Source organism: Spea bombifrons, chromosome 2 (assembly GCF_027358695.1).
Source record: "Spea bombifrons isolate aSpeBom1 chromosome 2, aSpeBom1.2.pri, whole genome shotgun sequence".
Taxonomy (NCBI): domain Eukaryota; kingdom Metazoa; phylum Chordata; class Amphibia; order Anura; family Pelobatidae; genus Spea; species Spea bombifrons.
In genome coordinates, this window is record NC_071088.1 from 67853240 (window position 1) to 67925328 (window position 72089).

A 72089-nucleotide genomic window follows, 5' to 3' on the forward strand; every position below is an offset into this window, starting at 1 on the left:
CTAATAATATTTACAGCTTTAATAATAATAATTAATACAGCTAATTATCCACCCGACTATGATTTTATAGAAAAATCATTTTGTGCTACATCGATAAGCCTTGATTATTTCACAATTTTCTTTTATTTGTGGGGTTCTGCCTGAAGATATAGGACTGTTCCTTTTATATAGAGTATGGAAGGATATAAGATTGTTTATTCCATTTAGGTCAGGTCCTTGCAAGGGGTTTACTGTATATTTGTGTGTACAGGAGTCATGTATCTGCTCAGGTGCACCAATTGATAAAATGAAATTATTATTAAATCTATTATTATTTATCGTTTTATAAAGCTCCCTCATATTCCGTAGTGCTGTACAATGCTATCTAGGATGGCATTAACTCCCTAGTGACTGTCAGCTGGGTTAATCTTCTTTAAAGTCTTCATTATCATTCTCAGTTTATGGGAGAAGAGGATCCTCAGGGGGAGAGATTGCATTAAGCTGATCTTGGTTGTCGCCCTAAGTATATATTTATCTTCTCCCTCTCCATTCCTGAATCAGAAGCTGAGAACACAGGGGGTTTATGGGATGCCATATAAAGACATGTCACCAGTGGGGAGGGGAGAGAGAGATTGCAAATATAGAGAGGGACACAAGCAACTAGAGTGACAGAGAAAAGGGGGACTGACTGAGTTCTATCAGTGAGAAATCTGGGTGAGAAGCTTTACATGTAGAGGCACAGGGGCTTGTGATGAGAGGCAGAGGGATACAGAGAGAAGAGGGAGAGTCATAGAGAAGGAGGGAGATTTACAGAGAGGGAGGAACAGTGTATAGTGGAAGCTTTTCTCCATCACACAGACACCAGCACTACCCAAGCCTTTGCAACTGGAAATATGCTGCCTGGCTCTGGGGAAACAGCTGAGGGAGGATCCCAGCAAGACAGCAAAATCCCAGCTCAAAACCTGCAAGAAAAGCAGGCACTGGAAGAGGCCAGAGCTTTCTATAACAACCTGACTCCTACCAAGAAACCCAAATTGGTATGTACTGCATATACCCCATAAGTGTCCACTCATATACATTGCCTATGGCAGTAGGATTCAAGTGCCCTGCATTGCATGCAGCATTTTTAGTTCATTTTTGCTGCTGTGTTTTTGAGTAACCTAGCTGCAGAGAGTCAGCAAAGGGGCAAGAGAGAGAGGCGAGTGCCCAGATCACCTTTACACTTGGGTATATGTGCTTAGAGACCCTGCTAAAATTACAGAATTTCTTATTTACTCCACTGCCTGCGTGTATCTGTAAAGGCATAGTAAATTTCTAGTGGAAGTGGGGCGTGTGTGTGTGAATAAATGCTGTGTGTGTGTGTGTCTGTATATATGCTGTGTGTGTCTGTATTAATAGATATATATATGCTGTTTATTTATATATGTGTGTGTCTGCATATATACTGCGTGTGTCTGTATATATATGCTGTGTATCTGTGTATATGCTGTGTGTGTCTGTTTGTATGCTGTGTATCTGTAAATATGCTGTGTGTGTGTGTGTGTGTGTATATATATATATATATATATATATATATATATATATGTGTGTGTGTGTATTGAAACTGAAAGTGATTATCAGGGGATGTAACCGGGGTGTGCATCTGGGGTCACTGATCTGTGACACTGCTTCTAACACACACACACACACACACATATATATATATATATATATATATATATATACAGTTGTGTAAAAAAAGAAAGTACACCCTCTTTGAATTCTATGTTTTTTTATACCATATTATATTACACCCGTGTCATGATTCATTTAACAAAAATAAAGCCAAAATGAAGAAGCCATGTTTGAAAAAATAAATACACCCTTACAGCTTCCATAAGAATTAAGATGCTCAGTTGCAGGCACGTCCTGCTAATCAAATGCTCTTGATTAATTGATCATCAGGAAGTTCAACCACCTATAAAAGCCGAAGTTTTAGCATTTTGCTGGTATGGAGCATTTAGGTGTGTGTTAACACAATGCCAAGAAGGAAAGACATCAATGATCCTAGAGAAGCAATTGTTGCTGAACATCAATCTGAGAAGGGTTATAAGGCCATTTCTAAACAACTTAAAGTCCATCATTCTACAGTGAGACAGATTATTCAAAAGTGGGAAAACAAAATAGTTCAAGCCAGTTGCCAATCTGCCGGGAGTGCACCTCTCAGCAAATTCAAGGTCAGAATTTGCTCAAATGCTCAAATAAATTGCAAAAAAAACCAAGAGTTTGACCACAATAGTAAAAAACAAGAAGTTAGCCTTTAGTAAATACAAAAAAAACCCGAAGTGAGGAAAATAGACGGATCTATAAGATTAGGCAGAAAGAAGCAAAGCAAGTTATAAGAGCTGCTGAATCACACGCAGAAGAGAGAATTGCCCTGTCAGTATATAAATGAGAAAAAGAAAGTAAAACAAGGAGTGGTAAGATTAAAAACAAAACAAGGAAGGCATATAGAAGAGAATAAAGGTCTAGATTACTGCTGGAATGAATATTTCTCTTCAGTTTGAAAATGAAGGAAAGGGATCTCAGTTGGGAAAAAGGCTACTGATACATGTGAGTTTATCGAGGCATAGGTCCTACTTCAGTTGTCTAAGGTAAAGACAAATAAGTTGATGGGGCCTGATGGGATAAACCCCAAGTTATTAAAAGAGCTTGGTGGTATACTAGCCAAACTATTGTCAACGGGAGTCGTTCCAGAGTATTGGAAATTAGCGAATGTTGTTCCTATTCACAAAAAAGGCTGTAGTGACTAGTTGGGCAACTACAGGCCAGTAAGTCTTACATCTGTAGTGGGGAAATTAATGGAAACTATGTTAAAGGATAGGATTGTTGAACATCTGAAGTCACATGGGTTTCAAGATCAAAAACAACATGGGTTTACCTCAGGAAGATCATGCCAAACGAATCTTATTGATTATTTTGATTGGGTGACTAAAGTAATTGATCAAGGGGGTGCAGTGGGACACCTCAGGGATCTGTACTTGCACCCATTCTGTTTAATATTTTTTTAGGGATATTGCAGATGGTCTTGATGGAAGGTATGTCTTTTTGCTGACGACACAAAAATTTTCAACAGGGTTGATGTTCCTTGAGGGATAAAATTTACCAGGACAGGTTAAAGGATCTTAACATATATAGCCTGGAAGAAAGACGTGACAGAAGAGATATGACAGAAACATTTAAATACTTCAAGATTCAGCAAGAAAAATAGTTTATTTAAAGGGAGAAATACTACCACAACAAGAAGGCATAGTCTTAAAATAGAGGATTAAAAAGTAACGTCAGGAAATGTTACTTTAATGAAAGGGTAGTGGATTATTATTATTATCTTTTATTTATATAGCGCCAACAATTTATGCAGCGCTTACTACACTACATATATTCAAGGGGTACAACACTCCATCTCACACCACTTACACATACATGTTCATACACAGACACTTACACATACACCTCTATGCTCACATACTTACACATAGATATCTATGCTGACACACAAACACTTACACATTAATTATCATACATACAAATAATATAAATCAATTACTGATTCTTGTTTGGATTATACCTCGCTACATATCAAATACATAAAGGCATTGTTCTAGCTAGACAAACCATTAACCCCTTAAGCAATAGGGATTTTCCTGTGTGAATGACCAATGCATATTTTGCATTATTGATATGTGGTTGTTTAAATCAAATTTTCTTCTCTGTCACTTAATGCACCCATACAATTTATATGTTGTTTTAAGGTGTGTTCACCTTACTATATATAACTGTATTTTAATATTAAAATATATATATATATATATATATATATATATATATATATATATATTCTTGATGCTTGAACCCCAACCCCAGTGAGCTTCTCCTGCAACTTGAATAGCTATCCTGATCATAATTAATAAGCAGAGGGTGCTTGAAAACCATATCTCGGTTTTATTAATTCATTCTATAGGGTTGTCTTGCTCTTCACATTGGTTAGTTTTATTACTAAATTCCAGCTGGGAATCGGACGAAGGTTAAGTCGATTAAAATATGGAAGGTACAGAGCCCCCATCCCCCTTCTTTGCTGATGGATAAAAGTGGTTGGGGGGAAAAAAAAGCATTTAAACAAAATAAAAAGGCCCTACCTACTCTCCGACCTCTAAGCCCTTAAGTGTTCAACCTTTCAAATATATTTTACCTTACTTGAAATGGCATACATCAATGATCATTAAAGCCTAAGGAAAGAATCAGTCTAAAAAAAAAATAATAAAGAAAGAGCCCTACAATAAGTAAAATTAAAACCTAATTTTTGAAAAATGTCCACTGTTTGCGCCGGAGTGTATTATTATTCGTCGGCGCACTAGTGGCCTAAATAGATTTGAAGCATGCAACTCATTTTAGTTTATTGATTTATCAATTAAGCTACTTATTAATAAATTCTAGATTTGCTTGACGTCAACAACTCGCATCCACTCCACATTGTTGCAGTCAAGTGAATGTGAATCGATGGGAGAATATTTCACCATTTAAAATGGTGTACTGCACTAATCGTTGTTGAACAATGTATTGTAAAATGGTTGCACCTCAATATTACCACACCTCAAGGATTATTATGAACCAGTGAGGACTCTTTACTAGCTCTTGCCAATGACCTGCAGACCAACCATTGCAGCAATGCCTTGTTTAAGACCCAAGCGGTTTCTCAGTACCGCCTGTCACGTACAGAGGGTTGATACTAACCCTTTTCTACAAAAATCAGTCGGTTGTATTTACTGTTGATTGACCTCAAGTGCCTTCTAACTGCAAGAGGTCCTACATATCTGGGTAGAAACACAAACGTGTTATTCTCCTCCATTTTGGTTCCTTTTTGGCATATTGCATAATATGTCCACCATACTTGCTTACTGTTTTTGTTGTTTTGTTCATAATCACATTTCCCATTGGACAGTACATAGACACGCAGTAAAGTATGGCGTTACAAACCCTCATGCATCTTGGTGATGGATCTGGTAGGTAGGAGAGGCTGGCAAAAGGGGCTGTTTCTTCTGGGCTGCTCTGATTTGGATATTTGGGGTCACTACGTAAGACCTTTTAACCTTTTGAAATGTTATATATAAATATCTACCTGCTGTCTAAGGAACCAAGGTAGCCTTTACAATGTGGACTGGATAATGAGTGTGTGGTGCAGATGAGATTCTTTATCACCGTGCCACTGTTCTGGACTTGCTCCCCAAAATGAAGGTTGCCAGCCCTCCCTTTTCCCCTAAAACTGCCTTACATTTGAATAGTGTAGCCCCATATCATTGTGTGAACCTGGCAGTGTTGTACAAAAACAAAACTATTCATCATTTTTTGTGTGTGTACAGCGTTATTTTGTCTTATACATTAGTTTGCAAATTGTAGCCATCTTCCTGATTCTTCTCTTTTTTTCAAAATGTAAAATTTCCCAAAATGTATGTTGTGATCATTATTGCCATAAGCATATTCACTGTAAGATGTTGCACAACTTCATGGTGCTAAAATAGTTATGCTTTGACAGATATTAAATAACACAAACATTAATTTAGAAAGTACGTAAGGGATTACCAGACCACCACTTCAAAGCTAGTAAATGCTAAATAATCCCCTTTATCGTCGTGATAAAAGTACTCGTGAAGTTTTCTGGTTTCACAAGGAGAATTATTTTTTAATGAGCCTTCATCATTGTTTTTTGGGGTTTTTTTTTTAGGGAAATTAGTTTAGGAGGTTTATTGAACACACACTTGACATCATACACATTTAAACAACATCCAAACATAAAGGACTGTGTAGATATGGGGTCAGGATATTTAATGGGAAGTTTTTTTTTGTGTGTGCAAAACTGGTTACCATGTAATATACTTTTATAGATACGAAGATAACGTTAAATAGACTCCTTGCAAACAACTAAATATATCACTGGGCTATAGTAATACCCTATAGTTATATGGGTGCATCCAAGATGCTCATTTAAAGGGACTGTTTAATGTACATGGCACCCTCTCTAAAGAAGATGGTATATTAAAAATATGTTTAATACTCAAAACTTAATAAAGTACCAATGTACAGTAAATATTGCGCATGGGGATATAATACAGTCCTAATAATACAGTCCTCTGATTACAGATGGATTTTTTCATCCAAAGTATTGCATCCAGGCATATTTCAAGAGGAAATAAATAATTAGCTCTAAGGGAACAGTCATTTTATTTACATCCGTCTCTTTCAAAGAACTGCCTGTACCCTTATCCTCCCAAGGCGCTCCTGCAGAACATCTTGGCCGTGTTCCTTTCTCCTAATGGCATGTTACTGGTTTTAGCAGGTCATTGTGTCATAGAGTAAGACAGGTGCTGGCAGGGGCTCTAGGGGAGAATGCCCTGGAAGCGTATAAATTAAATGTTAATGTATTTACATAATACTTGCCTTTCCTATTTTGCAGCCAAAACCTCACAATGCCATCACGATTGCAGTGTCATCCCGTGCACTATTCCTCATGGAAGAAGAGCAGCGAGTGTTCAGAGAACAAGGTCTGGAGGAATATGTCCGATATCAACTGGAACACGAAAATGAGCCATTGAAACCTGGTGCTGCATTCCGTTTTGTGAAGGTATGTCACGCCACCTACATTTATGTGAAGGCCCCTAGCACAAAATAATAGTCCTCAACCTCTGTGTTGTAATACAACCTCTCCCTTGTGATATATATGCTATTTTTGCATATAGATAATAATAGGATAGGTGTCACGGAAGTAACATCTCACAAGTACAGTAATAGTTTTTTTGTTTTTTTAATTATATATTTTTTTATTGAAGGGGGGCTGGTAATGGGGCGCGCTGCATGATAGACAGCTGACCTCACAAAACTTTAGCTGTCAACATGCTGGCACTCTTTTTCTTCAACATTGTCTCAATGTAGCGTTGCGACTCATTGTGATTTTCATGGAAGTCCCTAATTTAGGGAGTGTGACCTGTGTTCCACTTAGCTCTCACAGGGGCAGTTCATCACTTCACCACTTGCCGCTTATATATATCACACTCTACCACACATGCCACTCTCAGCCCCAAAGATCACCTTCACTCACACAGACACTACTCTCAGCCATAGACACCCTTCTCAGCTACACAGCACACACCACTGTCAGCCACAAAGATCTCACTGTACCACGCGCATATAGTATTATCAGTCACAGAGATCACACTCAGCCACACACACGACACACGTATTATGTTTAGTGCAGAGTGCAGAATGTTATTGCATAACAATATACAACTACACGCATCTATAAAAAAAATATTGTTCAAAATGTATGGAAGAATTTGGAGGTCCACACAAAGCAAGCGCATATTTACAAACATGTACATATATATCATTATCAGGCTAATTCTAACTAGGATATTACCCTTTTTTTTTATTTTACAACCTTATTGCCATGCTAGCAGGCAATCCTGTTAGAATATCTGGTCCAAGCATACATAAGCGTCTCCTAACATGCAGGTTTTTGATACTGTGACAGTAACATGCATCAAATAATACACTTATATATTTATATTTCTATTGGTTTCATTTTAAATGAATAGGCATATGAGCATTTGTAGATTACAACCTGATTACAAAGTGAATGCCATATTTATGTAAATATGGATTTTCTCCCATGTGTGCCTACATTGTTAAAATGTGCTCTTGCACATGGGTTAAGTACACAGATATATATACAGCAGAAATGTTTGAACCACATATGCCACAAAAAAGTCTATAACAAGTACAGCCCTAAAGCATACATAATTATACCTTGGCAGAAATATATATTTTAGTATATAATGAGGCATAAAACATGTTCATATATGCAGGATTTTTGTCTGCAATAATGATTAATAATAATAATAATAAGCAAATAATGATGTTGATTAAAATTTATCCCAGATCACTTAAGAGGCCTTTGCTTACTTAAAAATCAGCGTAGTATGGTATCCTCCCATTGCATGATCATGGAATGGGAACATTAGGTGACCTTGGATACAAATGTGTCTTTAGTTAACGGCCGAGTCATAATTAAGAAGAGTTAAAGACCACAGATACAGTGACTAAGGTCTTGTGCACACAGGCTTGGTGACAAATGATACACTGAACCTTGAAGAATGCAACTCAGCAGCATGTATAACAGGGAAAATAAAGCTACAGGCTCCTAATGGATGTCAGGGATTATAGTTGGGGGATGGGTGGCATCCTTGAATATAGACAGAACGCCTGTATTGATTTGAGTCCTGTCTTCAAAGTCAAAACAGGAGAACTAAATATACAGGAGACATGTTTTTAGGAAGCAGATTATTCTCATCTACCGTTGCATTTTATGTTATAGTAGCATTGTCATTAACTTTTATTTACAAAGTGTCACCCAATTCTGTAGGTCTATCCAATACATTTGAAGCAGATTGTTAAATGATGGTAGCAATATTTGGCAAAAAGCAAAGACCTTTAGGGGTTGGGACTAGGCATGACACCGATAAATTGAGTATGGACAGTTATTATATTTAGCTGCTTCCAGAAATAACCACAACCACAGAAATAATTAAACACCAACTAAATTACATAGTGGCATTATTTTGCAGCCCATATTTGGGGAGTGCTAGCCCCATATATTATTTATGCTCATCTCCCCTTATATAATAATTCCCTACCAACTTCATCAGCGGAACTAACACACACAAGATTGCCAATCAAATGATATTCATGTCATACACCTCAGCCTCATAGATATATAAATATTGTTTCATGAAATATTAAGTAAATTAGCACCACATTTTATAAAAAAAAAAGGGAGCAGTTCATTTCTATCCAATGCGCATATCACTCTAGCTTTTAGGGGCTCCTGACTAGACAGGACATAGTAATGACGGGTGTAATTTAATAAGGAATCTGAAAGTATGGTAGCAGTATGGTGTCTTCTACGTTTTTTAAAAAAGTTTGGCTGCAAGGTCTAACCAGAGATAGTTCTTAAAAGAAGAACAGGGACACTTTTTGACCCATTAAGGTTAGTGGTTAGTGGGCCTAAAGGTTAAATTGATTGACCGGACACGACCGACTAAGGTTACATGCTCTTACATGCTAACACTCACAAAATAACTTATGTCATAGAAGCATAGATGTAAATGTAATATCCCAACTATTATATAAAAATAAATAATTATAACTTTGGCCCGGAGCTGTCTTCTGCCAGCTTTGAAAAAATGTTGGTGCGCTAAGCTAGTCTCAGGCTCAAATAATACAAATGTATAATATGAGGCCTACCAAACAGTGTGAGTATGCTGCAAATACAGTGTGTTGGCTGTACAATGTATACAAGAAGCAAGATACTGTCTGCGCTTCTCACCCTAATAAAGTTGGCAACAAATATATAAACATAATATAAATGAGAGGTTTTGGTTATATGAATTGGCCAAGGCATAATTAAGCTCACCCGCCACGTCAAGGCACACTCTTTGGACAGATGTTATCTACCTAACTATTCTTTTTTCACACATTTCTTGGTTTATACTCTTCATGGCCTTAAGTTTGGATGGACAGTGTATACCTGCTTCTCTGTGTTTCTCCCAAATTTTGCATTAGCTGTTAGTAATCATTTAGATACTGATAAAAATGCATATTTTTATGTCTCTAAATGTGAGTACAATTCTGTTAACTGAACCCTTTTTCATCAAATTTCACATCCTGTCCTAGCGATGTTAGGGCTTGTGGGGGTGAACTGAATATCTCCAGCTGTTCTGGTACATTATATTGGCCTGTTCTAGATCTCTCAAGATGCTGTTACAAAATTAGGGTATGAGTACATTTCCAAAAAATAAATGACACAGACTGGTGCTTGGAATTTCAGGTTTATTTATGATGCTCACAGTTTCAAAGAGATATTAACAATCTTAGTCAGTAGATGTAACACCTCAGCATCTACAAAGTGTAACACTGGATATTGTTGTGCCTGCTGCTCTCCCACTTCACGGCTTCTCCTAATACAACCTCTTTTAGTGGTCACAGGACCACCCAACCCTCGCAGTCCAAGCATTCCATACACAATAGTATAAGAGACATCTTCTCACTTTACAATATAAAGTACAGTTCTGGTTTCTCAGTGCCCCCTCCAGTAAAGTGTAAACGGACAGTCCAACCATAATATGCATTATAATTTTCATGTGCTCCCTTTGCAAATGCATGGATGTATTCTGCATAATTAACCCATATGCATTTGCCTCCTTCTCTACCCCAAGGTATTTGCTATGCAGAAAAATGTTCATACCTACGAACTCTCTGGGTTTCTTTAACCAAAGGGGCAACTAGATGAGGTATTTTTGGGGTTTTTACAGAGTTAGCTAGTATTTTTAAAGTTTGAAACATGTGAATAGTAAAGCCATCTTAAATTTACTTAACCCGGTGAACTAAGGGGCCTATACTTTAAAAAGAGAGAGAAAAAATAGAGAAATGTTTTCCTTTCTTGACTTAAAGCTCAAACAACAACAGAGATCTTACAAGAATGTCTCCAGCAGAGGCAAACGATTGGAACAAACAATCAAACATAAACCACAAGTGAGGTGCTGGTTGAAGATACCGTATTTATTACACCGTTATAACCTTGGACTGATGTTAATAAAATATGCATAAAATCATTTAATGATTCCAAAGATATTATGCATTATTTCTTCTTTTTTCAAGAACTCTTGATGCGAATCACCCCTTTATACTGATTGGTTGTTTGATTAACAATAATTGTAATAACCTGGAAAACAATAAAAAATATTCTCAATTCTCCGTTTATTAAAAGGTATAAAAGCAAAATACAGACATGTCAGCAGTAGTATACAGACATACAATGGCAATGGTCTATGCACAGTCAATGGCATCAGGCCGATATCAAAAGAAAGGCAAGTACAAGTACAGCCAAGTATAAGTGTCACATTACAGCGTATAACACGTGCCCCAGTACACATAAGAAGCGCGACCAGGTATCGTATCGGAAAAAATACAATACAACCGACGAGAAAGTCACCAGCGCCTACAAAGGTACATAGGCGGTGTGCAAACATGACATTTGAGTAGCAGATAGGAGAATGAGCACGTAACTCAAATACAAACCAAACAATAAAAAATATTCAAACCTTAACGGTCAAAGAGGAACACTTTTTTTCTTAGTGGATTTAGTTCAAGCAGGCTAGACTGGCCACCTGGCACACTGGGCAAATGCCTGATGGGCCGCTGGCCGACACCCACTCCAGTGGCAGATTTGGGGTTTAGCAGAACCCTGTGTGACCGTCTGTACTGAATATTTTGTCCTGTGCTTTGCGCCTAAGGCATTATCCTTCTTTCTGTTTCAGGCCCTGGAAGCTGTCAACGCCCAACTTCGTGAACTCTACCCAGACAGTGAAGACTTATTTGACATAGTTCTTATGACCAATAATCATGCGCAAGTGGGAGTGAGGCTTATTAACACCATAAACCATTACAGTAAGCAAATATATACAATGTGTATTAGGGTTGGCAATGGCATAACGTTTTGGTTATAAAATGGCCCCTTGTGTTTTTACTCCATAATATAGCTGTGCATAGGTGAGGCACAATCTTTAGATCTACAACAGGGTAGAGAAATAGGCACAGCTTACAGGTAGAGGTGGGTGAAAACTCTAGCTACATAACATAAACCTGATGATTCTTCTAGTATCTCATACACACCGATCAAACTGGACTAGTCTTAGGCAGGGAACTTAACGCTAAACATCAGGTGAGGCGGACTAACCAGCCTGTTCTCTTGATAGAGTTTGATAAAGTGGACTGGGGTGTTTGGCTTCTGTCCTGAAGAGTGTGGGGCTCTGGGAGTTCATACAAAGATGGATCCTTTTGCTGTACATGTCTCCCTCCGCAGGTGTAAGAATGAATGTATTAGCATGTTCTGTGATATTTCAATTGTTTGCTCTTTTATCTCAGACCTTTTCATTGAACGTTTCTGCATGACCGGAGGCAAAAGCCCTATTGGCTACCTGAAGGCATATGACACCAATCTATACCTCTCCTCAGATGGAGAGAAAGTGCAAGAAGCCATAGAGGAGGGTGAGTGAACTATATTTTTGAAAAGGGGTTCAAAGCTTCACAGTCCAGATGGGTCAGTCTATCAGAGTTTATATTTTACACCAGAGCTAAAATGAGGAAAAAAAAGAGAGTCTGCACAATTGGGCAGGACTTGGAAACTTTGATAAATTCTACTGTGATGGACAGATATTAAAACTCCACCAACAGTTTATTCTCTCTTTCTATATGTCTTAAGTATATTAACCACTATAATACAAGTGATTTTACATGCCTAGGCTTTGTTGCTCCATCATACCAATAATAATGCTGCATACTGTATAACAGCCATTGTAGTAAACAAAGAATATATTGATACTGGAATACTTCAGAACGTTCTGAATTGTTTTGGAATATGTACGGACCAGAGTCTTTACAACATCATTCTCGGAGGAAGAATGAGAATATTGGCTTCTGTCATTCTCATTGAAGGTATACATAGCATTCCATAAAGTTCCATGATAGTTGAAAGTTCTTCTCTTATAATTACAGTTAGCACCTCAGATTTTCAAAGTATAAAATAGGAACAAAATGCAGACATTATAATTTCAAATATCAACTAGACCATCTGGCCCAGTTAAAGTAGTGTAAATAAGTTTCCACATGTTTTAGTCAGTCACGTGTTCCCCAGGCATGGGGCTCCTTTTTGTGTTTATTTCTCTAGTGATGATTTCACTGGGTGAAACAAGGTTATGGGAAATAGAACACAAATCAGCGTGAACTTTTTATGTATTCTGTGTTCATAACACAGGGGATTCGTGAAGCACGAATGTCAAGGGGCCAGGAAAGTAATCTTGGTTAATCCAAAGCCCTTTCCAGACCATTGAGGGAATGAACTATACGCAAAAGAACTTCATCTAAGAAGTAGATTGAAAAGCTTTTAAGCACCAACTGGAAAAAAAATATTTTTTAAATTTTCCTGTTCTCAGAAAAGGTGGAAAAAATGTATAAAAAAATAATAAATGTATTCCAGTATCAGTGGAAGCCCAAAAAAACAAAATGAGATATAATATATCGTACTCTCCTAATGTATAGCTGCTGCCCAAAAAAATAATCTAATTAATACACAATGGGGCACTTGTACAAAAAGAAAAATCCAAAACAATATAGTGCAGATTATCCAAATAATTAAAAATTCAGGGGAGGGGGTGATATTGCGCTCACAAAAATGTTGCTGAGCTCAGGCTCATCTTAAAATTAGTTCTTTACTTCTATAGTCCTTAAAAACAAGAGGAGACACACCAATGGCACAATGTCACTGACACACTGAACAGCTGTATGTAACCTTATGATACTAGGTTCAGATATACATGAACCCTTCAGTATGGCCTTCACCTCTCAAGGGTCTATAAATACTTACCATGGGGACCTGGGGATTTACTTGGGGGTGGTGATCCTGGTGTCAGATGTAGTCTTTCCTGTGTCAAGATCAGTACCATGTATTAGTGCCAGGACATGCAGATTGAAAGGCAATAACTGCTAAGACTGATGTTCTGTGCAATGCATCCGTTCTTGTCAATCATGGTCTATATTTTTTGGCATTCAAAAGAGAGAGGACTATATATGGACATAGGTAGCTTACATGTTTATAAAATATACTAACCCATATGCTATGTACTTGAATCCCAAACTAAAAAATGAACACTTAATAGATAGAACACCATTTTAGTGAGTTAGCTTTGTAATAGGGTAAGGTAGGCTAGATGGGGAAGGGACCAGGGAGACAAAGTGTACGAAGACAAAGACCAACACGAATATTCTTCGTGTTGTGTGTCTTTGTATACGTTTTGCCGCCACCATGTTCGGCACGAGTCTAGTATCAATTATTATGTTTTAATCCCACAGTAAAGCACTGTGATTTTGCTGACAGTATATACATTAAAAAAACAATAGAGCATGTTCAGTTCTTATGCTAACGCCCATACTTGGATAAATTGCAGTGGGTATCGTAGGAGAGCGTTGCATGGTAAATTACTCATAATAGATCTTTTCACGTATCACAAATACTGCATCTATAGAAATTAACAATCTCCATTTTTTATTTTAACATTACATTTTGTTAAATAATGGTGATATGTATGTGTACATATCATTTGTATCGTAGAATGTACGATTGTCAAGTTGCTGAATTGTTTACTGTATATTTGTTACTCTGTTGAGGCCAATTAAGGGTCAGGCAGGTCATTTCATCAAGCCCATTAAATCTGGTTAACCTTTAGAGCAGTAACTGAGTCAGGCCCACGGCTTCCTCACATTGCCGTATGACTGCTTAAATGTTTCCCAGAGAAACACTGGACCAACCATAAATATGTTACCACATTAGAGCCCACCAGTGGATCAGGTACCTATTAGTATATTAATCGAGAGCAAAAACAGTATACATAAAGAGTGATTCCGGTGCACAGTATAAAGTCTTCTTATCAGCAGGAATACTCCATGCTGCGCTATGGCAATAAGACCGCGTCATACTTTTGCACCAGAATCACTTTACTACATAATCCTCACTGGATTAATATCATTCGGCACTTCATACACTTTAATTGACAGCTGAGTGGCCCCGTTAATGTTTTTTTTTTTTTACCCCAGTGCAAATACATGGAGGGATTCAGCAGACTGTCTGGACCCAAGATCCAATTTTGTAGTAGATCTCCTGCTTACCAGTGCACATTTGCAGTGTATTCACTGCCAGCACTGGCTGAGCAAGAATTCCCGGTGGCTTAAGTAGACATCTCCTGGCCTTGTACAGAAAGCACCCTTAATTTCAATGGATTCAGCCAAAACTGGTGTAAATTACAGAAAGAAGGTAAGTGTGTGTTTCCAGCTAAAATAATTAATATTAAAGAGCTTTATTATATCATTTACTCTGTCTCCCTATTTACTGGAACTAGACTTGTCCACCAGTCTTGCCTGGGGTGAATTTTAAAATGCCGCCCCCCCCTTCCCTTATCGTCCATGCCACACCCCCCCCGCCCTCTTGTACTTACCTTTCAGCAGTCCTGCGGCGAGTCTCCCTGTTCGGTCTCGGTGCCGGCATGTAATGCTGAGCGCCGGAAATCTTCCGGCACTCAGCATTACAAGCCGGCACCGAGAACAAACAGGGAGACTCGCCGCAGAGGAGAGAGAGAGGGGCGCCGAGCGGGTACTGACAGCTTGGTAAGCGAGAACCACTCGGAGCCCCTCTCTTTCGCTTTAAAAAAAGCACAAGTGCCGAAGTGCCGCCCCTTCAAAAGTGCCGCCTGGAGCGGTTGCCCCACTTGGCTCCATTGTCGGGCCGGCCCTGGTCTTACTATACAGCTGATAACTCCAGGGGGCAATACATGTATGTAAGAAAATTGAATTTTATGCCATTAGTCAGATCATTAGCTCAATTTTGAGCACTCATAATCATTTGAGAGCGTTCCCTTAGGGTGTCTATTATTGGAGATCTGTGTATTCACCATAATGAGTATGGTTTTAATTAGAGGTGATATTGATCTGTGGGTGATGGTGCCATGTGTGTATTTTTCTGTGTATCCCTCTTTTTTGCATGCGTCCTAGTTTTTCATTTTGATATTTCTATAATATAAATATAATATATATTATATATGCCTGTGCAAAACAAATCCACATGTTAGTGGTATATCAGATATGTTGATTAACATTAGATATAAATTCACATACCAATCCTGTTTGATTTTAGTGACTTTTACTCCACGGTGGCACAAACATCTTATAAAATGTATCATTTTATGCACTATTGTGTATACATTGTAAATTGTTACTTTCTATGTGTTGGATTGATATCTGAGAGCTGCAACAGATGCCCTGCAATTTATAAGAAAAACCTCTATATGTGGGCACATGCTCCTCTGGGCTACAATTGATCTAAAGATACTGTTTCTCTTACTCTGCTGAATGTAATGTATTTTTACATAAATGCAGCTTTGGGAAAATAATTCATAGTGATGTACCCTGGCCCAGGCAGCAGTCCCCCAGGTACAAAACCAGTGGCAGGTCACCCTCTCAGACGATTAATCCCCTCAGTTGTCCAGGCGCACAATCTGCTGGTTACAAGGGATATCTTTGATCTCCCCAAATGGCCTATTTATGCTACACTAATGAATGTAACAGTGCTGCGGAATCGGCCAGCGCTTTATAAATAAATATAATGTAATGTAATAGACTCCATAGACTTCATTTAATGGCAAAAGGTGCCTTAAAGACACAGCAGACCTCGAAATACATGCTTGTATGTATGTATGTAGGCATAAATGCGTATGTATAAGTGTATGTGAGCATAAATGTCTTAAATATAAGTGTATGTGAGCATGAATGTGTATGTATATGTGAATGTATGCATGAACGTCTATGTATTAGTGTATGTGTGCATGAATGTCTATATATAGGTGTGTGTTAACAATCATCTGTATGTGAAAGTGTTTGTATGTATGAGCATGAATATGTAAGTGTTTGTGTGTTAGCATATATGTGTATGTGTGTAAGCTCAGATGTGCATGTGTGTGTTAGCATAGATGTGTGTGTAATTGTGTGTGAGCATAAATGTGCATATGAAACCCCTGCTTCATCTTGAATCACATGTTTATTAATAATCCGGTCTATCTGCCAATCGGTAAAACCTGTTTGCAACTCACAAATTGGTCACTACACAATATGATCCTATACCAATTAAGTTTAGAAGGTCTGCAGACCAATAGATGTTTATAGAATTAAAGCAAGATGGCACAAATCACGAAAGTCTTTTACATGGTGTTTTACCTATTTTTCATATTAACAGAATCGGCAGCTTCAAATAAAGTTATTGCAATTTTAATATATACGAGAAATAACACTGTTATCTTGGCATAATCCACAAAGAAATATTAGCATTTACAGTAAATTCAAGTTCAAGAATGTGAACCAGAGAGGAAACAGGATATGTCTTCTCCCTGTGGCTCACAATAGCAAGAACGATCAAAGGGAACTTAAAAAAACAAAGAGCAAAAAAAGCACAAGCATTAGATAAAACTAAAACCTGTGGAAATATATGATGGTATAAAGGACAAAGCTTTTTAATACATTTGAAAAATGTTATAAATGAAAATTTGCAGCTAATACAGTTGAAACCAGGGGTATCTAACATTGTTTTTTACTTAAATGAGAGGGTGGTAGATAAGGGAAAAAGCTTCCTAGAAAAAGTAAAAGAGATTAATACCATCAGGGAATATAAACATGCATAGGGTAGGCATATAGCTGTCCTGAATCTATGACAAAGACAAATTACTGATTAAGGCTTGCATATTAGATGGGCCAAATGGTTCTCATCCGCCATCAAATGAGGACTACATATCAAACATGTTTATATATAGTGCTGTTTTTTAACCACTGGTTCCACATCTTTTTGCATTTTTTGTTAAAATACATGCTTCTGATCTCAAAAGTCCATTTTAAGCCCCATTATCTCTATTAGTTATTTTCATACATGGGAAGGTCCCAGGTGTCTTTCACTGGGAAGCTCTCCAACTTAAAAGTGATAGCCAGAAGTGGAAAGAGCTGGACATGACAGGTGGAGCTAGACCTGGGGCAGTATCTGGGAAGTTGGAGTCAGGGAGTCATGGTGGGAAAAAGCTGTAAGAAGCTGGAATCAGGTGGTGAATGGGTGGAGATGGAAGCCATTCCTCACCATCTGGAGATCAAAGGACGTTCGCAGAGGTCAGAGATTTCTGTGTCATTCCTGCTCCCAAAGTAGACCAGCATTAAATCAAAATATTAGCAAAATTTTTGCATTTCTAAAGCAGACAACATTTGAAAATGTAGGTTTTTAAAAGAATTGTTTATTTCAGGCTATAATTGTTGACAAATTTTAGTGTCTATTTAGCAATATTATATAGAAAACTGTGCGTTTATTTGCCAAACAGCATTACATTTCATATGTTGGTTTCTCGTATTCTGGATTTTACTTTCCATTTTTTAATAAATGTATGTAATAGTGTGTACAGATAAAAACAAGCTATATATGGGAATACGGAACTCTGTTTATCATTTCCACCTCATGTATCCATCCCATATTAGTGAATTAGTGAATGCTATCATTTTTGTGATAGCTTTGGTGCATCTAGTCACCTTGGGCCACTGTTTCGCCAGATAGGGATAGATAATGTAAAGTCTTTTTTATCAATCAGATATAGATTTCAGCCTCTAATTACCTTCTCTTTCTGGCTCAGGTATAGCAGCTGCAACCATCTTTAACCCTAGTCAAAATGTGTCCATACAAGAAGAACAGCTGCGTGTGGCTTTTGACGGAGATGCTGTTCTCTTCTCAGATGAGTCGGAGCAGATAGTGAAAGAGCATGGGCTGGACAAATTCTTTGAGCATGAGAAGGCATATGAGAACAAGCCTCTGGCACAGGTACTGCTATCGAAAATCTGACGCATTCATCAGTATTCACGCATACTAAGATACAGAAATCTCCATGCCCAACGCAGATTTATAATTGTCTACTATATGTTGCAGTAACTGCTTCTTCTTAAGATTTAGATGTCACAGTCAGGGACGTTTCAAGGGGGACAGGGCTCACCAACACAATGCTTGACCCAACAACAATGTGCTGAGACTTACAGTACCTGCAGTCTCCTAAATCAGCTGCCTAAGGCTCATTAAACCTGCTGTGATAGGCTGATGTAGCTCATTGTGATGCAAAAAAATGGACAGGAGCCTATGATTAAGAGTAAGGCGAGAGCGTAGGGCAGTTCACATTCTTATTAAAAGGGAAATTTAATTAAAATGCAAACCGGAGTCCATTTTGAAATGGTGAGGAATGAGACCATTCCCCCTCCTCCCCCTGCCTGCTGCTACTGAATGCTTAAGTACGCTTCTGCATATGCACTAGTGCCCTCATTGATATTAATGGTTCAGCTCACTTTAAAATTAATGGTGTTCCACAGGCATATTGCGAGTTGAGCACCCCAAATAAAGTAGAATGCAAGCACAATGGATGATGTGAAGTGTACATCATCCACGTCGTTAGTAACCATCCACGTCGCTAGTAACCAAGGAGGGATTTGGAAGTCATAGACTAACCCCCTCTGCGTCACAACCAATCAGGGAGCTAATGGTTTAAATATCCAGCATTCTTTTGCCGGGAACTTTTGAATTCCCCAGGACGAAGCTAAGCTATGCTATGCTATGCTATGCTATGTGAAATGCATCAGGCTTTTTGTTTTTTTGTATGTTTATTTTCCTTTCTTTTTTTGCTTTTGTTTTTTGTTCTTTAGGGAACTTTAACCCCTTAACGATCAGTGAAGTGCTGTGGCATTAAACAAGCTTAGAAAGCGGTCTACGATCGCTTTCTTTGCTTAAACTGTGTTGCTGTAGCAACACCGAGATCGACATCAGGGGCCCCGTGTGGCTCCTCCCTGGGGCGTCAACGCCCGACATACACTGGCGGTGGGAGCCCATTTTAAAATAGTTTAGGAGGCGATCAATGATGGCCTCCTAAGCTTCAACTGTGACGCTAAAATGCTTCGAAAACGAGGCATTCAGCAACACTGAACATCCACCCCAGGACGCACTGTGACTGCTCCAGAGAAATTTTGCCTCTTGCAAGATGGCAGCATCCTTTAAAAAAAATTCCACGTTTCCAAGAGGGTCTCTCTAGACCTACAGGTTGATTACCGGTACTACATTCAACCATGCAAGTCAATGAAGCCCAGCTTTCTAATCACAAAGTAGCAGTATCCACTGTAATTCAGTAGCATTTACAAATAAAGGCATACATTAAAAAAAATATCCATGTACCTCTCAAATGAAATTTGTTGATGTAAAATAGTTTCAAACCAAATATCTGTAAAACAATTACTAATCGACTAAAAAACAAAATACACTATGGACGTTTTAACACATACATTTGATTATGTAAATAAGCATATTATATTTTGCCAGTTTCATGCCCCCCAACTGTCCCGATTTAGGCAGGACAGTCACAATTTCGGGTCTCTGTCCCGCTGTCCCACCTATCCCTTTCTCTGTCCCGCTCACCTCACGTGCAGCTGCGGCTGACGCAAAGCCGCCCGATCAGCAGCTGCAGACTAGCTGGAAGAGCTCCCTCTAGTCGGCTCAACATTAGGGAGCGCGAGGTCTGTCACTTCAGACCTCGCTTTACTGCTCCCTAATCACTACGTGCCGGAATATGATGTTATGCCGGCGTGTAGTGATGTGGGAGCAGTAAAGCAAGGTCTGAAGTGACAGGCCTTGCGCTCTCACCACAGGATGCAGGATGGAGGCAGAAGGATGAAGGATGGTGGAAGAGGTAAGATATGGGGAGAAAGGGGTGTAAGGGCAGTGTATGTGCATGTATGTGTTTGTAAGCTTGTGTGTGTATGGGCCGGTGCGTGTAAGAATAGTATAGGTATTGGTTAGCTGGTGTGTAAGGGCAGTATATATATATATATATATATATATATATATAGGTGTGTGTAAGGGCAGTGTATATCTGTGTGTAAGGGCAGTGTACATGTATATGTGGGTGTAAGTAGCAGTAGCCTTTTTTAATTTAAAAAAATCTCTGCTGCTGTGGTCTACTCTTCCAATGATGCTCATCCAGCATTATGGTGGACATCTGGCTGGCTGAGAATTATGGAAATTTTAGTTCACAGCTAGCATCTGCAGCTTTTCTGTTGCTGCACTTCCCATGACGCTCAGCCAGCATCATGGAAGCAGTATGTCTGGCTGAGCCTGATGGGAATTCAATTCAATGTGTTGGTTATTTATATTATGCATGACTTTGCTGACAGAAACAAAGCGTGTTTTAAGTGGCGATGCAAGCGGGACATTGTAAAGTGCAATTTCTTGTATTGGTGAGTTCTGCGAGATTTTTTTTTAAAAAAAAAGGTCCCTCTTTCACATTTTGAAATGTTGGAAGGTATGCAGTTTCCGCTTAACAAACAGTCTTACAGTGGTCAGTAAGGACAGAGAAATTTCCATAGGTTTGATATATTCTGCTGTTTCATTGTAATGTTTGTCCTTACATATTGCTTTGTATTTGGTTTTCTAGGGTCCTTTGAAGGGTTTCTTAGAAGCATTAGGGAAGTTACAGAAGAAATTCTACCTCAAAGGGATGAGAATGAACTGCCCCATTCGCACATATTTAGTTACTGCACGTAGTGCCGCAAGCTCTGGGGCGCGTGCCCTGAAAACGTTACGTAGTTGGGGACTTGAGACAGATGAGGCCCTCTTCTTGGCGGGAGCCCCAAAGGGTCCCCTATTAGATAAGATCCGGCCTCACATATTCTTTGACGACCAAATGTTCCATGTTGAGGGAGCTCAGGAATTGGGAACAATTGCAGCTCATGTACCATATGGAGTGGCACAGAGACATAAGCAGAAGGCCTCACAAAACACCAAGTGAGGCTGATAATCCATTAAGTCCATCTTTGCGCACTGTAAGGAATATCCCAGGTCTGTATGTGTGTTAGTTTGTAAACTCAATGTACAACTTCTTTGTTTTTGAGGAAAATGAGCTTTGTGCTTCCTTTATACAGGTTTGAGGGGTGCTGTGATTATATGGAACAAGCGTGAAAACCACCAAAGTTATACTAGTACATGTTTACTGCTTCCATGAGTGCCCAAACCAGCTTTTAGTGGCTGAGGCTGATGTCCGGTAGCATTGTTTTTGGTTTTTTTTTTAACACTGTAATAAACTGAAATGTGGTTTCTAAACCTACAGATTTATATGATATAAGGTTACTGTCCCTTGAGGCTAGGATCAAACTGCACATACTAAAGGAGATTTTAAGTTTATTATCTCCCTCAACCAGTTGTCTTTAAAATGAGTAAATGTGAAGATACATTTTAATGTTTCATGTGTGTTGGTTTTACTAGTATAATGTCTTGAATCATGTAACAATCCAATGTGACTGAATGATGCTATGCATTGTTTTAAAGGAAAACTCCTTTGCACACCTTTCACATTGTTGAAAAACTATATTTAACATTTAATGACCATTTGGATGTTATTGCTTGGCATTAGAACATCATCAAGAGAATGACATCAAGAGCAAGATTAGCATCTACAGAATGAATAAGGCATAATAACTTTTGTTTTTATTTATTATTTATGTAGTGTACTGTCCAGTATTTATTGCATTAGTATAAAAAAAGATGACCCACATCTGCTCCAAATGTTTAGGAATTCTGAATTTAGTTATAAAAGATTTTAACAGAATAGCCATTTTTTGTGCATGCAAATCTACTCCTTTGATGTAAAGAAAGGAAAGCTTTCAGTCATCCCACCCCTTCTTTTGGCCAAGGCTGCAGATGGCTGAATAAATGCATATTCAAGATTTTTACATATCAACAATATTTTTATATCACAATGCTATCTACTAAACAATAAATAAATGGTATATGTTCAAAATCTGTCTAAATTTCATTCACAGGGTGTAGGTTTGGAAACAACTATCACTGTCATCTTGTTGTTTGCTAAGTCAGACTTATCGTTCCACAAGAAACGTGTGTCATGTATTGTCCCTTGAAAAGTGTCTTTCTGTGTTTTGTGCCTTCATATAAAAGAGATTGTGCAATGGAATTTTGTTGAAATCCTTGGGTCTTCTACTTTGTGAATGTAACAGATGGAATGTATTAAAACTTTTAGTATTTTGTCTATAATAAAATATATATATATATATGCATATAAATTGTCTGTGATTATTTGTATTTTAATACAAAAAGTACATTCACTAAACCAGTGTTTAGGAATAGCTAACTGTTACAAATGTCTCTAACAAGAAGGCCAAGATGGTCAAAACACTAATTTGGTAATCTAAACTATTTGGTTTAGCCAAAATTTGGGAGGCATCACCCGGTGCCCAGATTCACTCTCTCACACTCTCATTCTTGTTCGCTTTCTCTTCCATGCTCCCTAAATGTTTGCCTACCTTCTCTTCCAACCACTTCTTTTTCTGCCGACCACTTCCACATCTTCTTCTTGATCTTTTATCTTCTGTATAGTATCTTCTAGCTTTGTCCGCAAACCCGGCGGGAACTTCCACCAAATGGCGGCGCTTGCAATGGCGTCCCCTCTCTGATCCTTCAATCGGGAGGGAGGATGTCACGAAAGAGTTGTCATTTTGCCCTAATTTGAACTCTGGACAATATGGTCTCACTTTCAGTGATGTCCTTTTCTTCTGACTGGACAAAATCAGACACAAATTATGCAAATTGTATGAATCCGAATTTTTTATATGAACGATTTAGCCCTCATGGCCCAATGGGCTACGTACAGGAAGCATAAAAACTAAAGTAAAGTGAGGAAGAATTTTTCAGAGCTGGTCTGTGATAAATACGATCCGGAACACAATGTGAGAAGGTAATGCTGCTACTTAATCCTCACTAGTTAGAAAATCCTATGCTTTCTGTAGGTCACCGCCTACTTTATCAGGGAAAAGAAATGGCCCTGAAGCTACTTATATACTTATATTTCTTGTTAAAGAGAAATGTAAACAATGTAACATATACAACACACTAACATAATAATGAAAAAAAGAAAGAAATATACATTTACAGAGCAGGCTAAACCTACCCTGCTCTTAAATAAACTATATTGATTGTAAGTATAATTGCAATGAATACAATCAATACATTAAAGATACATTCTAAATAACTTTAACCTCGCTATATCTATATATATATATATTTTTGCATAATTGGCTGCTGGGGTGGATGTGGCCAAAAAACACTCTTGCCCAATAATTCAACATACCCAGAAAGAGTCGGCCCTTTCATGAATTCCAGTGGATCCATGCGATCCAGGAGGCATTCTGACAAGAGCTGTTCTTTCTGGCACCTGCATGCATTCATCAGCATTATTATTAAAGAATGGGCTCATATCACGATGTGTGATCTAGCCAGCTGTGTTAAGGGCAGGCTAAGGCTTCACAGTGGTAAGTGAGTTGTATGTGTCTGGGTATGTTAGTTTATTTGTTAGTGTGTGTGTTTAGCTATGCTAGTATGTGTCTGTGTATGTTAGTGTGCATGTTTTTTCAGTGTGTGTATCTGTGTTTGGGTATGTTTTTTTTTTGCATATGTGTGTGGGTATTTTCTTGTCTGTCACGCTGCATGTGCGTCTGGGTATGTTAGTGTGGATGTCTGTGTGTGTAAGTGTGCGTGTGGGTGTCTGTGAGTGCCTCTGTGTATGTGTCCAGTTGTGTTAGTGTGTATGTTAATGTGTCTGGCTGTGTTAGTGTGTGTGTAAGGTTTTCATCTACCCTGCCTGGACTCTTTCTATGTTACCATACCTGTCTGAAGCCACCAGTGGCTACCCTTCCATCTCAGGAGCATTCGTTTAATTATTCAGGACAACTGAGCCACCTTATCTGGAAGTTAGCCTTGCCTTTAAGCACCAGCTCAGCACCTCACATTCCACGTGTGAGTAGCCAGAAAAAAGGTGAGGTAAGGGGGTGAGCAAGGGAAGGAGTGGGTGTGTGTGAAAGGGAAGGAGTAAGTGAGAAAGTATGTATGTTAGAGTGAGTGCGTGGGTAAGTGTGTTTGTAGATATAAATGGCAGTGAGTGTTTATTACTGAGGATTTACCTGTCGTCGGGCTAGAAGATAACAGCCCTCCATTGGTAGCAATGATCCTTTTGTGTGCATAATATCAAGACTTCTGTTAATGAGCTTAATAACATCAAACACTTTTGTACAGTATGTTAATACAATAAGAGTAACAAGTTCAAAAGGGGCATATACACATAAAAGCAGCTAATAGCTAAAATTGGAATAAGACACAATATATAATTGCACCTATTAAAGCCACTTGGCCAACCAGTTAACAAATGTTAGATCCAAAGAGCTGTCCCATTAATTCCATATTCTAATAACATTTACTCTGCTGACAATTATTTTTGGCAAGTGATGTAAAACACATGGCTTCCATAATGGCCGATAATTATGGTTAGCTTGTGCAGCGTTTTTATATTAAGCAGATGTCCCCTCACTCCTTGCAGGGTCAATTTACATATGTGGTACATAGTTATCAACGTGGTCCTGGACAACCTACTGCATCTCATACATAGTGGCACTCTATGAAATGGCATTTGGCACAATGCTTCATTTTCTGTATCTTTCTATAACTGTTTTCCAAGGCATCACTCACTTAGCCTTATTATCTTTCTGCAAATACATATTTATATTGTATAAGCACACAAATTCTGAGTGGTAGAACAATAATGTCCTCATCTAATAATCTACACAGTGGCTACTGCATTTCCATCTGAAAGATTCTAGAAAGCTTAGTCTGTGTTTTTCAGGGGTTATTTTAAGGACTGCTACTTATGATTAGTTGCTTTTAGAACTTCCACTGAAAAAAGTGTGGAACACCCGCATTGCGGAAGCGGGCGGGATTAAAAAAGCCTATTTGAGTCAGAAACAAAATTTGAGGGGGGATGTTTCCAAAGGGGGAAGTTTTACCTTCCATATTCTGAACCCACCTTTCACTTATAGCAGTAGCATGTAAAGGTTTAGGAAGAGAGCCAGACTCGATTTTGCATTGCTGAACCACCATCACCAACAGCAGATACACCCATCCAGTAGCATGCTATGTTTCTCCCAAAACATGACCTTTTTGATAATATGAAAGCAGCAATAGTAGTAGGGCACTGGCAACCACAGGCTGTTTCAGGACAATAAATTTCCACGAAAATGTAAAAAGAATTACCGTATTTGCTCGATTATAAGATGACCCTGATTATAAGACGACCCCCCAAAATCAAAATATTAATTTAGGAAAAAAACAAAAAGCCTGAATATAAGACTACCCTATAGGAAAAAAGTTTTGTAAACTATTTTTTCTTATTTAATAAAAGCTATGATTGAGAAAAATATATATATTTTATTTCCTTTTATTTGCCAACCTGCCCCCCCCAGTTATGCACATCTGCCCCCCTATTTGCCACTCTGCCCCATGATGTGCCTTTTAACCCTCTATATGCCACTCTGCCTCCAGAAATGTCTTATACTCTCCTATATGCCACTGTGCCCCATTATATGCCTTTTAACCCCCTATATGCCCCTCTGCCCCATGATATGCCTTATACCCCTATATGCCACTCTGCGAGCAACTTCTCTGGCCCCACCCCCAGAGGAAGGAGGGGGGAAGTAGAGTTATGTGAGGACTGTGCTAGCTTCCTGTTATCCTGCTGCTAATAGCAGAGACACTGCTGGCGACCAAAGCCCGGTAAGCAGCACGGCCCCAGCAGAATGAGGTCTGATTAGAAGACGACCTCGATTATAAGACGAGGGGTATTTTTCAGAGCATTTGCTCTGGAAAAAACCTTGTCTTATAATCGAGCAAATACGGTAATCCCTCAGAGTAAGGTAGGTAGACTGAGCTGCAGAGGCAGGGCAGACACTGTCAGACAGACACATCCAACCACTTGGTACAGTACTGAATTTTCCCAATACATGAAACATTAAATAAAGAATTGTATCCTAGAGCAGTGGCAGTAGAACCTTACTCACATTTAATATTGAGTGCCGAGTAACCTAACTTGGGAACATTGAGTTTCAAGAAAGCCATCTGCTCCACTAGGTGTGGGGAGAGCTGTGTTCTCTAGGGGTTGAGTATGTTGCCTCACAAAGAAAACCATCTTGCTTTGGACACTGGTGGGTGGGCATGAAAGCAACAGCTGTGCCAGTAAGGAGAGGCCTGGCGAGATACCATCTTTCTGGTCCCAATAACTTAGAGGGTCTGTAGTAGGAGGTGGAGGCAGTTCCTCAAAGTAGGCTTTGACCTTTTCAGAGGCGTTAGTCTGACTTTGGAGGGCTTGGGTGGTATCCACTAAAGCATCAGTGCCGCTGCCCAAATGGTTGGTGCCCCGTTGAATCTAGTGTTGCTGCTCCGTTGAATCTAGTGTTGCTGCTCTGTTGAATCTAGTGTTGCTGCTCTGCATGAGTGCAAGGCCGCTACTTCCACTGCTGCTGGGATCTCCATTTTCAGCTCATGCCTCTCTCCTCCACCTCTCGAAGGGTATTGACATTTTGGAGAGAGCTCAGAGAACTCAGAAATTATACTGTAAGGAATGACTAAGGGATGTCATTATGTAGAAACAATTAAATACATAAATCGATTTAACAAAGTACATGAAGTTTATTTCAGAGGAGAAATGTTAGAACAAGAGGTAAAAATCTAAGACTGGGGAGGTCAGGGGTTTAGATGTGATGTAAGGAAGTTTTACTTTACTAAGAGGGTGGTAGATAAATGGAACAGCCTCCCATCAGAAGTGGTAGAGGTTAATACAGGGCATTTAAACATTCGTAGACTAGGCATAAACCCACCCTGAATCTAAGAAAAGACCAAGGATTGATGAAGGTCGGAGTCACTATATCAGGACTAATGGCCATAACTAGATGGGCTGTCTATATTTCTATAAGGTATCACGGAGCAACAAAAACGCATGTTACATGTACATAAATAGCACTAAATGTGTTTACAAGCCATTTTGACTAAGCAAAAGACATGGTTCTAGTTCCTAAGTCATGATTCTCAACAAAAGCTACGTTAAGACCTAATTACTGCGATGCTACCTATAAAGAAATGTCCCTCAAGTCATGAGAAATGAGAAGACTTTTGTATCTCTTATCACCCCAGTAAAGAAGCATCTTGGTGCGTAGTTTACTAGCGTAGTTTGCACAGAGTCCTCCATAACGACTTTCTTTTCTTTACTTTAGTCATCCCTAATCAACTGTAATGTGTCTCTCACTTCACAGGTAGGTCAGTGCAGCAGTGTACCGGTAGTACTGGTGGGCCGTCGCCAGAGGTCGCTGTACTGTCTGCTCGGGCCCAGCGGCTCTCTGACCCAGATATAAAAGTCACGCTCCCACGTTCTTACGGTCTCTCTTATCCTCGCTGCCGAGCGGGGAGCCGGCCTGAGCTGCAGAAGCTGACGGTGACCGGGCCTCAGTAGCCGGACGCTCCTCGAACACCATAAACAAAAGTAATAGGGTGATAATTTCCATTAAACAAATGCTTTTGGGGGCATACCTGTCATACATTAAGCAAGCGTCAGGCACGACCTCCCCGTGTTATATCCGGTCACACGTTATCAACCCAATATATATATCCGGCTCTCCTCCTGTCACCGGGTCGCCCGTTTTACCGAAATCATAAAGATAAATCCTTTCCTGTAAGCTTTCGGTCTCCTGCACCTTACTGTTTCCTGAGACCTCAGCATAGTGCAATTTGCCTTTCCCTTCCACGAATTACGGGATAAGCGGTCCCTGTTAGTTCGCGTTAAGCTGCTCTGCCGTATTGTTGTTACAGGGCACCGTTGTAGTTAGAAATCTTTCCTCTCGTGTCTCCTGTGGAGACCCCCCTCCCTAGAAGCGGGCCCTTTACCCCCAGTAGGGTAATGCACGCAGCCGCCAGCAGTTATCCCATGGCTTCCCTGTATGTGGGTGACCTGCACCCCGATGTAACGGAGGCCATGCTGTATGAGAAGTTCAGTCCTGCCGGGCCTGTCCTGTCTATCCGGGTGTGTAGGGACATGATCACCCGCCGCTCCCTGGGATACGCCTATGTCAACTTCCAGCAGCCTGCAGATGGTGAGTCCGGATTTGAGTTTGTCTGTGTGATCTCCAGTCTGTGTAATCTATGGGAACATTAAATATGGACGCTTTACATTGCTGCCAGAGTTGGCTCAAGTTGTCCAGAGGCAGGTTAATGCTTTAAACCCATTTCCTCTATGGTATCACAGGGGCAGGAGTGGTTCTTAGGTTTGTGGCAGTAAAGAAGGGCACCCAATCGTTAAGAAACCTTCGTACACAAAAAAACCAAGGGGATTTTGTATTTATGATCAAGTTTATTTTTTTGGGAACATATATATTTTGTGATATAACATCCTGTAGATGTCTCCCTTCCATCTCTATAAAATAGCCTCATAAAGCAACAGTGACACCAATCAGCTACTCAAATCCCAGCACCTCCTCTGGTCATGGGCATGGGTTAAGGGTTATTTATGGTTTTGTTCAATATATCTTGGTAGATGATGCACAACATACACAGGACTATAACTGCCTTTCAATGTTTATGGGTCATAGGTACTGAGGGTTGGAGTGGGGTCATTGGCTTGCATGTCACTTTTCCTTTGCATTCTGTGTAATTGCTGCATAGAACATGTTTAGCTATAAATAAACTCATCTAAATGTCAGCTGCCACTCCATGCTTGGTCTGTGCTGCGCTCTACTTGGGTGTCCCATCCATGAAAACCTGCTCCAAAAGCCTGGCCCATCAGCCCATCAGAGTATTATTATTGTTTTGTATAGCGCCATCCTAGTCCGTAGTGCTGATCATAATAACCCTTTTAGGTTATTAAATAACCTTTTTAGGTTATTAAATCTTTACAGGAAACAAATACAATGGCATCTGCAAATGTTTGTGCGTAGCATAATAGAAAGGGCTGTCAATGTTTATAGGAGGAATGGCACTTTTAATAGCTTGGTGTTTTTTAACCTCGTCTCTCTCCTTGTCAGCTAAGTATCTGTCACCTGCTCACCCAGGTATTTGTCATTTTACGTTAACAAATCAGACTATAACTAGATAACGTTACTACTTGTAAACATGAAACAAAATACTCATCTCCACAAGGTCTGTTTTCAAGAATGCAAATGAGAGCAAATGTTAAATAGTCATTACTGCCTATACGTATGTAATTACTCATCACCTCCAGCTGCCTTGAAGGTACAAGAGCATTCAAAAAATCGTGGGTGTTTAGTAAGGTAACGGCTATACAATCAGTCTGCGCTTTTCTCCTTAGCTGAACTTCAGCAAACTATTGCTGCATAGATCAGTAGGTGACTCTTATAGATTCCATGTTGTGTCCCGCTGTTCCTAACAGCCTCCGGATCTCTACCACCTGATCGCCAAACAGTCCTTACCTCCATTGGTAAGCAGTGTGACCGCTCCTGTTACTTTTAATTTTTTAATAAAAAAAATTGTATAGCAGAAGAATGTAAACAAGAGGAAAAAGTAACTTATTACAATGGATACATTTATTAACTTAACTGTTGTGTATCCGCTTACAATGTTCTGTAGTATGCCTCGGCTGTAGTGAAAGCCAATGAAAAACGAGATCTAGTCATCTAGATTTAATGGTTCTGTTGCTATATTCGGTTTGTTTCCTTTATATATTCTAACGTGCAAATGTTTTATTAGTAAAAAAAAAAATAAAAAGCTGAATGGGAGCAGCCAATGCTACTCCTCAGTGGAGCTCATAAGAGGATTGTTTTCAGCAGTGATCCTGTGTGCAATTAAGTGGTAGAGATCTGGAGGCTCTCTGTACTTTTTCCCATGACACTAATATATGTAACACACACACACACCGAGAGACACCTTTTTCCTCACCTCTGCCTTTGGGGCCCAGGACAGCTCTTCTGCACCCTTGTGGCCCTCACACGTTGGCTGCGTCTGAGCACTGGGAAATTACATCGTATCGCTGGTGCTCACTCATTAAGCATGCAAGCAGAGAGCGCAGCCAAAGGGTTTAGACGTACTGTTATAAGGGGAGGCTCTTGAAGTCATACGATTTGACAGCAGTCCCCTAGGCACCGGGCAATGATTTCTGGTCGCCAAAATCCTTATCATAGACATGGGTAGGTATCAGAGGTTTTGGGTTGTATTTGCTAAAATGTGACAGTGAGGACTGATGGAATATGTATGCTGTTAGAGGAAAATTATTGGCATCACTCCCTTTTTAAAAGAGAGCACATTCTATGTACTATACATTCTATGTACTATACTACACATAATTTTTGCCTTTAAATACTAGTTTTTTCCCTTCTTTGTAGCCGAACGGGCCCTGGATACTATGAACTTCGATGTAATCAAAGGGAAACCTATTCGCATCATGTGGTCCCAGCGTGACCCGTCACTAAGAAAATCTGGTGTGGGCAATGTGTTCATCAAGAACCTGGACAAATCAATAGACAACAAAGCACTTTATGATACTTTCTCAGCATTTGGGAATATTCTCTCATGTAAGGTTAGTCTGACCACTTCTATTTTAGTATTTCTGTTGATGGTCTCTTTAGCATGTGTAGTATACTGCAGTATTTTAGGTTTAACGCTGACTCCAGGCATTTGTTCTCTTGCAGGTGGTGTGCGATGAGAATGGCTCCAAGGGGTATGCTTTTGTGCACTTTGAGACACAGGATGCTGCGGACAGAGCCATAGAGAAGATGAATGGCATGCTGCTCAACGATCGCAAAGTGTAAGGGACCCCGTGTGCTGGGCTGGGTGTAAAAGGGGGCAGGATCTGACGATAATTTATTTAAAAGGCTTGTGAATAAGGATCTGCAAATTAACGTGATGCTTTGTATATGTATAGATATATAATTGGGGTTTCCTATAGAAAAATGGTATGACTCCGTGTGGGTTAGTAGGTAGCACTGGCAACTCATCCTCTCTCTGCTGTATGGTGCGGAGGGAGGTTTAATCAGTGCGAGATACATGCAGCGGAAATCCAGACGGTGCATATTTTATCTAGCACTCCGTCACTACACCTCTGCTACACCTATTGTTTTTGTTCTGGAATCACTTGACAAAAAAATTGTGAGAGCGCAATGTATATATATTGTAGCTGGTAAATAAGTTGGTGAGGTAGGAGACAGTGTTGGGAACAGCCGAACCCTATGCAAGAAGGAAGCAATAAATAACACATTTTTTCCCCTTAAGGTTTGTTGGGCGGTTCAAATGCCGCAGGGAAAGAGAGGCGGAACTTGGAGCCAAAGCCAAGGAATTCACAAATGTTTACATCAAGAATTTCGGGGAAGACATGGATGATGAAAGACTGAAAGAGACATTCAGCAAATACGGTAACTGTGTGAAGTCATTTGCTCTGCCTTCACGCTAGGTCATGCTCCCACGTGGCCACTTGCTTTTGGCTTCGTGTGTGCAGTGGATACATTTGTGAGCTCGGTGGCTCTGCCCATGCATGTGGGCTTTTATTTTCAGTTGTTATGCCATGGGTAAGCTGACTCTGCTAGCGCATGCGGGCGCTTGGTATCATGCGTGTGCCGTGCCCCTGCATGCTGTGACCCTGTGACCTCTGCGGGTAACCGGTGTCTCTTGGCTGCAGGGAAGACCCTGAGCGTTAAGGTGATGACTGATCCCAGTGGCAAGTCCAAGGGGTTTGGCTTTGTCAGCTTTGAAAAGCACGAAGATGCCAATAAGGTAAGAGCTCCCCTGGAGGACCAGGCAGACACAAAATGTCTGCAAGATTGAGCCAGGTGCTGGGGAGCTCTGCAAAATTTTTGTGTGGTCAGGAAAGGATTGTAATTTTTCCCTCGAGCGACCTTTAATCAACTCACATGTTTTTGACAGGCGGTAGATGACATGAATGGAAAGGATGTGAATGGGAAGATCATGTTTGTAGGAAGAGCTCAAAAAAAGGTGGAACGTCAAGCAGAGCTGAAAAGGAGGTTCGAGCAATTAAAGCAAGAGAGGATCAGCCGCTATCAGGTGAAGTGTGATATTAAATATAACTTACATCATCTGTCGTCACTGAATTTGCACCCTTTTTTCTGTAATCTATTGATTTGATATCACAGTCTCTCTTATGAGAGAGGCCTATGAATGTTTTGGCGGCCAGGTCTGTGAGTTAACATATGCTGTCTTCTCAGGGAGTGAATTTATACATTAAAAACTTGGATGATACCATTGATGATGAGAAGTTACGGAAGGAATTTTCTCCATTTGGTTCAATCACTAGTGCCAAGGTGAGAAATCTATTTAGAAATGTGGCATTTTAATGCGTTTATGTAGCACTGGCAACTCATCCTGACTCTGCTGTGTGGTGCGGGGGAAGGCTTATCGGTGCTAGAGAAAAGACGGAGGAAATCCAGACAGCGCATACTTTCTCTAGTGTTCTGTCTCTACACCTCTGCTACACATGTATTTTTTGTGTTTGGAGATAATTTGCCATGTTTTTTCTTTGTTTTTGTTTATTGGCTCTTCTCTCTGTGAACCTCTTCTAGGTAATGTTAGAAGATGGCCGTAGCAAAGGTTTTGGGTTTGTCTGCTTTTCCTCACCAGAGGAAGCCACTAAAGCAGTGACTGAAATGAATGGGAGGATAGTTGGATCCAAGCCATTATATGTAGCACTGGCTCAAAGAAAGGAAGAACGCAAAGCTCATCTCACCAATCAGTACATGCAACGCATAGCTGGAATGAGGGCCTTACCTGCCAACACGCTTATGAACCAGTTTCAGCCTGCCCCGGGGGGATACTTTGTGCCAGCTGTAGCTCAAGCTCAGAGCAGACCTACATACTATGCACCCAATCACATGCCTCAGATGCGACCTGGTCCCCGCTGGCAGCAGGCAGGACGTCCGCAAGGTGTGCTGCTTGAGTATTGCATTCCTATTGGCCTTGTTTAAGTACAGTCAACAGTGCACAATTTACATTAATCTATTACCTCGTCCTACTTAGGTTTCCAGCCCATTCCAAACACACTACGGCAGAGTGGTCCTCGCCAGTCACTACGACACTTGACGCCTTCCAGTACTCAGGGCTCCCGTGCCATCCCAACTGTAACCCAGAGAGTTGGTAAGACTAAATATCATTACTGCATTGAAAGCTGGTTGATACCTGCTCTTCCTTTAACTGTGCTGTAGCAATAGCTTTAACACAAACATATTTAGGTTGTTTGAGGATGCATAGATACTTGCAAAGTACTTTACCCTGTAGCGTTTATTTGGCTAGCAACCCTGTGTGCACAGAGGAAAAAAGAGAAATAGCCAACTTTAAAATCTACTGAAGAGGAATAGCTATAATAATCTGTATAAAATATGTAGTCTTGTACCTGTTTTTAAACTTGCATTTTTTATACATGTACATAATTGCAAATGGATTGCAGTAAGCAAATTCCGTTTGCGTATATTACAGAATACTAGAAAATGTTAACCAGTTTTCCGGTGGTCCAAAAAGTCTTCACAGTTGTTCTTTGACTGCAGCGTAATGATTAACCCTATTATGTTAAGATCTTTCAAGCATGTCTGTTTTGTAGGGGTATCCTCAGCCACTCAGACCATAGGCCCTCGACCGCCTGTCTCTGCTCCCCCGCCTCGTGCTGTGCCTCCGTACAAATACACGCGCTGTCCACTTCCAGCAGTGCAACCAATGCAGGTACACTAACCGAAAGGAACGTAAACGATATCCCTGTTGTATTCCTTAAGGGATAGATCTGCTAGTTTACTTACATTAATACCAATAATCTTTAGTGTTTGTACTTTTTGCAGGATTGTGTGATTCTTTTATAACACAACCGATAAAGCATTTCATCTTTTCCATCGATGGAGACTGGTTAATTTTAAATGTGCAGCTCATCTATGTAGGCATGTGGTTCTTCTGTAACTCGTGTTTATAGTGAGTTCAGTAAACTGTGGAAATATCTTTGATTATTCAACCAACAAAGACTTCCAGACCCTTTATGCAAAATAAACCAATAACTCTTAGAGTATGTAGTCAACATAGATGAAAAACTATATGTTGGTGTCTGTTGTATTTTACTGCATGCAATGTTTAGCTTTTAGAGTCAGAAAATAAGACTTGTGTGTCATTTAACCCAGGGCTCGACAAATCCCAGGCGCCAGGTCGCCATGGCGACTCAGAATTTTGTCCTGGCGCCTAGGAGTTTGTCAGCCTCTTACATTCACAAAAAATGCCCCCGTGTCACTACGCGGGGGCGCTGCTGTTGCTGTCTGCCCAGGACAGCCACTCAGAGCCCGCCCCCGAGCCTGAGATCACTCCCACAGAGTGATCCTGTAGGCTGAAACCGCGATTGCAGAGAAACCTGCAATAGCGTTTTTCAGCTGCCACAGGCAGCTTCAGGAAAGGGGGTTCAGTGTTGATTGGGTCCCCACACAAGTGTGGGGACCTGACACAACATCCCCCTGCTGCCTGATCGCTCCATGAGAGCGACAGGGCAGCGTTAACCCCTTCAATGCCGCAATCGCGGCATTTAGGGGTTAATTCCCGTTTTTCAAGGGGCTCTGCTGCTGGTGGTCTGCCTGGAAGTCCAGGCAGACCAGCAACAGCAAAAACGAGCCCCCACAAGCCCTTTGATGACTCCTGTAGGCATGGAAGCCTACAGCAGTCATCAGAGACTCCCCCCTGCAATGGCTGGTCTATAGACCAGCAATTGCTTCCCAGCTGCCAGAGGCAGCTTCAGTGACAGGGGGAGAGGGTTATTTGGTCTCCACATGAGTGTGGAGACCAGCCCCAACACCCCCCTGCTGCCTGATCGCTCCATGAGAGCGACAGTGCAGCGTTAACCCCTTCAATTCCACAATTGTTTATAACACATTCGTGGCATTGCAGGGGTTAACATTTGTCCCCACAAGCTTGTGGGGGCTAAATATCAATCAATGCTGTGCTCCAATGGAACATCAGCATTGAAAGTGTTAAAAAAAATATATATATCAAAAAAATCTATTTAAAAAAAAAACCCAAAAAAACAGCACTGACCTGAAAGTCCAGGGTGCTTCCAGGTCAAATGCTGTGAGTTTAGTAAGTGGGCTGATGATGATCCTGGCTCCTAACTTTTTTAGCTGGCGCCTAGATTCACAACAAATTTGTCAAGCCCTGATTTAACCCCCTCTCTCTACCTCCACTGAAACTAGGTAGCATTAGAATGCTCCATAACACTGCTTAAGGGAGGTCATTAAAGCAGCACCCAATCACATGTGCGATAGCAGAACGTTAGTGTTCAGTTAGCATACGTGTGATTGGCTGCAGCTGTGCCAATTGATTTCTTGACTAGATCTCCAATTGGCATGTACAAGGAGCACGCTGGTGTATGCTCCATACTTTGAGGTAACTCGATGAGGAGTCAAATGAAGCAGAAGCCTCATTTTCCAACTACAATAACTAATGTATGCACTGATTTCCATGCAGTGAGCTGCACTGGAGTTCATAAAAAAGTAAAATCATATTTAAAAGCGAGGCTCCATGTGGAGAACAAGAAATGCTTCTAGGGACTCCTGATGCATAGTATTCAAAACGCTAAAACTTATTTTCCCAATGAGTGATAAGAATGTCCGTCATCCACATGGATTTCATCTTCATTGATTACTTCTAGAATGTCGTCATTCACCTATACCCACTATAGTGTCAAATATTTGTTAAAAACAAAAGGAAATCTAAGGCAGGGCAGGAGGAGCTCACTGTAGTTGGCTCATTATTGTGTATATAGTGCCAACAATTTACTATTTAATATAGTGATTAAGGATTTGAACCATTCAACCCTCCTGCTAACTCTAGGTTGAGCAAATATTATTTATTGTTTTATATAGCGCCATCAAATTCCGTAGCGCTGTACAATGGGTAGATAGGACATAACAAGTAGTATGTAACATAACAAATCGACTAACAGAGACAACAGGTGAGGAGGGCCCTGCTCAAACGAGCTTACAGTCTAGTCTTACAAATAAACATGTTTCGCTGCGCAAACCAACACTGCTCGGTTGCAGTAAGACATAATGGGTTTTTGCAATCATACAGCTGAAATATTCAAATGAGTGTATTCAGATTTAGTTCAATTCTGATTTAGGTGGATTAATGGTTTACTAAGCAACAAGAGTTTTTTTTTGTTTTTTTTTTTTGTTTGTTTTTTTTATTATTATGATAAACCAAACTCATCTGCTCTGTGTGTTTTGAGAACCCGCAGCATCCCTATTGGGAACGTCCCTACTGGGAACAAATAGTCTGCAGCTGTTATATTTCATTCATTGAGTATAATTGTAGTACATCTTGGCACAGAAAAGAACTTTATGGTTAGATCAAATTGTACTGTAATTGATATTTAAGTGCTACTTCTGTGATCTGCTGCCCTCCCATTCTGAAAAGCAACACAATTTGAAAAAAAATCAGTTTATTTACAGCTGTGAGAATGCATAAACTAAGAAGTAAAGGTTTGTTCTGTGTTTCCAGGGCAAATGTGACTTTTTTTTTTTTATTCACACAGACCCCACAACCAGCTGTCCATGTGCAAGGACAGGAGCCTCTTACGGCGTCCATGCTTGCTGCTGCCCCACCCCAGGAACAGAAACAGATGTTGGGTGAGTCCCATGTGGTTTTCTGTTAAAGGAAGTGGTGGGAGCCAGTAGAAACAGCTGAAGGCTAACCTCACTACTCTCCTCTGGTTTAGGAGAACGACTCTTCCCTCTGATTCAAGCCATGCACCCCTCACTTGCAGGAAAGATTACAGGCATGCTGCTAGAAATAGATAATTCTGAGCTCCTGCACATGCTAGAGTCCCCTGAGTCTCTGCGATCTAAGGTAAGGAACCATAAGCAGACTTGTACTTCTTTATTTCCAACACTATATGTTCAAAATCTTTGAGAACAATCATTTGAAATTTTAAAACATATTGACACATTCTGATACACGTCACTATATTCCTCCCCTTTGATGACGCCACTGTTGCTTGTTTCGTTGGCTAACACTACTAAGTCGGTTATTTCAGGTGCAACTGTTGGGTGTCTTATCAAACTGCATTTCTCAGCTGGTTGTTACTCGTATTTCACAAATACTGGTAGAGTTAAGTATGTTTATATAATTATTTTTAATATCCAATAAAGTACTTATACCTTTTGGAATCTGTTAGGTGGAGGAAGCGGTGGCTGTTCTACAAGCTCACCAGGCCAAAAAAGAAGCGGTGCAGAAAGTGGGGATTGTTGCTGCTACCTCCTGAACCAGGCTGACCTGTGAGTAGGCTCTTCATAAACTACTGTATTCCTGAGAGGTGCGTCATCCTCTTTGCTAATATAAAAGTTCTGAATCCTCACAGTCAATCATGTAACTATTGTTTCAGGTATTTAGTTGTACTTTGTACACATAATATGGGGCTTTATAACAATAGTTTTGTAATCTTAAATATTCCAAATTGCAGTCATATGACAACAAATTTTAGTAAACCGGCCTTCCTTTATATTCTCTGTTTTTTAATTGAATTAATTTGCAGTGAAATAACATGGCACCTTTTGTAATCTCTTCACAGGGAACACAGAAGCCAAATTCTCAAAACGTGTGAGGGTTTGGGGGAAGTGGCTGGTAAGTCTCGTCCCCTCCACATGCTGCTTATCTCGGCTGGAGATCCCGTCTTGTTTGTAAAACCTGAGGTCTATGCACTACATTGCTTTAAGCTCTTGGGATCCTTTCTATGGAAAACCTGACATTGTTCTTCAGATTGCATAGGGATTGGATTTTTGTTTGGTTTGATGAAAAATGTTTGAATGTGACATCATGGATCTGTTTTCCAATGGAATAATAAAATGATTTGAGAATCTGTTTTACTGTCTACTTACGTGATTGAAGTGTGATATTCACAGTGTCTAAAGCTGCACCCATTTTACACTCCAGGTAATGAGAAACAATACATTTAAAGAACATGGTGCCGTGTCCCAAAAGGTTACTACTTAGTTGCCAGGCAGATTTTAGTAAGGCCTGGTGGCTCCCAGCCTAAATACACCACCACAGTAAGATTACATGAACAGACATCCACACTAAGTATATATGTAGGTGTCGGTGCAATCACTTTCAATAAATCCTGTAGTGAATGTTCCTGAGTGAGTTCTGACAATATGTAAATTAATTTGTGTGTGGACATAAACCTAAAGGACCCGGTACACGTGCTCTCATGGTGGTCCTGCAGGTAGGTCTAGATTTCAGAGATGTGAAGTTTTTAAACTAAAAGCGGAGTCTAGGTTGCTCAACAGAGAAGTTCAAGAAGATGACATGGATTTCAGACAATGAGTATGTTAGGAGACTGCAGGGGCAAGCGTCCTTATGCATGGGAGTCAGGGTGTCCAACAGACCTGTAACCTATACAAAATATGTAAGCGCACAACCCAAAATCATAAGAGGCATATACATCTAGGTTGCTTATTTACACCTTTTAAGCTTTTCAGGTTGTCCGCTCCCCTATCTTGTATATTTTTGTGCTGTGCAATTTTGCAAGTTCTGACCAAACAGTGTTGAGCAGCGTGAAATTGCTTGAAAGTCTTTATTGGGTTTAAATGCAAAGCAGTTCTGCGGATTCAGCTCCTTGGTAAGCTATTTAGCCATGATAAATTAGAAAGGACTCACCAAGTTTGGGGTACTTTGACATAATAACGGGCTAAACAATAAATGTCAATATAGTGTGATGAAATCCCCAATATTTATGTCTTTTTTTTGAGTGGTATTTTCTGGGTCTGAATTATTGTTTTGTTTTGTAGACCGGACAGATCTTGCTTGGAGCAGTCTGCCAAAAAAAATACATACACACATAGGCGACCTCCACCCACACAACTAATCACCATAAATACAATCGCTGGTATAAAATTCTAGGTTTGGTGTCACTCATGATATAGCCCATCATGTCCCCCTGCAGGAGGGATAGCAGCAGAGTGTTTAATCAAGGAGCCAAATGAAGTTGACTCCACATTTGCATGAAATTGTGTGGTTCTTGACCGCATTATCTGCTTCAATGTTCCAAACCCTCTTAGTCGCAACTTATACTTATGAAACTGCACTTTTGCAAAAAAGTACATTTAATATTATACACATAGCACAGGGAAGTCACTTATAGGAAGGTGTTATATTCCACAATCATGCTAAAGATATAAACTCTAGATAAAAAATACATGTGCCTTGATCCAGTTTGGTCACAACTTGTAGCCAAACTGGCTTAATGCTACACATTTGGTGGTCATGGCTGATTCTAGCTTGATTCTGCAAATTGACCTCATTAATTAACAAAACAACAAATCTCAATTTACCTGCCACACCAGAACCTGCCCTTCTGCATGATCTTCCGGTCAATAGTCCTAGATTAAAAAGAAAAAAGGTCATATTGTCTTTCCCGCCAATACTTGCAAGATGGTGGGAATCTACGGACCTGCCCTCAATAGTGGAAATGAAAAGCCTCCACGTTCTTATTATGGAAAAGCTACATTGTACAGTAGCTCTACAGGAACATTGAAACGCTGCAAACACCATATGGGGAACGTGGAAACAAAATAGCTAAAGCTCGGACATTTAGCAAGAATCCATACCTTTCGCCCTACGTTGAAAGAACTACAATGGCCGCTCTCCTTTAGTAAACACAACCCCTCTCTATATTCCTCTCTTCTATCCCTACTTCTTCTTTTCTCCATTTTTTTCTTTATTGTATAACTCCAGACCTCCGACTTTCATGCATGCAAAGACAGATGAAATGTTGAAAACATTGCGATGTTAGCTTTGGAGAGAAGATGTATATTTTCAAGCAATTAATTGATAATCACTATTGTGAATTACTCAGGGGGAAGAATATGCGAGGAGTCTCTCAGATTGTAACTATCTATTGTTATTTTTGCAATGCATGTATTGGAGGAAAATAAATCTGCCTGAGAGTGTGCCAACCTCTTTACACATTTGGGCTGCCTGCTTTTAAGTACTGCAACTCCCATGACGTTCATCTAACGTAAAACCTCTTATTAAATGTAAACTCCTCAGGGTCAGCTTGTTTGGAAAGTACATTGGTATAACCACATACAACAAACAATAAGTGCCAAAACCTTTTGTTCCTTGTGTTCAATGTGGCCATTTGACATGCTGCGCCACAGCTTTGTAGCAATTCTATATAAACAGAGATTTAATATTCATTCCAGCATACAAGCTTTGGAAACCAACAAGATGGCCGCGTACTTCCGGCGACAGAAAAGAAAAGTACGTTATTTTCATAAAGAATCTTTCCAAATCCCTTTCCGTTGTAACGCTTCAGCCCACCTCACATTGTTTGATTAACTTGTTATTGTATTTGATCACGCCGAAACAAAAATCCAGCCGGCGCACAGCCCGGGGTCATTATCGTTATTTGTGCCGCACAAGCGACAATGGGATTGGCTGCTTCTTTGAGGTTAGAGGGTAAAGGTTATAGGGCAACGCAACATGGCGACTACCAAGCGGGTGTTGTACGTGGGTTAGTTTTGCCATATTTATTTATTAATTATAATGAGTCTCGTGGCTGGTCTCACGTGTTAGGTGTTCTGTTGTGTAGCTGAACATTGTGTTTTGACACTTTATTTTATTTAATCCCAAACGTCGCTGAGTATTAATGGATCTATATCTTCAAAACATCGGTTTTCAACAAATGTACTTTGCATCAACTTATTACGATCACTTTTGGCAGATGGTATACGAATAGTAATAGATCACTATGTTAAAAATGTATTTTCATATATTATATTATATTTGATTTAATATAAAAAAGTGTGTAATCCGCAGGTGGTCTGGCTGAAGAGGTGGATGAGAAGATTCTCCATGCAGCTTTTATTCCTTTTGGGGATCTTACTGACATCCAGATACCTCTTGATTATGAAACTGGTAAGGGATTTTAGCCTTTCCTCTTTGTCAGATCGCATTACTGGCAGCACAAGAATGGGCATGTAACTGGGATTTCTATCTGAAGAAGAGACCTCTGAGGTCCAGAATGTTGTTTTATTTATTTATTTATTTATTTATTTATTTATTGAGAGGGTTCTGATAAATCCGTCTGACATTTGGGGCAAACAATGTAGGGTATAAGGTGACCCATAACTGTGCATGAAAGTGTGTATGATGGCTGAAATGTAACGTAAAGAATATTAGTTAATATGGATCTCTATATGTTTACTCGGTACTGTTTTATGTTTGTAGAGAAACACAGAGGATTTGCTTTTGTGGAATTTGAAAGCCCGGAGGTAACGTCTAAATCCTTTTATTTTATTTTTTTTCCATTGGATTCCAAATGTCATTCTGTTGTATATTGAATTTATTTCCAATTACTTTACTGATCTACCTGCAAAACAAAATAAAAAAATATATATTCTGGAATGTCAGCATATATGTAGAATGTCTTTTGTGGTCATTCTGGGATACATTGGTGTGGCTGGGCCACCTACAATATTTGCACTTTTACCTATTGTGTCCATACCTTTTGAGCAAAGCCCTCCTAACATTTGCTTTCTGTAAGTCCAAATTGTTATTTAATACACTGTTATGTCCTGTTTACCAATTGTACAGCACTGCGGAATATAGTGATGCTATGTCGATAATTAATAAATGCTTGGCGGTCTAGGCCTGCTTTGCCAACCACACGTTTTTATGTGGTTACCGCGTTTTAACAGTTACACGTGAATTATCGTGATTCTGGCTGCACATTTTAACATGGTTATCTTGTCTTTCAGGATGCCGCTGCTGCTATTGATAATATGGTATGGATCACTTACCTTATTTCTTGCCGTTTACATTGCTTGTTTAACGGAGTGTCTGTTGTTCTCTTTTGCCTGTTGGGCTCAGGAAATGTTTTGGAAATGGAAACTAATGCCATTGCTTTCATTTCTTAGAATGAGTCAGAGCTGTTTGGAAGAACGATACGTGTCAATCTGGCTAAACCCATGAGGTTGAAAGAAGGGTCTTCTAAGGCTGGTAAGTCCTAGTAAAACATGCTAAGGATACAGAAAACATTAGAGGCTGACTGCAAAAAACCTTGGAAGCTATGATCTGTGAAACTTCACTTCAGTGTCCAATAAAGCCCCAACAATGAATAGTACACATTAAAATTTATGCAATAGTTAACCTGTAGGTAAAATGTAAGCGCGAGTAAGTCGTTAGGCAAGTGCGTACAGGAGAAATTTGTACAATTTGGTGCCTTTACAAAGAGGAGAAAATGCTAATTTAAGGGGACGCTCACATTCATGTTATGGTTGTAAATATGCTCATTGTAAATTATATTGCAAATTTTGCCATGGGTAATATCCTCCTTTTTTGTTAGTTTGGTCTGATGATGACTGGCTAAAGAAGTTCTCTGGAAAAACATTGGAAGAAAATCAAGAAAGTGAAACTACGGAAGCACCGAAACCTGAAGCACAAGAGGTACTAGCGTCTGCCAACAAACTTTGGAGTGTCCTTTTCACTAGTGACATTCTCTGATATACATTTTATTCTTTTTTTTTTGTGTGTGTGGAAAAATTATAGGTTTGTTTTTCTTCATTATGGGACCCATATGTATTCCTTGTATAGCACCTGTGCCCAAATGCCAAACAAATCCTCTCCCTGGGGATTACAGCATGACAGCATGCAATAGAACACTGTACCACTTAATGATGGCACAGGTCTCCTCTCAGCCATCACTGTTGGCTGATCAACTCTTTGCCGTCACAACATTCCCTTTCCCTTCCCCTTCCCTGCCATTGCTGTTCTGGAGTTAATTTCGTTTTTTGAGGCGTGCAACATTACCATTATGTCGACAAAAAAAAAACAGACTTTACTTTTGTGGAATAGTGAGACAAATAAACAGGTAGACTAGATGGTTTTTATCTGCATTAATTTCCATGTTCTGTACAATTTTTCAGATTTGTGTTGCTTGATTTGCACTCTTTCCAGATATTGTAGGTTTAGTGAATCACTCCAGCCGTGCGCCTTATGCATGCTTTATTTATCCGGGTAGAATGTATGCAGCTCATGCGAGGCGTATGTGCTTGCCCTCATCCCAACCAAGTTTGAAATGTATGCACTTTTTGAACAGGTACCGGATCCAGCTGGAAAGGGAGATTAAATCCTTCTTACAAAAGTTGGTTAGAAATTTACTTTTTCTTGTGGTCCTTAAAGGAAGGAGACCTCTTTGTATCTATATAATAAATAGGATTGCCTATTTTCCCCACATACAGCATTTTTTTTCAGGGAGCCAAGCCGATTATTCAGGTACTTACTGAAGTAGGAAATGGGATGTGACGACTTAAGTGACACTTTTGTCTCATGTATCGTTACTTTTATATTTATAGGGAGAACCACCCGCTAAAAAAGTACGGGCAAACCCCCAGGTGTACATGGATATCAAGATAGGAAACAAGCCTGCTGGACGAATCCGCTTCCTCCTTCGAGCTGACATTGTACCAATGACCGCAGGTAACGCAATCCTTTGGGCTCGTAGAAAACTTTGACCAATGAACTTTAATAACAGCAGATACCTGCCATATACAATTAAGAGTTAATTGGTAATACTGTTACTTGCGTATTTTAAATTAACCACCAGGTTAGCACAAACAAGCGCAACATCTCATTTTTTATTTTTATTTAAAAAAAAAAATTCAAAATGATCTCACTTCCCAAATCAACGTTATACAGTTCAGTACACTAAATATACATCTAACTACAAGAAGACTAAAGTAAGCAATAGCTATGCCTTTAAAACCCAAATGTATGCAATGTATATCATCTAATTCCCCTAGCTTAAGTTACATCTGCCCTATTAAGTTGCAGATTTCTATTGATTCAGACTGCCTTTTAAACCGCTGGGAGGCAGAAATGTCCAGACAGGAAATTGCCGTGAGTGAGACGAGGGGAACATCAAAAGTACCGCCAAAATATAAAACAATAATTAAAAAAAAAATAATGATATAAAAATAGAGAACTCTGTATGGGAGTATCTTTACCGAAATATAAAAAATAAAAACAAATCTGCTTATTTGAGGTATTACTGTACTTTGAAGATACTGCTGAACAGAAATGTGCATTGACCAAATTGTTCATTCATAACTCAAAGTCTATAGTGTATTTTAATGTAGAGCAGGTATTTGCTTTATTTTGTTTCCATGTGTAACCTGGTTTACAAATAAAGTACTAACCCTTATTATGACCCGCAGAGAACTTCCGCTGTCTATGCACACATGAAAATGGATTTGGCTTCAAGGGCAGTAGCTTCCACAGAATCATCCCGCAGTTCATGTGCCAGGGTGGAGACTTCACCAATCACAACGGCACGGGAGGAAAGTCCATCTATGGCAGGAAGTTTGATGATGAGAACTTCATCTTGAAACACACAGGGCCTGGTGTGTAATAAGAGTAAACTTTGTATTACTTTGTGAAATTATTTTTTCTTCTGGATCTTGGTTTTTAAATTGATAGTGCTAAACATTAGCTGCTCAGGTTTATTTACTCAATGAACTAAACAGAACAGGTGTATATATTCATTCCTCTTGAAGATTTTTACTTGATGTAAGTAGTTATTTTTGGGAAGGGTTTGGACAGTCATGAGTACTAGAGGTGACGTTTCTAATTCTGCATTGAATTTAAATGTAGGTGCTAAAGTTGAGTGTTAAAATCGGAGCAACACCAGAATGCAGAACATAAAACTGCAGGGGAATTCTCAAAATGTGTTTCTTTTTATGTAGATCTGGGATTTTCCGTGATTTTGTTTAGCTCGTGCATCATGTATTATGTTTGGTTATTTTTTTTCTCATTTATGTTAAGGATAGTGCTTAAAATATATTACTTTTTCCAAATGCACACCTGAGATGGGTTTCAACCCCCAAAGAGCAAATAGAGGAAGCAAACTCGTTTAGAAGAGACCGAGCCTCCTAAACCATTGTTATTCTTCCAGTCCTACCTATAAACTGTACACTGTAAAAGTGCTGCACAGGCCAATCCAGCATCACCATTCTTTCCCTTTTACCATTGTCAGACATGTAGTGTTTAATTCTTCTTGTTTTTATTGCAGGCTTGCTATCGATGGCAAATTCTGGGGCCAATACAAATGGTTCACAGTTCTTTATCACATGTGACAAGACGGACTGGCTTGATGGGAAGCATGTAGTGTTTGGAGAGGTGATGGAGGGAATCGACGTGGTTCGGTTAATGGAGGTAAGTTTTCCAGCTTTGTTTCTGACTGACCTATGCATTTGACAATTCCTATCCTATCCCACATGAGTATTAAGGGTGAATTTTTATTTTATTTCAGGCTCAAGGTAACAAAGATGGAAAACCGAAACAGAAAATAATAATTTCAGACTGTGGGGAGTATGTATGATGATTGAGACTCTCGTTTTACAATGTGCTCATAGTTAACCGCCCAACCATAACATCAGAGGCAGTTTTGGTTTGAGTGGTAGTAATGTTGCTTTTGCTGTTGAATGTATTTGTACATTTTTTCATTGTTAAATAAATACATTTTTGTATATTTTCCAGAATGATGTCTAATTTGAAGCTATATTAAACACCTTTCTTAAATATGCTGTGACCAAGATCATTAAAAATTAGGTGCTAATATTGCACAAGCAGTGTTTACGTGGACTATATGTTCTCTTCGTAATGTGTTTTTATATAGCTTAAACATAAATAAAATTTCTTAGAATGCCTTGTATGCATTGTGTATTTAAGATCTACCCAAACATTTTAAATAACAGACTGATAACATAGTCTGAGGACAATTCTGTCACCATGTGAGCTCCTTTTTACAAATGAATGGGGGGTCCCTGCCTCTAGCCTACCTTGTCTACGTAGCATCACAGTGGGGTAACTTGATCGGGAATCTGCACCAGGAGTTAAAGGTCCTTAAGAGTGACTATTGGTCGCCGGCAGGAAGCTCCTCCAGAAGAGGCCCCTGCCGGCGAACAATAGAGTTGCTCTTACGGACTTTTAAAATCCTGGCACCAAAGCTGCTGCATATTGTTACCGTGTTAACCCCATATTAACCCCTGCAAAAAACGGAGGGAAAAATCTAACGCGCCCGAAAAGAACATGAGAACGGCTGAATATTCGTGGAATACAAAGGTATAGTTATTGGGTCAAACCTCCTTTTGGCAGTAATAACCTCAAACAAGAATTCACACCGCACCTGAGATAGGCTCAGTCCCCCCAGAAGCAGACCTGCACAACATTCAGAAGGAATTTAAGACCATATTCCTTACAGAACTGCTTTAAGCTCAGCCACATTCTTATGATATCTGGTGTTAACTGCCCTCTTGAGGTTATTCCACAGCTTATGGGTTAAGGCCCGGGTTATGACTGGGCTACTCCAAAAGGTGGATTTTTTTTAAGCCATTTTGTAGTAGATTTGCTTTGATGTTCAGGGTCATTGTCCTGCTGCATCACCTAACTTCTACTGAGCTTCAGCTGGTGGCAGCCTGACATTATCCTGTATGATACCTTGATACATTTGTAAATTCATTGTACCCTGGATGATGGCCAGCTGTCCAGGCCCAGAAGCAGCAGCAAATTATGCTCCTTACACTATACTTTACCGTCTGGGTGATATTTTTATCTTGGAATGCAAAGACCCTTTTCCACCACAAGTAGTGCTGCATCTTCTTTCTAAACAATTCAACTTTATTTTAATTATACAAAAAACAAAAACTGTCTGCGCTTCTTACCCTAATAAAGTTGGCAACAAATATATAAACATAATATAAATGAGAGGTTTTGGTTATATGAATTGGCCAAAGCATAATTAAGCTCACCCGCCACGTCAAGGCACACTCTCAATAGGGTGAGAACCTACTCTCACCTCCTACATAGTGGGCACACAAAGCAGTTTATACTGCTACCAAAACCTTATTAATGTGTTGGGGGAGGTACAATTAAACCTCCTCCCCATTAACCCCTGGACAGCAAGCTGCAACCAGACTGATGAGGAGCCAACAACCTCAAATATGTGCAAACAGGGAAAAGAAAAATGTCGGTGCGCTAAGCTAGTCTCAGGCTCAAATAATACAAATGTGTAATATGAGGCCTACCAAACAGGTGTAAGCATGCTGCAAGAAACAGTGTATTGGCTGTACAATGTATACAAAAAACAAAAACTGTCTGCGCTTCTTACCCTAATAAAGTTGGCAACAAATATATAAACATAATATAAATGAGAGGTTTTGGTTATATGAATTGGCCAAAGCATAATTAAGCTCACCCGCCACGTCAAGGCACACTCTCAATAGGGTGAGAACCTACTCTCACCTCCTACATAGTGGGCACACAAAGCAGTTTATACTGCTACCAAAACCTTATTAATGTGTTGGGGGAGGTACAATTAAACCTCCTCCCCATTAACCCCTGGACAGCAAGCTGCAACCAGACTGATGAGGAGCCAACAACCTCAAATATGTGCAAACAGGGAAAAGAAAAATGTCGGTGCGCTAAGCTAGTCTCAGGCTCAAATAATACAAATGTGTAATATGAGGCCTACCAAACAGGTGTAAGCATGCTGCAAGAAACAGTGTATTGGCTGTACAATGTATACAAAAAACAAAAACTGTCTGCGCTTCTTACCCTAATAAAGTTGGCAACAAATATATAAACATAATATAAATGAGAGGTTTTGGTTATATGAATTGGCCAAAGCATAATTAAGCTCACCCGCCACGTCAAGGCACACTCTCAATAGGGTGAGAACCTACTCTCACCTCCTACATAGTGGGCACACAAAGCAGTTTATACTGCTACCAAAACCTTATTAATGTGTTGGGGGAGGTACAATTAAACCTCCTCCCCATTAACCCCTGGACAGCAAGCTGCAACCAGACTGATGAGGAGCCAACAACCTCAAATATGTGCAAACAGGGAAAAGAAAAATGTCGGTGCGCTAAGCTAGTCTCAGGCTCAAATAATACAAATGTGTAATATGAGGCCTACCAAACAGGTGTAAGCATGCTGCAAGAAACAGTGTATTGGCTGTACAATGTATACAAAAAACAAAAACTGTCTGCGCTTCTTACCCTAATAAAGTTGGCAACAAATATATAAACATAATATAAATGAGAGGTTTTGGTTATATGAATTGGCCAAAGCATAATTAAGCTCACCCGCCACGTCAAGGCACACTCTCAATAGGGTGAGAACCTACTCTCACCTCCTACATAGTGGGCACACAAAGCAGTTTATACTGCTACCAAAACCTTATTAATGTGTTGGGGGAGGTACAATTAAACCTCCTCCCCATTAACCCCTGGACAGCAAGCTGCAACCAGACTGATGAGGAGCCAACAACCTCAAATATGTGCAAACAGGGAAAAGAAAAATGTCGGTGCGCTAAGCTAGTCTCAGGCTCAAATAATACAAATGTGTAATATGAGGCCTACCAAACAGGTGTAAGCATGCTGCAAGAAACAGTGTATTGGCTGTACAATGTATACAAAAAACAAAAACTGTCTGCGCTTCTTACCCTAATAAAGTTGGCAACAAATATATAAACATAATATAAATGAGAGGTTTTGGTTATATGAATTGGCCAAAGCATAATTAAGCTCACCCGCCACGTCAAGGCACACTCTCAATAGGGTGAGAACCTACTCTCACCTCCTACATAGTGGGCACACAAAGCAGTTTATACTGCTACCAAAACCTTATTAATGTGTTGGGGGAGGTACAATTAAACCTCCTCCCCATTAACCCCTGGACAGCAAGCTGCAACCAGACTGATGAGGAGCCAACAACCTCAAATATGTGCAAACAGGGAAAAGAAAAATGTCGGTGCGCTAAGCTAGTCTCAGGCTCAAATAATACAAATGTGTAATATGAGGCCTACCAAACAGGTGTAAGCATGCTTAGCGCACCGACATTTTTCTTTTCCCTGTTTGCACATATTTGAGGTTGTTGGCTCCTCATCAGTCTGGTTGCAGCTTGCTGTCCAGGGGTTAATGGGGAGGAGGTTTAATTGTACCTCCCCCAACACATTAATAAGGTTTTGGTAGCAGTATAAACTGCTTTGTGTGCCCACTATGTAGGAGGTGAGAGTAGGTTCTCACCCTATTGAGAGTGTGCCTTGACGTGGCGGGTGAGCTTAATTATGCTTTGGCCAATTCATATAACCAAAACCTCTCATTTATATTATGTTTATATATTTGTTGCCAACTTTATTAGGGTAAGAAGCGCAGACAGTTTTTGTTTTTTGTATACATTGTACAGCCAATACACTGTTTCTTGCAGCATGCTTACACCTGTTTGGTAGGCCTCATATTACACATTTGTATTATTTGAGCCTGAGACTAGCTTAGCGCACCGACATTTTTCTTTTCCCACTTTATTTTAATTAGTCTACAAAATATTTTCCCAGTAACTTTGTGGAGTGTCAAGGTGCTCTTTGGCAAACTTCAGGTGTGTTTTTTTTTTTTTTTTTTTTTTTTTTTTTTATGGCGTGCAGCAGCTTTCTCCATTGTGTCCTGCCATAGTGTCCATGGCTGCTCAATGTTTTGTGTATGGTAAAACCAATGATAACCATTTCCAATGATTCCTTCAAGCCTTTAGCTGTTGTTCTAGGATTCTTTTTTGCCTCCTTGAGAATTCTGTATTTTGCCCTTGGAGTCATCTTTGAATGGGCGGTCACTTCTAGGAAAAGTAACCACAGTATTCAATTGTTTGCATTTATAGACAATTTGTCAAACTGTATGTAAACTATGTTACCATTTCCTACTTTATTCAAATCAACAATTCTTGATTGTAGACCTGAGATTTGGTTTTTTTGCGAGGCATGTTTCGTATCAGCAGGTGCTTCTTGTGAACAACAAGCTTAAAATGTTTGCTTTTTTTTGTTATAAGACAAAGTAGCTCTAAAACACATCTCCAATGCCATTTCATTGATTACACTACATTAGCATAGGGATTCATACAGGTTTTCTAACCTACACTGAGAATGTTTGCATGATGTATGTGTAAGTGTTGTCAGATTGAGTGTGTGTGTGTGTGTGTGTTCAATGGTGAAGGTGGCACATGTTGCTTGGAGACGTTAGGGGCCCCAGAAAGAGAGGGCAGGCATGAAGGAACATAAAACAATGGTCTTCCTCCATGCCTGCAATCTCTTTCCCCCTTAACGTTGCATATTCCACCATATAATGTAATTTGTGCGAATAAAAAAAACCTTTTATAACCCCCTATATACCACTGTGCCCTTGATATACCCCCCCACACACACACTTACCCCCCATGCTCCAGACCTTTGGTGTATAGTAGGGGCAGCCGGTAAGCATCTGCACAAAGTTTGCAGACAACCTCCTGCTTCTGGCCGGCACTTTCAATGGAGCTTCTATGTCTGAGCTCCGGAAGGTCATGTGACACTGGTGCTACATCATAGAAGCCCCAGTGGAAGTGCCGGCAGTAGCGCAGGATGTCTGCGCGCATCGCACGCTGCGAGAGAGAATGGTCCGGGTCCCCTGCAGCTCTGCGGCAGATCCTCCTCTCTGGGAGCCGGCGAACGTTGCGCAATGCGTGCAGACCACCTCCGCTGTGCTGGCCGATACCTCCGCCGGAGCTTCTATGGTGGAGCACCGGAAGGTCACGTCACGCTGGTGCTCCATCACAGAAGCCCCAGCGGAACTGGACACCCCTCACCGGCTGTCAGAGAGGAGCATCCGGGTCCCCTGCAGCGATGTAGGGGATCTGGATCTTAGTGTTACTATCCGACCTCTCTTTGAAGTCAGATTATAAAACAAGGGGTATTTTTCAGAGCATTTGCTCTGAAAAAACCCTCATCTTATAATCGATAAAATCGATTCAACTAATCGATAATGAAATTCTTTGGCAACGATTTTCATTATTGATTATTTTATCGATTAGTTGTTGGAGCCCTATAAACGACACTTTTCTTTCATTGTACTTCCTTTTTAAGGTTCTCTTAAATTCTAGAATTGTCATCGATTGACTTAGCGTAATGCCTACCTAGTTAATAACATCCAGAGCCCTTAACAAAAACAGGGAATTAGCTAGGAAGGTGCCCAAACTTCTGAACATGCTACGTTTTCTGTTTTTATTCTTTACTGATAATCATACCTGGAAACTCTCCGTGGGAGTGGGGGCTTGACATGCCCTCCTCCACGCCCATTTTCTCTTTAAATGGGCGGTGTTTCCTGCTGACATCAGCAGGAACGCCCCTGACATCAGTGGGATCTCCCACCGACGTCACAGGACCGTCCGCTGACGTCAGTGGGCAGTTCTGGCCATGTCCCGCAAGGGAAGGCTCCGGGTAGCCGGAGCCCAGAAGTTCCCTGGTATGTTGATAATTTTAAACAGTAACCATGCAGTGCAATTAGCAGAAATATATCAATTTTAATTTGTTTGTTTTAATGTATTTTCATTTATAAATACAAGAAACTCCATCAGTCATTTTTGAAAACTTATGCACACAACTATCAGTGTTTTTATTCTTTAGGGACTACAGATCTAGTTGCCCGTAGACATGTGCAAATGGGCCAAAAACGATTTGGATGTATTTTTAGTTCTTTATTCGTTTTCTTCTCTGCCCATTCAAGGGGCATTTTTAATTTGGGAAATTGGTTGCCCGACTCCCACATTCACTCTTCACATCTCACTCACTCTCTCACACTGTCATTCACTCTCATACTCTCATTCACATTCACTCTCTCATGCTCTCTAAATGTTTGCCTAACTTCTCTGCAGACCACTTACACTTCCACAAATTCAACAAAAATGGCACTGCAGTGACGTCACCGAAAGCGCCAACTGAAGGCAATATGGTAGTGCTTGGGGTGACATCCTCTCTCGATCCTGCTGGTTGAACCAGCTAAGAGTTATTCTATAGTAGTAGCTTATTTCACTGACTAGGGCAGCTAAATACATTATATATAGAAGTATTTTTAAATGCACCCAATTTAAAAGAATTGACACTTAGACTGTCATCTTGGTTTCAAAGTACTGAAATACTGAAACACTAAAGCAAAAGACCCAACTGCAATTTCATCACACTTAGTGCCAGTATATTTTATTCTAAGGATACATTCAATTTGTTTCATTGAACAAAGAGGAAAAAAAAACATCATGCAGTGTGAGCTTACATTAGGGTATACAGCACCGCTTTTTATCCTCAAAAAGATGAAGCGTAGTTTCTTCGGAAAATAATCTAAGGATTTGCAGAGAGAATTTCCTGAGATATGAATTGGCCTAATGTATCTCCCCATCCGTAGTGTATACGCTAGTTGCCAACTTGCGAGTAATGGTACCTCTTGAAAGCTGTTTCTATGTAGGGTCTACAAATCTTAAAATTATATTTGACCTAATTTCACACTTAAATTATATTCATTTATGATTATTGCAGAAGTTTGCTGTCCAGATAACCCAATAGTGTTACTCTGCTATACTTTCTGTTAAATATTTGTAAAACTTTACTGGTGTACAATTTGTAGTATGGTTAGTGCTGCACTTCAGGGGGTCTGTCAGCGAATAAACTTGAAGAATGTCCACATTGTGAGGCCTAAATAATAAATAATTGACCAAGGCCAAAAAATTGTAAGTGTATACAAATAGTCTCTGAGCCTTTTTTCTTGCACAAAACAGTAAACGACAGAGAGTCGTGTAAAATGTCATGACTCTAAACCTTAAGATGCCAGACAAATAGCCAACTCATTGAAAGGAAAATAATTATTGCTCTGCTTGCATTGCAAAAGTTAATAACTTCTGCTACTGTCCTTCAGCTGAAAGGGTTAACCTCTTGCCCCTGCTTGGGTTAATCTGAATCCAAGTATAGTATAGTATTTCACTGTGTGTTGTACAAACTCTCCAGGCGTGTTTGATTCTGAGCACAGTAAGTGTGTGTTTTGTGTCTTTTTGTTACTGTTTTCTTGGCTAACAAGCTGCGCTCTGTATCGGCTTCCTCCTCATACTTCAAATGCTGTTTACCCAGCCCTTGTATGAATGGGTGTTCTCAGTGCTTGAACAGGTTGACCTCCTGAACTAAATGCTTCTAAATGAAAGCATACAGAAACAGGTAAAAAATAAAAAAAATATATATATATAAAAAAAAAAAGAAACCCCAAAGACATTTACATTTCTGCTTGGCAGGGCATTAAGCAGATGCCTTGTGTTTTTGGCCCACTTAAATCGCAAAGCTTTAAGAACTGAGAGCGTGAGCCCACAGCGAGGCTGGCTTGCGTTTCTCAGGATATGAAAATGGGCTGATGGCAAAGAAGCAACGTCCCTGTGAGTATTGGAAAGTAAAACACCAGAGTTTAAACAAAAACAAATCTTTGGGACTTTATATACACATGCACAGATAAACAGAGCTAGTGTTTAAATCTTTCCTCTAAACAATAGTGCGGGGGAAACAGACCTGTTTATTTCCTCACAACATCACGGATTTTGTATATACAAGTGCCAAATGCCACAACCATCCCGCAAAGTCTCAGTTTGTGTGAAGAAGGCATGTGCCGATGCGCACATCCGAGTTGTGTTGTGTGACGTGTGATAACGATATGCTAGAGGTTGAAAAAACGTTCGCCACATTTACATTTGGGCTAGAAAGGGACTTTTACTTAAAAGGGACCATTTTATGTTTGCAGAGATGTTGAGATGCTATAAAGTATGGGCTTCTTTACTTCCTGGGAACAGTCAAGAGGCAGTGAATACTGATCAAGGTATGAAAGAGGCCACCGGCTTCTAAGTCTGGCCCTGTATTTATTTAGTTGAATATTGTCTTTCAGAATTTGACTTTTAAAACAAATAAAAGAGAGAGCTTACGTTATATGCCCATCATACATTAGCTTTTTTTCAGCAAACATGCCCATTCTCACGTTCACATACTCTTTATACAACTGTCTGTCTATACAACTGGCCTTTCATTAATTGCAGACAGTTTTCGGTATTTCTGACTGTAACAAGAAAAAAATAATAATTTTACTGGTATATGTTAAACAGAATCTTTTAACATACGATGAATGCTTGTGGAGAGCCACTCACCACTGGCTTAAATTCAAATCCCATACCTCCTGTAGGATCTGGCTGATGGCCTTATTTTAATCCTGCTGCAGAAATTGAATGACAATTCCCATGGTGACATGGCTTTTATAGCTAATACAAACATATTCGCCACTCATTAAAATCACATGCTAAAAAATATTTTCGCTTATTTTTTAGGGTGTCTTTCTCACCATACATATTTAACTGTGGGCGTGAGGTACTTTTCCATATGGCTACCTGTATGTGCGCCAAACCCATCTCTGGTGTTTATTGCCAAAAAAACCTGTTTTGGTTACATAGAACCCAATCCCATTTGAAGTTCCAGTAGTGTCTAGAAAACTAAAGACTGTTGAGTCAAGCTTTTGGATGAGCACAAGAGGCTTTTTTAAAAACCTTTCCAAACAAATTGTGGTGATGTAGATGACGTTGGATTGTAGTTTTGGATACTTTCTTGTATCAATGGTTTGGGCTGGTGGTGGTGTAATGGTGTGGGGGACATTTGCTTCGCACATTTTGAGCATCGTTTAAATGTGACAGCCTACCTGAGTATTGTTGCTGACCATGTCCATCCCTTTATGACCACGGTGTACCCATCTTCTGATGGCTACTTCCAGCATGATAATGGTCCATGTCACAAAGCTCACATCATCTCAAACTGGTTTCATGAACAGGACAAAGAGTTCACTGTACTCCAATGACCTCCGCAGTCACCAGATCTCAATCCAATAGAGCACCTTTGGGGGAAACTAAGTCGGCTATCATTGATCATACTCCAGAAATGGAGTCTGTCTGTCAAATACCAATGTGGTGGGAGAGCATCCCATGCACCAAGTGACTTCCAGAGCACAACTGTACAATGCAAATACATAAATTGCACTGCAGCAAATAAGTAGCAAGTGGCCCCTTTTGCCCCATTGTTAATCTGCCCCTGCAAACACAAGTTCATATCTGTAATAATGCAAAGGCATTCTGTTTGCAACAACATACCAAACACAGAAATAATACAAATGCCCATGTATTCATCATATATGTTTAATAAAAATATGTTTGTTTTTTCATTAAAATTACAAAGATTGCTTAACAGATACAAATATGCATTTGTTGGATGCAATGTCAAAATAAATATTTTATTACCATATACATATATATGTTACATGTAATGCAATATTTTGTGCAATAATTTTCAGATCATTTGTGAGGTCTGAGAAGGTCTGGCTCGCTACCTCCATTCATGTTCATCCCAAAGATGTTCGATTGGGTTCAGATTGGGACAGAGTTCAGGGCTCTGTGTGGGCCAGTCAAGTTCTTCCGAACCAAACTCATCCAACCATCATGTCTTTTTGGACCTTGCTTTGTGCACAGGGGCACAGTCATGCTGGAATAGAAAAAAGGCCGTCACCAAACTGTCCCCACAAAGTTGGAAGCATAGCATTGTCCAAAATGTCTTGGTGTGCTGAAGCATTAAGATTTTCCTTCAATGGAAGAAAGGGGCCCAGTGTGTCCCAATACTTTTGTCCATATAGTAGTGCACAAAGCAAGGTCCATAAAACCATGGTTGGATAAATTTGGTGTGGAAGAACTTGAGTTTCCTGGACAGAGCCCTGACCTTAACCTCATCGAACACCTTTAGGATGAACCGGAACGGAGATTGCAAGGCAGACCTTCTCGTCCTCCTCAATCTTGTGGAAAGCCTTCCCAGAAGAGTAGAAGCTGTTATATCTACAAAAGGGTGACCAACTTCATATTAATGTCTATATATTTAGCATGTGATGTCATCAAAGTCCCTGTTGGTGTAATGGTCAGGAGTCTCCATACTTTCCTCAATATACTGTGTATGTGTATATATAAACAAGCATTAAAAAGGCATATTGCTTCTCTTAGAAGAATCTTGTACCAGTATTGTCGGTATTGGACAATAGCACAGAAGTTGGCCGTCCTGAACAAATTAATAATAATATGTCAGTTTCCAAATTTTCTAAACAAGACAAACTTTTACATACCTATGTCTTTAACACATATGATAGCTGAGTGGTCCCTTTAAATTGATGTGTGGTGCCGGTTGCAAATAAATGCAAATTTGGCTTGCATGTGATATTGACATATGACAGTCAGCTCCTGCGCGGGTTGGGGAGGGTTCCGAAAGTGCTTACATTTATTTCAATGGGAACACTTTCCAACCACTGAATTGGGCTTCAAGCCTAGTGTAATGTTTGGATCCTTGATGCATTTACTTTCTTTGCTGCCTTTGGCCCGACCTAGGGTAGTGCCCCCAGCCACCCCCTCTTAGTCGGAGTTTGCACTGACCTAAAAGGCACACCTTCTAATGCAGACTATAGAGGCTGTGCTGAGTTGGCACAGCCACCATAGTGCAAATGAGAGAGTTGAGGAGATCTCCCCTATAACTGGCTCATTGAGCAGTGGGATACCGAGGGCCCTGATCGTCCCGAGAAGGTAATCTATCCCCTGGTTTGGCAGCAGAGGGACTGCCTCCTGCCTGGACCTGCCGCTCTAGATCTAATGGGCCTAGGCCAGAATGCTTCACTGATTTGGATGACAAATATAATAATTCACAGGTATTTTCCCAGCCTTAGCTTCATGGTTCTTTAGTCTATTTAGCTGGAATGCATACGACAGCCTTGTCAATGGCATCCACATGACTTTACCACCATATTCCGATGCTTTTTTAATATCACGTTATTATTGTTGTCATAATACAGGACAGAGGTTGCAGTTAACTTTGTCGGGGCACAGCAGGCCTTGGGTACACTTTCTGGCTTCATAAGATGAACCTGGAGGCAAAAATCACATTTTACTCTTCAATGCCCTGAGTTTACGCAGAGGTATAATCTTTCAGAAGAATTATTTCACTATTTTAACATATGCACATTGGCACAAATTACGTTGCAAAAATAAACCCCCAAAAAAGAGCAATTCTTACCTTTAATAAAGGCGTGATTCAGTACTCAGTGATTTTTCTCAGTTAATGTCAAGGTATTTATTTCAATGTTTGCTTTGGCAAAAAGGAGTTGTGGTTTACATTGGATACATTATTATCATGTATTTCGGGTGTGGACTTAGACTAATGCGCACAGAAAATGGATGACTAAAGTTAGATATATAAATTTCAGCATCCTGTCTGACTAGCTGTTACCTTATTATGAGAGTATAATAGCGTATTCATAGGTTGGTTGGTGAAAGAAAGATTTAAAAGGGAAATATGATCAAACGCTCCTTTGTTGAGTGTTTGGAATCACGTTATGGGGCTTAGTTTGTAAAAAAAATTATCATAAATGTATTACTTAATATATTCCTATTTTGAGTCGCTTTAGCTTACTCTTACCCCAATTATTATGGGATGTATCATACATTTTTAGAATTACTATAATTGCCATGTCATAGGGCTTGGATCCATAAATCAGTGATGTGATATTGTAGGATTTCCAGGTGGTGCCCATTTAGCCACACACTTTTGGAGTAAAGCATATGGCATATTCAGGCAGGCCATCTTTAATAATGATAATAATCGGCCCTTGAGTAATCCTCTCCTAGTGGGTCCACCTAGCCAAATTATATGGCCTGTTTACCTATTGTACAGTGCAGTGGAATATGATAGTGCTATATATATTAATATATAATAATAAGGCACAATAGACGTTTGTGCATCCTGGACAGATATATCTCCAAAAGCGTTACCTCCCAAAGCTTGGCATCAGAACCAGGAAGAGGACGCAAAGTAGATTTAATGGATAGAAGCCCTGTCCTACAAGGTTTCATTTCATCAGGTGTCAGCTAAAACAGCATTTGAGTAACAATACTTGATTGAAGTCGTTGTGATATGACATAAGTGTATTTTATTGGGCTTGCCCTATTCATTTTAAACATGTATGTCATTTTTGTAAACTAAAATAGATAAGGATCGGTCAGAAGGTCCCCAGTCCTAATTTCTCACCAGTGATTGTAGGATGGCGTGATTAGTGGCATTCATACATGAATCAAGAGGAAATGAACATTCTCCTTCACAGTAAAACGCAGAGTACCCTGGTGGAGCAATCACCCAGTCCTAAAAATACACAAAACAGTGTGTTACTCAGTATTACCATATATCAATGCTGTCTTTATTTCATGAGGAATTATTTCTGGAAAAGAAATTTACCAGCCATCCCAAGTCTCGGAAGCTGACGTATAATTCATGCCTTTTGCAGACTTGTCTGCTATCTGTGACGTGAATGTGATCTAAAATTATAAAGGTTCCGACAGTAGTTAATAATGCCTTGCCACAAAATAAGTAAGCATTCAATATGATAGAAGCATAGTCAAATGCAAACATCAACACGTGCAAAATAATTAAATAGACTCAAAAGTGGTTAATCTGAAACTGGAGTCATACATGCAAGTATGTTTTAATTATGTATTTAATCCCACCAAAAGAAAAAATGCCACCGCACCATGTGCACAATCAGGGACAGACCAACGATAGGTGGGCCCTGGGCAACACTGTTTAAAGAGGCCCCTTCCAGAATAATTATATACACACAGTGCATTAGCAAGCCATTGGCTTTCCTTTCTATAATTCTGGTTTATTCACCTATAGACATTCACAGCTCTATTCAGCCACAGGTTGAAAAATAAGGCTCCCCAGCTAGCACAGGAACCATAGTAAGGAGGCCAGGAAGGGGAGCACAGAAAGAGTTAAAGGCCTGTCATGTAAAGCAAGTTTTGGTTCCCTTAAAGCTGCATGTAAGTTATAACTGCTAACTGAAGGTCCCCACATAACCAATTGTCCATTTGATATGACAGTACAAGAACAAATTAGTACATTAGTCATAGAAGCTGCTCATACCTTGTAACTTTCTGGCTCCAGCTACCCAGGGCTTAAAGTATGCCGGTGGGGCCGTCCATTCATCATCATTGGGAGACATGCCATTTTAATGGGGAAGTGGGCTTTTAAGGTGCCCTAGTGCACAATGCCAGATCTGGCTGAATTTACAACATAGATTAGTGACGGGAGGGGTAGCCACCGTGTGGTGTTCAGTGCTGTCACATGACGCTACATTAGTGGGTCTGTGAATGGTCAGTGAGGTTACGAGTGGTCTTTGTGTTTGAGTTAGTCGGGCTGAGTGTAAGCGTTTTTGTGTTAGCATGAATGTGTAAGTGTGTGTTAGCATTGGTATGTATGTGCAAGTGTTTGTTAGCATAGATATGTGTTGTGGAGTAGAGTGTTTTAAGCATGAGTGTGTTAGTGAGTATGAGTATGTTAGTGTAAGTGTGTAAGTATATGTAACCAAATGTATGTGTGTTAGAATTACGGTACTATTTAAGATTGCGTAAGTGTATGTACATATCTGTGCCAGTCGGTACGTTGGTGGGAGCAAGGCACCAGTTAGCTTTACATCTGGGCCAGGAGGTGCCAAGGAGGTATATTAAAGTTAGATAAAGAGGAAGAGAGAAATAATGAGGAAGATCAAAGAGAAGGGGGTGATAAAAAGAGAGGAGATAGATAGATAGATAGATAGATAGATAGATAGATAGATAGATAGATAGAAAGAAAGAAAGTGATAAGGAGAAATGGGAGTGATAAGGAGAAAAGGAGCAATAAAAAGAAAGAAGAGGAGAGAAAGAGAAAAAAGGAGAGTTTGGATAAAGAGAAATGGGAAAGATAATAAGAAATGGGAGAGATAAAGGGGGTAAAGAGAGATGGAAAGAAAGGGCAGAGATAATTGGAAAGATGAGAGATATTGAGATAGGGGAGAATTATGAGAAAAATGGGAGAGAGATAGTATTTGTATGTTATGACAATTATGTCTAAGGGCAAGCAAGTAGCTGGATGCAATCTGGGTGCTGGGGCAAGTCCTGTGGGAGCAATCTGGGTCCTGGGCAAGTCCTATGCCTGCAATTTAGGGTGTCCATGCGCTATTTATTTGATCTATACATTGAGTGTTAAGTTTGCATGTGATTTTTAGTAGATCTATACCTGCAATCCTGGGTTTGTGTATTATTCACTTGCTCTATACCAGCAATACTGTTTTCATGTGTTATTTATTTACTCTATATCTGCAAATTCAGGGTTTGTATGTCATTCAGTTGATAATACCTGCACCTATACCTGCAATGCTGTGTTTCCATTGGTTGTTTAATAGATCTATACCTGAACTACATGGGGAAGGAAAAGAAAGGTGTGACACAATAAAGAGGGGACAATGGGACTCTGGGCCTGAATACCTAAGGCCCGCCCTGGTGCTGGTACACAGAACATACCTGTTTTTAAATTTTAGTGTATTGTCCGTTTTTTATGTTAAATGATTGAGCAGTTATTCATCCATCATTCCCATGATTCCAACCAAGGACTTGTAGAGACTCATTGAGCTTTAGAGTTACCTATTGGCCACCTCCAGTTAAGAATACACATTAACCATCAAGTCAATAATGTAATCTGCCAACGTTAGAAATTCATTTTGGATACATGTGTGCAAGATGCAAACTAGGGCAACACAGGGAAACCCACTGGACACATTACATACAGTATTTGGTCACAGATCAGAGCACTGTGAGCCACAGAGCATTTCTCACCGCACTTACCAAACCCACCAGGAAGCTTGTTTGGATGTGGCAAATCATTACTTTTCTTCTGTTGCCTTTTTTTAAGCTGCTTGACTGCCCTCGTAGATCGGGTAGGATTACGGCTGGCACGGAAAAACGTTACCATGAAAGGTTGTTTGGAGCGAGGCCCACGTCTCCCTAAGATGCCTGCTAAACTTGGATCAATGCTTTGCCCTGCCACATAAATGAAAATGTATACCATTAGAAATAAAAAGAGCTGGGAAAAAGCAAGAATGAGATGCACTCTGAAAACCTCACTATTTCATTCCTACCGCATTAAGTTCTGCCAGAAATGGCCTACACCAACTAAACATCGTGTCATTTGTTGTAGTATTACTATGATATTTTCCAGAGAAGTATCCACCTCACATAAAGTGCTACTTTACACAATTTATAAATATGGCCAAAAGTTTTTGCCCACCCCTAGAAATATACATCTCATTACTTTTTTCAGATTATATTTATGTTTACTGGTAGAAAAGTCAATAGCCTCCCAGCAGAAGTGGTAAAGAGTTAACACAATAAGGAAATTAAAAAAATGCATGGGGTAGGCATAAAGCTTTCCTAAATATAAGACGAGACCAAATACTAGTTAGGGTGGAATGCTTCTTCTATGCCATCAAAATCTATATTTCTATTACACCTTGTTAATTGTTGTAGTATTTAAAAGGGAAGTCTATCGATAGAACAACAGCAATTGTCTATTGCATATTTTTATTGAGATTACAAATAATAATACAAGTTCACTGGTCAACATTTTTGTAACACATAAGAAATGGCTTGTTCTTGAAACAAAAAAATACAATAAAAAAAAAGGGTAGTCTAGTGTGGCATAATGCCACAGCAATAAATAAAGCATATTAAAATAAGTACTACCATATAATATGAATTGTTTACAATTTTGTTTTCAAATGCAAATAAAGTGGGTATCCACATGACATTCATTAATACGAATCATAAATAAAGACCCCCTCATTCTCATTTTTTATGGCACCCGTATATTCTGAAGGTATGTGAAATTTGTGCTTTGTGAAACGTGCCATTGCTCCTCCATGATTTCAGCAAGGAAGGTGCTTTTTTTAGAAGGTGTGGTTAGTGGCATGGTTAACGGGCCACCCTTGTTTACATGTGAATGAAGGACAACCAAAAATAAACATAAACTGGCACTTCATGTTTCTTGACCATACCGTCATCAGTCTCCACGTACAGGCGAAGTCCTAAGTTATACTTGGAATTCCGCAACCAGTGATTACTGGCAGCTGTGACATCAAAGACCAGCCACCCTTCATCTCCTGCCAGTATAGCTTCTTGGTCCAAAAGGGTTAAGTCAGGTTCCCTGCAATGGATAGGGTACGATTACAGTCACATTATATTTTTTGAAACGTTTAAAAAAGGAGATACGTACCTGTTGGCATGCTCCCTTTTTATCTCATAGACGCTAATATGAAGTGTCCGATTGAAATGCCGGGAAAAACTGTGCGTTTTGAAAAGTCGGAATTCCGCGGCGGTTACGGATTCTCCGGTTGGAATTTGAGTCATGTCAAATTTAAACTCCTTCCAGTATGGTTTCTGCTGGAAAATATCTCTGTCGTTTTCAACTGGAAAATAAGATGGTATAACTAAGGAGCTGTTCCACATAGAAGTTTTTTTCCCAGCTTTCCTACATTCTCATATTTACTATTTACTACTATAGTATACATCTTTAATAAACGTGTTCCTTTTTTACAATAACATAGCATTTTGCTGTATTTTTGGAGGGAGAGGGTGTGCGTGGAGACTCCGCTCTTTTGCAGAAGTGCTCCAGGAGGCCAAGTTAATGCAGTGGATAGCGGGGCGAAGCGGACCAAGAAAAAATAAAAAATACAGAAGTCAGAAGACGCAAAGAACTAGAAGAGGCAAGAGAAGAAGAGAAGCTGCAAAAGAGAAAGAGTGTGATGGTGTGAGAGTAAATGAAAGCATGAACGAGTGGATGTAGGTGGTCAGACCGATGTGATATAATACATAGAAGAGGGCTTTTGAGGAACGACAGGACTATGTTTTTAGGCAACAAAATTCTTAGAACAGCACAAGCACAACCTCTACCACTTCTGCTTCTGTTCCAGCAGAAAACATCTGTCACCTTAAAGCCATTTTTTGTTGTCATAATAATAATAATCACATCCATAAGGCATGACCCACCACAGATGTGTGGAGCACTTGCGGCTATGGCGTGGCAGTAGCACGCTGACAGCTGTGCAGCAACAGAATGGAAATAATTATATTTATAGTCATTCTTTTTATTTTTCTGCTGAAATATACAAAGACTTCAAACCGTATTAGCACACAAGGTTGTAATTGAAGATTCATTAGCGCTGACATGCAAAGGCCTGAATTATTTTTTTTTTGCCTCTGTTTCTAAATATTTGCGTTTTCCTACAACACACTAGTAGGGTGTTCTGGTACACTGCTATGAAACGTGAATATAAGTTATAACATATGCTGTCAGGACTCTGGCCCATTCGTGGAACTTAAACGGGAGTGTCTGATTTTCAAAAGCTGTGAAACTATTTCCTCCCGAGTGAATAAAGTAATGAGTTTACTTTTCTAAATCCTTTTATGTGGTTCATATTTTACAGCTGTGCCAAACATTGACATATGTTGAAACTGACGGTAAATACATAGAGAATATACAGTGTATAGTGTTACCACAAGATCTATACATTAGAGAAACAAACAGTTCCATTTAACTGCAGAGTTCTGTACAAACTGAAGGCAACGCATACATCTTGGCAGTCCACTAAGTAATACCATGTTAGTAAGGTCTTTGATGGGATACATAAAGTTTGAAGATCAATTTATCTGCTATGCCTAAATACTTTTTTTTATTCCAGAGTAGGTCCATACTGGCCATCTGGCACACCGGGCAGATCGGGTGCTGCAGTGTGCGGCCAACGGCTGAATATACCCGGCTGTATCCTATGTCAGCACTAAAATGTAGCGTGGAGCTGAGCATACCGGGCCGTTGGCCGCACTTTTGTCGTCAGTGCCAGAGATCAATATTATAGCATTTATTAAGCATGCATTGTTAAATTAGTTCAATGGATCACAAAATGTATGCATTTGGACAATTATATATACAATATAATATAATATAAGCATATCTGCTTTTATATGTGCACTCCCTGGTCTTTAACAGTTTTGTCCATCCTACTTTGTGAACTTCATTCCAATTCAATGGGTCAGGAAGCAGTGATGTAACAAAAAAAAACAACCCTTCAAGATGTATAGTTTGGGCTTGCAAGCTCATCCCACACACATAGACACAAACAGTAACATATTAACACACACTAACACAGAGTAAAATACTAACACGCACACCGTAACATACTTAAACACATCACTAACATACACACAAAGTAACATATGTACACACTAACAAACTTACACACACACACACATGCTTTTTTAGACATACAGATATGTACATCTGTTGACACAGGAGGAAGTAGGCTGGTGTCAGCTCTTCTGCTCCTTTGTGGTCCTCCCATGATGCCTCTGTCTGAGCGCCAGAAAATTACTTCATATCCTGGTGGTCAGACTCAGTGTGCTGGGCCTGAGGGAGCGTGGTCCGTGGCTCAGGCCGAGCAGTATGCCCAGTCCAAGGGGTAGATGACCAGGTGTTGGGGCCAACCAGAACAGCCCCCCATGAAATGCAGGGGCCCTCCTTTATGCCAGTGTCAGGAAGGGAAGAGTGGGAATAGTGAATTATAAATGATCGTGCAAAACCCCCCCCCCCCTGTTATACCATACCTCTATGACAACTTTTTTAGGGTTATGTTGTGTTTGATTGTTCTTTTTATGTTGTTGTTTTTTTTGGCCCACAAATTTCAGTATTGTTTTTTCTTTCTTACATTTTGGTTGGTTTTAGGTTTAACAAGGATTCTTTTTCCTCATACATTTGTCAACCAGTCTCTGTGAGTAAAGTTTATATAAAAGAGTTCAACATCTTATTTCCTGTTTTACGAATTTTATAAATCACAACGAATAAAAGAAATATAAGAATATAAAAATATCTAATCTAAAAAGTAGCTTGGTCTTCGCCTACAGCATGTAACTGGAGCTTTCGTTATTGTGGATGGATGCTCAGTTAGTATACCCCGCAGGGATTATTAAAGAAACCTCATTAGCCCTAACATAAAAAAAGAATTAGATGGACATAACAACTGTCCAATTTACGAGAACATCAATGATTATAAGGCATTATAGCGAGACACTGACGCATTACTAAATGATACCACGGTGAAAGATGTTCTGCCAAACCACCTCTCTTTATATAAATTGGTAAAAACATTACAGACGATTAGGTACATAGCGTGACCACGCATTAAACAGTACAAAGGATATGATTCAGAGTTCTGAGCAATCCTTACAAGTACCGCTGGGCAGGAAAACCTCTTTTTATGGCACACAATGAATAAAATAAATAAAATTACCTTCAAAATGACATTTTGTCGTACTCCTCGAAAATATTAATTAGCATTTAATAAATAACAGTTGTTTCATATGGACAATTTTCCTTCAAATATCAATGAAATAAAAACATTGGGTACGGTTGCTTCTTTTATTAGTTTACATTATATCTCCCAATTTAAACTGACCATACTATTAAGGTAGAATCGGTAAATATTTTGAAAGGGACAGGCCAACCATTATACGCAATTTAATGCATATAAGAGCTGTGTCAACTTAAAATGCAGAATTAATCATAATGTCTGCCTGCCCTCCCAGGTCCTTGGTTTAAAGGAGGTGGATTTTTATCACATTAAATATCATTGATGTTAGTTTTAAAGGTAATATTCAATAATGTTGCTGGTATGGATTTTGTAAGCCAATTGACTTTGGTAAATACATTAAATGGCATTATAAGGTGGGTTCTATGCCCCCCCCAAAATATTTTATTATACATAACCCTCCCCCAAGACAATAGGCACAGATGGCTCTTTAATTAACCCAGATTGCAAGAAGTAGTGGAAGAAAATGGGGCATTTGTTGGCCCTTCTTGTTAAGAGGGGCTCCTGAGGATCCCCATCTATTTTATTTATTTTTAAATTTAAACTTGGTTTAAACTTTTTTGAAGTGTAAAGGTGTCAGTTGACTTACGTGAATGTTACCACACCTTATACACATTACTATTGCATGCACTTACATCTACTCAAAAAGTGTTGCTCTGTGAGTGTTGGCATGTAAGGACATGTTACGTTAGTCGAGTCTAGTCAGACAAGTTAATCCTCGACCGAATTGACCACACAGCTTTTTAGTGAATCAAATCCAGTTCCTATTAAAAACAAAAACAGTCTAGGGACTGTAGTTAAAAGACAACAAATGCCCATCCCTACCTTTAAATTTGGTGATATACTGCATAACTAGTTATTCTTCACTTTTTGGCATACAGGCATACCTGGAAACCTTCTAAATAAGTTGACCTTGAGAATCCTGAAATATTACCACCTAAATGGCACATTGTAAAGATTCTATGTAGTGACTCGCAAAATGTGTTAACCAAATGGTTCTAGTAAATGTCCTCATGGAAACCTTGACGTGTCATTATTTAAAAACACACTCAATTGATATTGATGTCGACGATAACATACTGGTAGCAAAATCATCCCATTGAGAGTATGGTATATGATCACAGCATTGTAGAATAGAGAGCAGTCAGCTTTAGACTGTGTAAAATAGAGATTCTTCCCCTTCACCCCTAGACTCTGAGTTTGGGGCAAAAACCCTTAGAATCAGGGTCAAACCCTCAGAGCTAATATGTATGCATATGGGCATCACATCTCTGTAAAACAATGAGGATTTATTCTTCGAGGCATTCAGTGGGTCTGGATCCAGCAAACTTCAGTTGTGCTCAGTTGGAACTATCATCAGGTCATACCTGTGACCCCCTTCATTTTCAAATATGACCAAGGGGTGACGGAGCAAAGAAGGGTGCAGCAGAGAACTGCCAGGGGAGGTCAGAATTTGGTCTCCACTCCTGCAACTAGGAATTCAAACAACCACCCCAGAGGACACAATTGTTAAATGTCTTTCCCAGTTATCGTGCAGTATTATATATAAAAGTATTATATAAAATACCTGTAACTATATAGTCTCAGGCATACTACACTCATTTTTAATGCATTAATTTAGAACTAGTATTATCAATTAATTATGTATTATAAAATGTTACAGTATTTTACATAATCATAATACTGCCATTATAGCATGACAGGCCAGCATCTCATTTACTCAATCGTGCACAGCTAATCGTGCATGTTTAAGCATCAAGAATCATCTTGTATTAACGTCTGTAAACTTTGCATTGTAAATATTGACATTCATGCATTGCGGTCATGTGATATTTGATGTGTTCATATTTTGTGGCGTGATAGATATATCTTACTTTTTAATTGGTAATTTATGACACAAAATTCCATATCTTCTGCTAAATATTTGTTAAAGGAATCTGAGTTGGAATCATACACATGAACCTTTGTGTACGCATTTGCATTTTTAATTTTTAAAAAATATTTGTATATCCTGTAGGAAGAATGTTTGCTGCAGTCTTCTAGGGCTCCTTTAACATGCTTGTTTTCATCCTCATGAGTTAACAGTCACAAGTATTGATCATAGCCTTACTGTTTGATGGATCCATTCGCTTTTTTGTCTTGTTGCATTTGTGTTTGATTAAAATAACATTAGTCAGTACATACATAAGTAACATTTTAGAGCAACACACTCATACTGGAAACCTAATATTAGATGAAGAGACATGAGAGTGGTATTGTCACGCTTAACATTCCCTTAAATGCATAAAATTAATGAGAAGAAAAAATGATTGGGTTTTAAAACACCCAAGGTGTTTATTAAGCATGCTTATGTGCCTTAACATCCATCAAATTAAATACAAACATTATCTTCCAATGAACACAATAAAACCATCTTCACATTTGACTAAAACATACTAATGTAACCCGGACATGGAATTTAATGAATAGAAGCCCAGCACCTTTGCCTCCTATTTGGTGTCTGAAGGAAAGCAGCTCCTTCACTAAGGCAGACCCTGGAACGCTGACTGTAAACATTAACCTGAAAGAACAGGGAATGAGGTTGGGAATCATATTCCCTGTCGCTTCAGTCCAAAAAATATGACAATCTGTGCAATGAGCTTTATTAAAACCTAGATTAGACCTTGTTGCCCAAGATCCTGACTTGCATGACAGTCAGCTAGGACTTAAACATATGCGGAGGACCCTGGGGAGTGCCCTGCCATTCCGTTTCATGCATGTCTTGCCTCCCTAGTAGCCAGATTATTCCTGTATCATTACATTTTTTTCCTGAAAATACCGGGTAACTTGCATAACTGCTGCTATATTAAAGTTGATATATTTCATCAAATTTGTGTGATACATGCTTCCCGCCACTTCTCTCAGGGACTGTATTGTATTGTATTGTAATGTATTGATGTATTCTGTCTTATCTTTCCAGTCAATAACCTTGTAGAAACACTAAAAAAAAAACAGATCACGTCACACCATTACGCAGACCCCAAGGCCAATATGAGCGATCTCCCATCATCAGACACACCACAATGGAATACCATTTCCAGTATGCCTGTAAAAAAGATTTGTGGAAGTCATTGGCACATTTAGTAACACATCCCTCAACAAAGCCCGCTGTTACCTACTCCCGCTTTTCAATGAAAAAATATTTGAACCGTGGTGATGAGTAAATAGATGTACAAAATATTTCTCCCTTGATACAATAGTTCAAGAAATGCAGCGACGTGTTAGCTAAGAGTTATATTACGTATCAAATCCTCAGGCAGTATGATAAGTATAATACTTGATTCTATTTAGTTAGTTAAAATGATGACACAAAAGGAATGTAATGAGAGATAATGTATTTTAGATATGGTTGATACTTGGCTAGTACTACACAATTACTGGGGAACCTATCTGACCAGGTCATTGCTTAGGTAAGCCAGCTCTGTCTCTATTGAGATCCCACATTCATGGAACTGTTAAATTCACTGTAAGTGATCATCATTATAATTCCATTATATGGTGTAGCTTACGACACTCCAAATATAATTAATTTAATGCAATGTTAAAATGTGTTGTATGTCCTCTTGGAAGGTCCTCCTGCATGGCCCATGATCTTCCTGCATGTCTGTAAAAACATATCCCCCTACTTCCATCAAATGATTAAAACTATTTAGTTTTGTACATCATATTATGGTGTGTGTTTGTTAAAGTGATTGTGCAAGAAGTTGTTAGTATATTTAGACATGAAATGTTGTGGATGCTGAGGAAATCAAGAGTTTCTTTTGGCATTGAGAAATGAGTGTCTTTCTTCCATCTTCCGCTACTTAGGTTCGCTTATCTAAGCTGCCAGTGAAGCGAAATGTGCTTTCATTGAATTGTTGCCCATTTCTCTTAGTAGTATGTTCATCTTGTAGGCTTCTAAAAGTGACACATCATCTATAATTACTAGCTCTCTCTTGTGCAGGGGATTCAGACACCAAATTAAAAGGAGCTCTACTTTTGGACCACATCACATGTAAGGAGTCCAAAAATAAGCTACAGAAATGTTTTTTCATATAGTGCTAGCACATGCAGACCATAAATATCCCTGATTTATGCAGATATATTTTGGTAGATAACTTACATGTGCCATGGCAACTGTACAAAATGTTATACGTACTAGCTTGTCCACGATTTTAATTTAACATATTTACATTTTAGCAATAACTTAATTTTAGATTTAAAATAGAATAAAACTGCATATTACTTTTTTACATTTTTTTTTTTAGCATTTGTCCATCTTTGAGGATGTGTCCCAGTAGTGTAACATTTGGTAGCTAAGTCTAGTGTATTTTTTTAAATATTATTATACACTGAAAATATATTTGTATACTATTTCTTTCTGTCTCCTTACATGAGGCAAAAGGTACTTGTCTGGACCACACCACCCAAAAGAAGTCGGAATGTTTTGTGGGTATCACATAGTTCTGCAGTTGAAATACAGTAAGATAAAACCAATCAAATACATTTTTATCATTATTCTAAATATGGTACTTAATTACATAAATAACCATAACTAAGTCATAACGTCTTATTAATGACCCACCCAACCACATATCTAAACATACCAACTGAAATAAACATTATCATCTTTGGCCAAGTATGGATGACCATAGGAAGCTCTGAATTTGAAAAATGTTAATCAATTCCATTGCGGTTGTAGGGGAAAAACTATTGGTTTCTATAGAAATTGTCCCATATTTTGCCACTTTACCCTGAAATTATATTACTACTATACTATATTACTATAATACTTGTATGTAGCTTTTTTGCTTAAAATATTTTACTCATTTTTTTACAGTACGTACTAACCACGGAAGAGTGTGGGTGGGTTGTTTCCTTAAGAATGTGGTAACCTGCTCTTTAGAGTAACCTCGTTCACCGCAAAAGAATGATAGGTTGTGAATGCCAATATATAGTGCTTGTACTATTTGCGTAGCAAACCTGGGCACATCATGCATTCACACATACTAACATTCTATTTAAGGCATAAACTGCACTTTTTTTCTGAAAATGTTGTCTTTACGGGAGAAAAGTTGAAGTGACTATTCGTTGGCCAAAGGGCAACAAGTTCCTATGTACACTATATGACCAAAAGTATCTGAACACCTGACCGTCACAACTGGATGAACTTGTTGGACATCCCATTCCAAAACCATGGGCATTAACGTGGCGTTTTCTCTGCTCCCCTGTGTGGCTATAACAGCCACAGCTGTCCTGGGAATGCTTTCCATGAGATTTTAGAGTGTGTCTGTGGGAATTTGTGCCCATTCAGCCAAAAGGGCATTTGTGAGGATGCATTCCAATTCACCCCAAAGGTGTTCAATATGGTTACGGTAGAGTTCCTCCAAACAAAATTTGTCAAACCATGTCTTTATGTGCACAGCAGAACAGTCGTGCTGGAACAAGAAAAGTGGTGCCACAACGTAGGAACCATACCATTGTCTAAAATCTGTTTGTACGCTCAAACCCTCCATTTGTTTCTAAAATTGAACTCATGTAGTCAAACGTTTGCAAGTAGCATTTGAGTACAATGCAAGTTGAAAGTTGAGTTTAATTGGACTTCCAACTCATGCAAACTTGACTGCTGCTAACAACTCTCTTAAGCTTGCATCAGCTCAAGACCAATTAGATTTTTATATCATATAATATTATATAATAATATATTATATAACTCTTTAACTAAACGTCAACTTTAATAAATAGACTGCTTTTAGCCATTTTGTTTGCTAACACACTGGGTAGCAAAATGTGTAGGTGCAATATATCTTTTTACAAGCTTCCTGAGTTTGAAAGCTTTCCCATAATGTCTTAGCTAAATTCTGAATATCTCTGCATCAGGTATAATAGCTTTATAAAAAATAACACTTCTTGCCTGCATCAGCTAATGACTAGAAGCTTGTGGATCATGTGGGATTTTATGATGAAGTATGGACAGACAGACATTTACTATGCAGATGAGGTTATTTTAATTAATATTACCCAGTCATGTATATTCTATCGAGAGCATTCAACGTGCATTTTATGTTGTGCGTTTTTGACTATGGACAATTTGCATTGAACAATGTGTTTATGAAGATGTGATGAATGGATGTTAGCATGAAAAAAGTGTATATCTATGCTTGGACTAGGTAATAAAACTTACAGTATTCGGATGATTTTACAAGATACTCATCATTTAGAGATCCAACCGGGATGACCTCCAAGGAAACCACTATTTGTTCTTTTTCAGACTTTATTTTCTATGTCATTTCATTGCCATTTTCTACACTTAT

At 39.4% G+C, this 72089-nt stretch overlaps 4 protein-coding genes and 2 non-coding genes across 8 annotated transcripts in view; 5 read left to right on the forward strand and 1 right to left on the reverse strand.

Moving 5' to 3' along the window:
* The first annotated feature begins 636 nt into the window (after positions 1–636).
* NT5C1A (5'-nucleotidase, cytosolic IA) lies at positions 637–21773 on the forward strand. Of its 2 annotated transcripts, XR_008346207.1 has the most exons (7): positions 637–1016; positions 6467–6634; positions 11385–11514; positions 11992–12114; positions 18330–18514; positions 21159–21562; positions 21646–21773. XR_008346207.1 is itself a non-coding variant. In XM_053454636.1 (6 exons), exons 1-6 carry the CDS (start codon positions 873–875, stop codon positions 21510–21512), a joined length of 1104 nt encoding a protein of 367 aa, XP_053310611.1. In that variant the 5' UTR covers positions 637–872; the 3' UTR covers positions 21513–21767. The 2 variants fall into 2 exon arrangements, 1 of the variants encoding a protein (XP_053310611.1); XM_053454636.1 differs by having other exon boundaries at positions 21159–21767.
* A 6212-nt stretch (positions 21774–27985) lies between these two features.
* Positions 27986–38443, forward strand: PABPC4 (poly(A) binding protein cytoplasmic 4). Of its 2 annotated transcripts, XM_053454634.1 has the most exons (14): positions 27988–28701; positions 30943–31136; positions 31249–31364; positions 31829–31968; positions 32232–32326; positions 32477–32614; positions 32776–32871; positions 33130–33490; positions 33584–33700; positions 34161–34279; positions 37119–37212; positions 37302–37432; positions 37761–37860; positions 38154–38443. In XM_053454634.1, exons 1-13 carry the CDS (start codon positions 28509–28511, stop codon positions 37845–37847), a joined length of 1881 nt encoding a protein of 626 aa, XP_053310609.1. In that variant the 5' UTR covers positions 27988–28508; the 3' UTR covers positions 37848–37860; positions 38154–38443. The 2 variants fall into 2 exon arrangements, with proteins under 2 accessions (XP_053310610.1, XP_053310609.1); XM_053454635.1 differs by lacking the exons at positions 32232–32326; positions 32776–32871; positions 33130–33490; ... (4 more) ...; positions 37761–37860; positions 38154–38443 and having other exon boundaries at positions 27986–28701.
* LOC128476051 (small nucleolar RNA SNORA55) lies at positions 31540–31669 on the forward strand. The gene has a single exon (XR_008347078.1). It is a non-coding gene; the product is annotated as a small nucleolar RNA SNORA55 (small nucleolar RNA).
* Positions 32917–33046, forward strand: LOC128476052 (small nucleolar RNA SNORA55). The gene has a single exon (XR_008347079.1). It is a non-coding gene; the product is annotated as a small nucleolar RNA SNORA55 (small nucleolar RNA).
* Positions 38444–41046: 2603 nt separating the features above from the next.
* PPIE (peptidylprolyl isomerase E) lies at positions 41047–46125 on the forward strand. The gene is made up of 10 exons (XM_053454641.1): positions 41047–41099; positions 41405–41503; positions 41816–41859; positions 42346–42372; positions 42505–42586; positions 42933–43033; positions 43942–44065; positions 44803–44988; positions 45657–45799; positions 45897–46125. Exons 1-10 carry the CDS (start codon positions 41069–41071, stop codon positions 45963–45965), a joined length of 906 nt encoding a protein of 301 aa, XP_053310616.1. The 5' UTR covers positions 41047–41068; the 3' UTR covers positions 45966–46125.
* A 10345-nt stretch (positions 46126–56470) lies between these two features.
* LOC128472717 (bone morphogenetic protein 8B-like) overlaps positions 56471–72089 on the reverse strand; it is a 16677-nt gene continuing 1058 nt past the window's right edge. The window contains exons 2-7 of the mRNA XM_053454644.1: positions 62613–62805; positions 62395–62543; positions 61187–61381; positions 58764–58843; positions 58560–58670; positions 56471–57399 (exon numbers count right to left, since the gene is read on the reverse strand). Of these exons, the coding sequence (XP_053310619.1) occupies positions 57250–57399; positions 58560–58670; positions 58764–58843; positions 61187–61381; positions 62395–62543; positions 62613–62805 (878 nt within the window). The 3' untranslated portion in view covers positions 56471–57249. The remainder of the gene's footprint in view (positions 57400–58559; positions 58671–58763; positions 58844–61186; positions 61382–62394; positions 62544–62612; positions 62806–72089) is intronic.

Coding starts and splice junctions, on each gene's coding strand:
- NT5C1A (XM_053454636.1), top strand. CDS start 873: ATGCTGCCTGGCTCTGGGGAAACAGCTGAGGGAGGATCCCAGCAAGAC. Junction 11,515..11,991: donor TAACACCATAAACCATTACA/GTAAGCAAATAT, acceptor CTTTTATCTCAG/ACCTTTTCATTGAACGTTTC. Junction 18,515..21,158: donor AGAACAAGCCTCTGGCACAG/GTACTGCTATCG, acceptor TTGGTTTTCTAG/GGTCCTTTGAAGGGTTTCTT.
- PABPC4 (XM_053454634.1), top strand. CDS start 28,509: ATGCACGCAGCCGCCAGCAGTTATCCCATGGCTTCCCTGTATGTGGGT. Junction 32,615..32,775: donor AGAGGATCAGCCGCTATCAG/GTGAAGTGTGAT, acceptor CTGTCTTCTCAG/GGAGTGAATTTATACATTAA. Junction 37,433..37,760: donor CTGAGTCTCTGCGATCTAAG/GTAAGGAACCAT, acceptor GGAATCTGTTAG/GTGGAGGAAGCGGTGGCTGT.
- PPIE (XM_053454641.1), top strand. CDS start 41,069: ATGGCGACTACCAAGCGGGTGTTGTACGTGG. Junction 41,100..41,404: donor CAAGCGGGTGTTGTACGTGG/GTTAGTTTTGCC, acceptor TGTAATCCGCAG/GTGGTCTGGCTGAAGAGGTG. Junction 42,373..42,504: donor CTGCTGCTATTGATAATATG/GTATGGATCACT, acceptor TTCATTTCTTAG/AATGAGTCAGAGCTGTTTGG.